Genomic DNA, 56,134 nt, shown 5'->3' on the forward strand with positions numbered 1-56,134 from the left:
TGGTATTTCGGATTTGTGGTCATGGGACAGAAAAATCCCAGATTCTGACTCCCACATGTCTGTTTTAATTGGGAAGCAACTTGTGTCCTAAGGCAATAGATAGGAAATGAGGTTTCGCCCATGAGCAACGCAGTGACATCAAGCAGCTCACTTCATTTTGCGTAAACCTCAAATTTGAGCAGACATAACTTGTGCTTATAACTAGCATGGTTTAATCAGTTACAAAGGTACTGTAGCTTTACAGAATGGCAATCTCTTCTAAACAGGAGACGAGGTCAAAAAGATCCTCTAGACAAACTCACCAGGTACTACAGTATACTAAGGAAAAAAAGTTACTGTGAAACTCTCTTGTGACTTTAAGTAGTTTCAAAATCAATTCCACTCCCTATGATTCTGTTCCCTCTTATTCTGATAATTGAGAACCATTTTCTCCAGCACTGCAGTGCTTTTAACTGACTCACATACCCCTCAATCACCAGCAAAGGCTTCCATCATAAGCAGCAAAGTAGTACTGCAAATACCTATTTTTTTAGTCTTGCTTTCACTGATTTATTAAATTAATATTCATAGTTGCATTTGGATACCACTCTGACATTTCTGAAACAGCATCAGCATGTCTGGGACTGAGGGAACAAGCAATTTATTTTTTTTTAGTAGAGGTCTCAAACTCCTTCTGCACAGCTAAGTCACTGACCAGAGGAGAGAGCCAGCCTCTGGCATCAGGAGCTGAGCCCTCCAAACTCATGCCTGAGGCGGGGATGAGAGACACCGAGGAATTCAACAGACCCCGTACTGAAAGAGTCGAACAGACAAAACCACACCATTGCACTCGCAGACCATGCCAGCTCTAAGAGGGAGGGTTTATAGAAACATACAGGGAAAGCAACATAGCCATGTTCCTCTGCAATGTTTTGTCCCGGCAAATCTATCACATTTTATTGGAAAAATCAACCCTGCAGAGTGGCCCTTCAGGCTTGTACTTCTGTGTAGGATTTGCACAGATCAGAAAATTTAAGAAGTTTAGCCCATTTTCTTCTGGGTACCGGAAGGTTTTTTTTTTTCATAAACTTGAATAGCGGAATAGGACGGAGTCACAACCCATGTATACACGCACCCAGCCTGTGAGTAGCAATAGCTGCGTGTCGTACGCTGCATACGCTACGCTCAGTCAGCTCGCCAGCCGTACTCACGACAGCCGAGCTTCATTCATCTCCCCTCGCCAGCCTCCTGGCGCTCAGCCGCCTCGGCAGGAGCGCAGCAGGCAGGGTGGGATGGTGAGAGGCAGATTCCTTCATCTACATTAAAAGTAACTGAGGGGTGGGAGGAAACATTTCATAATGAGAAGACGGGACGGAAATGAAGGCTTCGACCAACTCCGCCGCGGACCGGGTTTGTGATCCTCGGCAAAGAGCTCTCGGACGACCTCCCTTCCTCCCGCTCCAGAGCTCGGGACAGCGAGGCACGGGGAGACTCGAAGAGTGAAGGCCCCCGAGCTCCCGCAGGCTCTCTCCGATGGCCGCAGGACCTTTGCCGGGCCGGCAGCACCCGTCGCCCAGGCCGCGGTGCCTCCCCGCCAGCCCAGCCGGACGCGGTAATGGCCGGGTCTTTCGGGAGGGTGTCACCACGGCGGCCTTCGCCCCCGGGCCGGGAATCCACGGCGCGGCGGGTGACCCGCGGCCCTCAGCCGCGCACCACCGCAGGCCGCTGCCCGGGCCGGGGCGGCCGGTTCCCCCGCCAGGTCCCGTCGCGCTCCGGCAGCAGGTGCCGCCCGGCCCGGCCCGCTGCGGCCCGGCCTCCCAGCGGCGCGGCGGGGAGGGGAGGGGGGCCCGGCGGGCACGGGGCGGGCGGCGGCTCGGCGGCGGGCGAGGTGAAGGCGACCTTGCCGCCGCTCCCCTCTCCCTCCTGGGGGCGTGCGGCCGCCGGCGGGCTGCAGGTGGTTGGCGGGGGCGGCGCGGCTGCCCGCGGCGATGGCGGCGAGGGGAACGCCGGACCCGGCCGCGGCTCCCCGCGCCCGCCCCGGCGCCGCCCACCGCCGGGGCCGAGCCGGCGCGTGTGTCAACGCGGGGCCGCGGCGCCGGCCCTGCCCCCGGCGCCTCCCCGAGGTCGCCCGGCGGAGGTCGGCCGGGCGGCGGAGGCCGGGGCGCGGCGGGGATCGGTGCTTCCCGGGGAGGCAGAAGGCAGACGGGCCGTCCCCGCCCCCCCCACGCCTCGGCAGGCCCCGCCGCCGGCCCCTCGGCGGGCCCCGGCCCCGCGGGAAGTTTTCCTCGAGCTGGTCGCTGCCGAGGCCGGCGGGAGCGGCCGCGCCTCCCCGCAGCGCCGGGCTCTGGGAGCGGCGGCTGGCCCGGGGACACGCGTGCGGAAAGTTATTTCAGGTACTCGGCTTGCCCCGTCGCTCCCCTGCTTCCAACTTTGGGGATTTTGGGGTTTTTTTTAATAATTCTGTGAGAGCAACGGGGTTTATTCTCTGTGCTTGGGGTGAGAGGACCGGCTGCGTAAGTCGCCTCGCTCTGTCTCACCAGACCATGACAGACGGGAACCTCTCAAAGCATTGGCTGTACCATTCTCCATTCAGCTGTGGCTTTTAACTTGCAATGTCTCTTAAAAAAATTAATTCACCTGTGTGTTTTGGACCTGGTTCCGCGGGCATGTCTGAGTGACGCCGGGCGTGTACGGTTGTGTTTGTGGAGCGGTGACGTTATTTTTTAATGCCCCCGGGGAGGAAACTCTGCTGCGCTGTGTTTGCACAGCACCTTCCGCAGCCAGTCCTGGTCCTGCCTGGCACTCCCGTCCGTGGCTCCGGTTTGGTGGCCAAATAGCCCTCATGGGTTTCAGCAACACCTCGATGGTGTTGCTGGAAGTTGGCTTAAGTAGACCCATCCCGCCGAACAGTAGACCGCACTTCTTTAACAGCAGGTAGATTGGAATGTCTTGTTTGCTGTGCCTTGCCCTCTTGGTCTGTGTTTGCAAAGCGGAGACATAATTAATAATTGCGACTCTTAGGGTTACGCAATTAACAAGGTACTTGAGATAGCAGTGCGCAGGCTTTTGATCTGGAAAGAAAATAAACAGTTCGAGTATGTCTGGGTTCTCAGAGTGGCGGGGTAGTTCCTCTTCCACCGTCTCCTCACCACCTAGCAGTTGCCCGTACGGCAAGCCAGTGAGTTCACCGTGACACTTCTTCTACTGCCGTATTAGGTAAATCTTAATGGACTAAATTTTCTATCTGGTGATGCTCCAGGGTGAGATTACACTTCAACAGAGTGTACTGTAGTGAATGGATCAAAAGTCGAGCATGTTGTAATTTTGAAGAGAATTTGCCATGTCAGTTGAAAACACATTGCAACTATTTAGGGAAATAGGGAGACACGTTTGTGTTTTCTCTCCCTCCACGCTGTTTTTAATTAATTAGATCGATTAGTCTTGAGAATTCAAAAACTTTGTTTTTTTTTTCTTTTTCCTAGTGGAGGTAGTTGAACCATTTCAATGCATTTCATCTCTCCACAAACCTTGCTGTATTTACGATTTCAGTCCAACATGGTTATCACACCTTTATTACTACACTAGACTTCTATAGGGCAGCACTCCATGGTCACGTAATTACCATTACCGTTTCTGATCCTTTTATAAAACCAGTTGTTATTTATGAGGTCCTCTTAGACAGCTCCGCTAACAAAACACACTTTAAAAAAATGTCATCTTACAATGTAAATGCAAAGGGAAGTGGAGTTTATTAAGAGTATGCAATTTAAAAACAAACCCCATACACTCAACCTGACAGAGCATGAAGGGATTATCCAGACTTGACTCATCTGTGTAGATTGTGCGTTTCAGGCTGACTGCTGAGCTGAGCAACAGTCTGCAGGAGTAATTTCACTGCTGGCTTCTCTGGGTTGTACCAACCTTCAAAAACATTATTGGTATTCCAGAGAAAACTAAGCTTTCAGTCAAGGAGACTTGAAAAGATTGGAGATTCCGCTCAATTTTTGATGAAACCATTTACCATTCAATTTTACATAGGTAAGTCGAAAACCTTATGAGATTTTCTTCTGTGAGCTCTTATACATCGTTCAAAGTCAGCTGGAAGTGAAACGAGGAACTTGCTTGTCTCAGGTCAGTTTTTGTTGTACTCAGAAATGGCGACGGCTGAGCAGCTCCGTGGTCGGTAGAAGGGAGATGTGTGATTTAGTTTGACTTCTTTTGTTACAGAAGTTATCAAATCTTGTTTGGTATTTTCTGCATCAGATCCATAACTTCTGGCTTGAACTGGTATTTAAGCAAAAAAAAATAAATCTGCCCTTCAACACTTAAAGTCTGTGTAGTTTTTTCAGTGGTTGCACTTTATGTTTTAGTTAAAACAGATCCTGATCTGAATTTGCTAGCCTCACCTTCCAATCATGGGTCTCTTCATATTCTGTATTTTAAATAATTCTTAAAAACTGAAGTGCTTGAAAGAGTGTGACGGTAGTAAGAACGGGGAGGGAGTTATAGTAACTGAGAGGAAGATTAGAAAATGTGTGATCTGTAAGGTTATGGCATAAAACTCCTCTTTTTCCTGTTCTTTAAATGTTATCCTGCTGCTTTTGCTGTTCTCTGAAGCACTGTCCCACATGCAGCTAGGAAGTCGTGGATAGGATTTTTTTTTTTAACTTATTTTCCAAGAGACATTTCATCATTCACTCATTTCCGTAGTGTTTGTTGCTATGGCAGCTAGCCAGCAGCCCTATTAGTGATTAAGGTGGCTACACTTCATTTTAATGTCTTGTGGTGCTGGAAACTCTATCTGAGGCACCATAAGAAACAGATGTTGTGCAGAGACTGCAGTAAGTTGTTTGTATGAAGAGACTGAAATGTTTCTGTCCTTGGATTGAAATTATTATATAGTGATGCTTTATATCTCTTTATTATGTATATTTATGTTTAAAATGTCTCCGGTCTTCAAGCTTGCTAAATATTTACAATAAATGTACCACTTCTACCATAGGTTTGAAGCAAGAAACCCATTAGTTGAACAAGCCCGTATTTCTATGCTTGAAAGAATTGACACTTACTTCATTTTAGTTACTAAATTGTATGTTAAGGCTGGAATATAAGAAAAGCAGAGGTGAGACAGCATAACAAGAAGCATAGTCATTTTTTGTACCTCCTGGTCTCAAGCTGTAGTCATTTCCAGTTAGCACATAGATAGGAAATCAATTGTGATCTGCTCATAATTGCCTTCCTGGTAGAGTTATGAGGCATTTCTCTTCCCCTGTCTCTTTTTCTCTCTCTCTCTCTCTCTTTCTCTCTCACTTTCTCTTTCTCTCTTTCTTCTCTTTTTTAATTATTATATTTTCTCTCTCCATATTTTTTCCTTTTCATGTCTTGTGGAGTAGGCAGCTCTCTGGAGTTAGAGGAGAAAAATACGGATATTTTTCACTGTAAAGCTGTGCATCTTTAAATGTTTTTGTGTAACAGCTTGAGGCTCTGTCAAAAAGTGTGTTCCTTACCATGTTATTTAGTGATGAGCAGAAACGGAGGAAGGTTTTCATAACCTTGGGGCTTTCTGCTTAGATGAACTATGCATTTCTCTTTTACCTATCAGGATTGATTACTTTGGGGTGGATCACATTTCTTGTGTAATAGGCTGAGCTTGCACTACCAAAAATTGAAATTGTATTTTGCTTAGTATGAAGTGCTGGGCTTGACACTTGACACTGACTTTCCCATTCTGCAATGATATTGTATTCCCCAGTGAAGGAATTATTTCAGCTTTTTGGTAAACTGAAGGTCCATTCATTCTTGATTCATAGCTGCAGAATGAGAATGTTTTGAAAGAGGAGTTTAATTTTCAGACTTGTACTTTTGCTGTCCCGACGGGAAAGGTCCGGACAAGACCTTTTCAAAGTTTGCCCTGGGGAGTAACGAAGCTCACCCTCTGCAACTGCAAGATTCGTCATTCTGCAAGGCTCACCTCACAGCACACGCCAGAGTACCTCTCCTGACTGCCTGGCCATTTTAAGGTTGTATTTGGTTGATTTATGATACCAGTGTAACACTTTAAAACTTGACCTACGTCATCCTCCTCCCTCGGAGGGGAGATGCCTGTTTGTGTATATATATGTACATGTATATGTGTGTATATGGGTAGGTAAATACAGAATAGAATGCTAGACCATCCTAGGGTCTGCCATCCTTTACATGTAGAAAGCTCCTGTGTGCTCACAAATGTAGCTCCCAATACTGCTTGTTTAGACCAAAGTGATTTAGTTCCGAGTTCTTTCAGGATAAATATGTTCTTTGCATAAAACTTCTGCCAGATTACACAAAGTGTTTAAAATGTATTCTGTGTCAAAATTATAGTTTTCTTGAGGGTGGATAGTGAGAGAACTAAAGCTATGTTTAGGAGGAGGGATTTTACTTAGTAGGAAGTTGATATTTTGAGAAAAGAGTGAGGGGGAGAGGAGGGAAAGACAAAGCAAGTCGTTCAGTGGTTGGGAGTGCAGGAGCGTTTAATGGAGGTTAGTAATCCTCCCAATAGCAGAAATACAGTAATTTCTTTTGGTATGAAAGGAATGTCTTGGGAGGTAGTTGAAAGTTGCAGAGGAGTGCCAGGGATTGGAGAAGTCAGTGAAGCTGGAGGTGTTCAGCAGTAAATGTGATGCAGGTTACTGCAAATACCTGAAAAGCAGTATTTGCAGGTAAAGCTCAGAGGCTTTAGTATTTGTAGGTAAAGCTCAGAGGCTGCAAAGAGTCTTAAATCCTTGAGTCCTTTACTAATTGACAAAAACTGTCATGATTCGTAAATGACCGTTTGTGTGAGCCATCCTCCGCTATGAGCTGTAAAAAGTAATGTGATAAGTTGTGAAATCAATGAATCAGTCCCATCAAACTTTGAAGTTTTGCCATGAGCTGAAAATTTCTGTTGTGCTGTGACTTAGACCTTTTATCTTAGGATTAATGAAATTTGGTGGTTTGGCAGAGAGTGGCTGGAAAAGGGACAAATTGCATTTCCTGTAACAGAGGCTACTTTCCTAGTCTCCTTTTGTTCTACAAACTGTTAACTGAAGTAACTGGATCTATACATCCTCATCTCTGTGCACCATTGTAGTTGGTGCCCTGTCTCTTGGCAGGTCTCTTCAGTCCTTCGTCACCTGTAAAGCTAATGTTCGAGTCACTGAGTTGTCTCATCCTTCCAGCATCAGTGCGTGGCCTCATCCTTGATGAGAGACATTTCTCTTCTAAGAAGTACGGCATCAACTCTTTCGTGGAGATCTCCACTTTAGCTAAGTGGAGGGTCGGAGAACCTCATGGTTTGCAGGAACATCCCCTAAGGCCTTTCCACCTTAAAACATTCAGCTGTTTTGGAAACCTCAGATGATTTCTCCTTCAACAGTAATTCCAATATGTGCTGTTTGCAATGCCAGATACACCTCTGGAAAGGGTTTGTTCTGGCTAGGGAAGGGGAATGGTGTACGAGTGCCCAGGGCTGTGCACCTGAGTTCTTGAGTCTCTGTAGCAGCTGGTTCTGGGGTTGCTGCTGCTGTTCTTGCTGGGCTGCCAACTGAGCTTTTGCCACTCTTGCCAAGCTGTGAGTTGGACTCATTAGTGTTTCTGGAACTGTTGCTGTTGGGATTAGAGTCTGGGTTGCTTGAAGTTGTTGCTGAGCTACAGCCCATGCTTATTGCTGAAAGATTAAAATCAGTTTTCTGCTTCAGCTGTTGTTTCCTCAACCGCTTGTTTGCTTGTCTGTTAATAGCTTTTTATTATAGCTGTTGTGTGGAAGCAAATAACTTCTGGTCTCATGCATACATTGATGCCACTTTCATCTGGTTCCAGCGAAAGACCACATGGCGCATAAATGCATTTAGGTGGTGCCCACTAGCTGGAGTTTGACCTTGTTACCAAGACTCAAAGTTTCAACTTTCTTGTGAGCTGTGTGCTGCCTTCTCTGAATTGACTGTTGCTTGTGTTATAAGTGAAACTTGGTAAACCACCCTTGCCTGAGAAATCAGGAGAAATTAAATAACAGATCTTCGCAGAGATTTAGCATGTGCTTGCACTGCTGCCAGTCTTTTTCAAGACTCAGAATAATTGCTCTTTGGCTTTGAGAAGTTTAACTATATTGGTACCATGCATGGTCTCTCCATAAGCTTTTGTTCAGTATTTGATGGTGGTCTTCCATCTGATTTGTTTCGTAAAACTGGTAGCTCCAAAGTTTTATAAGTCTGTGGAAGCAGTCTGTAGTTCACACAGGACACCTTGCTAAATTTCAGACATTAGTGTGTTACTAATCGGTTACCTTTTGATGTATACAGCTGTTGCAAGAGAGACCGCAGTTAAGCAAACTTATTAGGTGAAAACAAGCATCATCATCTTAAGGCTGATCTTTCTTGCTCTGCATACTTCGTGAGCAGTTTGAATTCTTCATCTGCAGCTTGGATACGCTCCTCGGTATCCCTGTGGGAGCTCCGGAGAGAAAGCGTTTGTAGCAGGCAGACTGAAAATAGATGCCCCCAGTGGGCATTGTAAATAGAGTTTAGTTCTTCTGCTGACATGGAATGCTTTTGTGGAAAGTAAAGCCTTATCCCTTGATAAGTGCAAGATGATGTTGCAAAAATAGGTAATAAGGCCAAATAGGCTGTGTTAGCAAGAGCGTAGCTAGCAGATCAAGTGGAGTGATCATTTGACTCTTTTTGGCACGGCTGGGATTGCATTTGGAGCACTGTGTCCAGTTTTGGTCTTCGAAGGACAGGAGAAGACACTGACTTACTGGAGCAAGTCCAGTGGATGGCTGCCAGGGTGATTAGGGGGCTGGAGTACATCATGTACAAGGAGAGACTAGGAGACCCGAATTTATTCAGCCTTACTGAGAGAAGACTGAGTGAGATCTTATTGTGCTCTTCAGCTGTGTCATGTGAGGGTATAAAGAAGACAAGTGCTCTATTTGGAGGCATACAGCAAAAGGACAAGAGACAGCAGTCACAATTTACAGTGAAGAAATTCTGGCTGGAGGTGAAGCAAAATGTCACCATGAGGATACTTAAACAGTGGGACGGGTGCCTGGGTGGGTTGTGGAATCTCCAACCTTGGAGATGCTCAGAAGTTGGCTTGGAAAAGGCACTGAGCAACCTACTGTAGTTGACCCTGCATTGAGTGGGGTTTTGTTGGTCTAGTTGACCTCCAGAGATCCCTAAATTATTTTATTTAATTCTGAATGTTAATAGCATCACCAGTTCTGAATGAAGTCTTCCGATTTGCATCTGTCATTGTCAGAGCTAACTTCATGACGAGGTAGGACTCTGGAAAGAAAAATGTGAGCTCTGGGGGCCGAAAAAGGCTCAAAATATTAACCTTAATGAAGGAATCTGTGCAGGTACTCACAGGACTAAAATCTAGTTGGCTTTCCAAGTTAAAAAAAAGAAAGGAAGAAAAAAGATTCATGAAGTGAGGACTAAACATAAAGAAAGTTGGTCTGCAATATTAATTTCTACTTTAAAAGCTGCAAATTTCTGAGCTCAGAATGAAGTGACTCTGAGACTCTGAAGACCTACAAAAATTACGTGAAATCACTAACAGATGGTTTATCTCTTTTGGATATATTAGGTTATTAAACAAAAGTGGGCAAGCTGTTTTATTAACGTATAAAATACTAGGATTTCAAAGCCTGGTGTATGTAGGTCAGTGGGGGTGCTTCCTGGTGGTCTCTGTGGAGTTCTGGGATGCAGTAAATCTGAAGAAAAGACAGATAGTCAAATTTTCTTCTGTGTATCTATTTTCTTTCTGTTTATTTTTTAACTTGGATGTGCAGCTACAGTAACCCACTTTCTGTAAGAGCTGGCTATTGTTGCTGCTTGTCAGGTCTATTAAAAGCTTCCCCTGAAAGTCAGAAATAATGATATACTAAGTGTGTCTCGACAAACCACGTGACTATCTCTGTCTTCCCTGATTCTTAACTTGCTAAATCTGGGTTAAAAATTGGACCTTAACGTATTCTCTGGCTCTTTTATCCTGGTAGAGAGTAAACGGCAAGGCTGAAAGTCTTGCAGAAAATCCGCTGCTGGCAGCTCTCTCACAGAAGGCTCCAGTCCAAAATGACAACTGCAGCCGTGTGGTACAGGCACAGGAATTGTCTCTCAAATAAGCAGAACCCTGTGAAGCCATTTAGGGCGACACAGAGCCCAACCAACACCTTGAACTCCGTCCAGGAACCCTGAAGACTATGGAGCTCTGTTGCCAGCAGCATGGCCTGAAACACAACCTGGCCGTGTCACTAGACAGTTTGAGAGGCCTATTTTCCTCTGACAAGCCTTTCAAACTCTTAATAATAGTCTGTAGCACAGATAAAAGATGTTAGGTTGACTAGCTAAGTCTCTTAAATTTGTATTTAAATGAAGAGAATACTTTTTTTTCACATAACCGTGTTAGTTTTGTTAGAGGATTTTCTTCTGACAGAACAAATTTGAATAAAAGTACTTTGCTAAGAACGACGACGTACACTTTGTACAGTTGTAGGCATTGTCTGGCCGCCCAATATTGTCACAGGGAAAGTTAATTAGACAGTTCAAATTTTCATGCTCAGAAAGCATCCAGACAGTGTGACGCATTTTGGAAGTGGGAAGAGATCAAATCTAACGTGCATCGCTGGAAAGTTTTTTTTCTAGAGCTCTTTGAATCTCAGTATCTCGGCTTCAATTCATAAATAATAAAATTAAGAAAGGAATTAAGCAGAGTACCCTCCAGTGATAATCTTAAAATAAATACTGTTCCCCCACTTGTCGCAGAAGTTGGCAGCATGTTCCATGCTGCCCTGGCAGGGGTTTTCAACGTTCTCTGGCTTTGTAAACCCCTGAAAACTTTCCAGTAGAGCTGGGAGGCCCAGCATTGAAGTCACTGAACTGCAGGTAGGATTTTCTTGGGTTTCTTTGGCAAAGTGTATAAAAATAGGATAGACCCTTCGGTGTCTGTGGGCTGGAATTTGAAAACCAGTGACATATGATTTTTTATTTTCTTTTTTCCTTTCTTTTCAAGGATTTTTAATTTAAGTAATTTTCTTAAGGCATTTTAGGCTCTTGCATCCACAAAAACGGCAGAAACAAATACAAGATACTGTATTAAGTACAGTTTTAAAGGAAGTTAGAAAGACTATTAGGCCTACCTGTTGGTGCTAGTGGAAGCTGTTGTATTTTTGCTTATATTTGCATTTTTTAATAAAATAAAAAGATTTTTTTGTTTTGACTGGAAACATTAATTGAGGCCTCAGTCTTGAAGGCAGACTCACAGAATGGGGTGGATCTTACACGTGGCTATATGAGAGCAGGGAGTGAAAGGATCTGTCCCTACGAACACAAGCATAGTGGCAGAATTGAACCTTAACTGGCGAAACTGTGGAAATGGTCACATTACTTCTGTGCCTAATAAAGGAAAACATTTCCCTGACACATTTGATGGAGTGCTCTTGGGTGCCTATTCCCCAAAATACCCAAGAATTTCTGGCCAAGTGGCTTACATCCTTTGGAAACAAGACTTCTGTGATCATGCCATCTTGTGTGTGCACGCCCTGGTGTATTTGTGCAGATGTGGTCATAGGAACTTGTGTGTTTGTGCTGGTTTTTAACCACACTTGAGTTGGAGCATCCACTTAAAGATGGGAAGATCCTTGAGCCTGCGATGTGTCCTTGTGGCAGAGAAGGCCAGCGGGGTCCTGGGCTGCACTGGGAGAGGTGTTGCAGCAGGTCGAGGGGACAGACCCTTCTCTTTTGCTCAGTGCTGGTGGGACATGCCTAGGGTGCAGCATCCAGTTCCAGGCTCCTCAGTACGAGAGAGACTTGGATGTGCTGGAGAGAGTCCAACGAAGGGCCACAAAGATGATGGAGGGACTGGAGCATCTCTTGATGAGGAAAGGCTGAGAAAGCTGGGACTGTTCATCCTGGAGAAGCGAAGGCTTGGGGAATCTTACCAATGTGTATAAATACCTCAAGTGAGGGTGCAGACAAGTTGGAGTCAGGCTCTTTTCGGTGATTCCCAGGGACAGGACAAGAGGCAATGGCACAGACTGAAACACAGGAGGTTCCTTCTGAACATCAGGAAACACTTTTTTTTACAGGGATGGAACACTGGCACAGGTTGCCCAGGGAGGTTATGGAGATATCTCCGTCCTTGGAGATATTCAAAAGCCATCTGGACAAGGTCCTGGGCACCTGGTTCTAGGTGGCCCTGCCTGAGCAGGGGTGTTCGACCAGATAACCTCCGGAAGTCTCTTCTAACCTCAGTGATTCTGTGATACTGTGGAAGGACCATTGGATAGGGACCCATGCCTACAATGGATATCCAAAGTTAGGATGCTGAGGCAACTACTTTTTCATTATCCTCTTAGGTAAACATTGTGGCTTTTTATTTTGTCACGTGATCAAAACTATTCACTTTCAAAATGCAAGTCTTCAATTCAGAAAATGTATCTCATTTCAGGAGCTGTTTCTCAGTGTGGCACTGACGGGTGATGCCAGTGTTTTTGCAGTTGCAGAATGCAGCTTTATGCTTTCTGTGCACTTGGCTGGTATGACTCAAGCCTGTTGGGCTCCTTATGTAGGCAGACTGTGCAGTTAGGTGCAGCTGCAGGTGGACACCATGTCATCTCATGACAAACAGTGGTGGTCACAGCCTTTGTCTACCCACAGAAAAGGAAAGACTGGATCTGTTTATACCCATGATCAGCAAAAAAGTAATCGCTACTTATGATAAAACGTAGGGTTTTCCTCTTCTCTTCAAAACGTATTAGAGAATGTCATGATAAATGTTACAGCAGTTTGCTGAAGTCTTGCAAGCAGTCAATGTTGATGATCTAATGGGATTATGCCAGAAAATGTAGACCTTCTAGCCTTCTTTTAAGATGATGGCCTGCTGGAAAATGCATATCTGCTTTTTTAAATTTTAAGGATAACTACAGACAACTGAGTCTTCTTTCAAAGAGTCGAAGAACTCTTTGCTGCTTTCTTTTAGTGCATTTGAAAGTGCATATTTTTCTACAGAGAAATTACACTGCATTTTAATATATTTTATTTAAAGGCTATGTATCCTCTAGGCAAAGCATTACTTATCTCTATCATAATATCAAGTTGTTTTACTGAATTCTAGGAGCTTTTTACTGGTCATTTAATTCACTCCTCTGCATGGCTGTAGAGTGGTGGTGGTTTTTTGTTTATTTTTGTGTAGATACAGTCTAGAGCACTGCTTACCGTTCCTCAAAACTAAGTAAACTTCTTTCAAAGTGTTGTACTTAGGACAGTTTGCATCTTTTCATGTGCTAACTGGAAGAGAAGAATTTATGTTGTATTGTATTTTAAAGATAAGCATCTCCCGTGCAGTTCCCTAGTCCAGCAGTAAATGTAGGCTATTTTGCAATAGCACAGCAGTGAGTTTTGTCTGTAGCATACAACCTTCATTTCTGTTTCATAAGTGCAATGTCATGTGATTGATTTAACTTGTGCAGTGTATTCTTGCAAATGCATCATTTGTTACTGGAGACTTAGCATGAAGTTCTACAATAAAAGATAATGTAATGCTTTAATGGGACAAGTTGTCTTTCTGATTACTGCAATAACACCACTTGAGTTACAGAATCACCGTTCTGTGTGCTTGCATAAAATAATTTCTTTTTAAATAAGGCTATGTTTTCAGTCTGTTTGAAACAACAAGAGTTGGCTGCTACTAGCAGCTTTTTATTTTTAGGGTGTTTTTTTGCCTTTATACTAGTGCTTCCCTAATATCTTCAGCCTACGCTGTCTGAATTTCCCAGCTGCTCCAACTCTCCCTCCTTTGGTCTTTCTGATCCTCCCATGCGTGATTTTCATACCAAACTGGGCAGCAGGTGGGAGCGGACGCTCTGCTTCCCACCCCTTGCCCAGCTGAGCGGTTCACCCTGGTCCTTGTCTCTCTGCAGCATCCCATCACCTTGCTGTGTGCCATTTGGAAATCTCCTGCCATCGTGGAGTCTCTGAGCCCATCACAGCAGCCAGTTCAGGACTGTGTGCTGGCCTGCTGCTTAATCAAGTGGTATTAGGGGACCTGATGGGCAGTGTAGACGATGTCCCTAGGAGCTATGAAAATAGGGATTTATAGCTTACTGATCTTGCATGACCAGGAATTTGAAGTGCAGTGGTTTGCTGTATTTTGCTGGCTGGATTTAACCTGCTGACTCTTTGTATTTTGGGTATGGTAATAGGAGATCACTGCACTAGTCAGGTTGTTGGATTTGGAGGTTTTAGCACAAAAGTAGAACTTGCTTTCTCCATTTGTGCTGTGTACCTTCTGGTGATGCTGCTATAGCCTCTCACGGATGTGCTGGGAGAGCCACAGTGTTTCTTACTAAGGTTTCTTTGTTGGGCTCATCATTCCCAGAATAAAGCCACATGTACTGGTTAAACCTTAACATGAATGCTTTTCTGTCATCACAAGCATGATTTAGCAGGGCAATCTGATACCTAGTAAACCTTGGACAGCCCAAGTTCTTTTAGGGAAGAGCTGAGAAGATGCTTCCAGAAGAGGCAGCTGGTTTAAGTAACTGACATTGTGCACAAGGTAGAATTTGAAAATGTCTTCTTAATTCATGCAACTACAACTTGCTAGAATATTTTCTGGAAATTAAACAATATAATGTCTTCAGATTGTATCTGTTCTGACTTTGGTCATAGTGCTGCAGTGTGGCATTAGCATGAACATTAATATGCAACTAAAGATTAGACCTGGTTCCCTGAAGACATTCACTCGGAGTATGGAGAGTTGTTTGGCAGGGAGGGTATTCTTACTGTTACTGTAGAAGACGTTGAGGGGGCAGGTCTTCGCAAGTAAACTTCTTACAACCTTGTTTTTAAACCAGATTTTTAAGCTAGATCATCCACTTGCCCTAGTTGTGCTTGTACAGCTCGAAGTGCACCACTTCTGTGCTACAGAGTTCTCAATTTGTTACAGATGTGCATAAAGGGTATTGTACGTGTCCTCTGCCAAAACAAGCATTTCTGGTGTTGCAAAAGAAGTGCCTGGCTCTAATCAGTGAGATGCCCAAGTAATGACTAGCCAAATGATCCTGCTTGCATTTACGGGCAGTTCTTGGACGTGGGTGAACTGGGCTGGCTTCTTATTTTGCCTACAGAAGTTTTAATATGCTTAACATTATCCAATACCGGCAACTGAGGTAGTCTAAATACCACAGCAGGGACTGATTAGCTTTTTCAGATCACTGCTTTTATTTGCTGTTTGCAAAGAGGCTTAATCCAGTGCTGGAGATCAGACGTCCCACTGTGTTCGTGGGTAGCTTTCTCTCACTCTTTGTGTTCACAGTGGCAGAAATTAGTGAGGAGTCTCCTCCTGCCTCCAACTTAAAAGCTCCAAAACAGTGGTGCTAGTAGTTGTTCCTAGGGGCGTTTAATAGACAGTGCGGAGAAACTATACTGGGGTTTTCTGCTTTGCAACTTAATATCTGGGCACATGATAAATGCATCAGTGTAATAGCATGATGGCATGTGATTTCATTTACTATGTTGAATCACTTCAATATCCACATAAAGCTTGGGTTCAAAGCTGTGCAAAACGGTTCTAACAAGCTTATTCTCATGCTTTCCGTCTTTTAAATCACAGTAGATGTTTCCCAGCAGATCGCCTGTCCTCCCAAGCAGAGGAGGACAGCTGCCTCTGTGGTTCTCAGTATTGCTTTTAGTCATGTAATGATGCTGAAGTTGAGTAAATCCGCTTTTCTAGTAGTCATTCAGTTGAACATTTGCAAATGTAGAATCCCTTCCTTTTCTGTGCTGAGCTGTCATCACTGAAGTTACCAGCAGTGGCAACTTTTTATTTGAAAGTCCGTACTGCTCCACTTTTTTTGTCAAGCATCAAACCTTGCTACTGTTATATCGCTGAATATGTGTGTTGCGGGGCTTAGTGGTGTTGGAAATGTTGGGCAGTGGGGGGAGGAGTGGACTGGAGTTTGTGTTTCCATGTGGCTTACTTCAATAAAAATAAAAGTAATAAAAAGCTGGCTATGGCCTACCTCCTGATGTCTGTTCAAATATTTCATCGTTGCAAAGAGACAGGAAGATCTTGGCATCTAGAAGAGAGCTGTGAAATGAAAGGGAAAGTTCTGTTGCAAACAAGTATGAGTGACTCCAGAACAAAAGAGCAGTTCGTAGCTCCTTTCTGTCAAGTGCCCTAATGTTTCAATTCCAGTGCGTAAAAATATCCATTATGCCACATATTAATATTATGTGATTGAAGTTTAATCATTTTCGCCTTCCTTTGAAATTATCCACAAGGACTTTGTTAGAGTTGTGTGTAAATGCAGGTTTATTACATTTATTGACTGATGTGCAAAAGTGTCAGGAAATTCAGAAAGTGGTTTCTGAATACATTTCAATGTTTAGTGTGGGCTCCTTTCGTACTGCCTTGCACTTTGTACCAATATGATTAATTTAACTCACAAGAAAAGGGGAATATAAATAGCTACTGATAGATTTATTTCTCTTTAATATTTTTCCTTACAAAGAACTTTTTGTTTCCGTAATAGAAGGGATTATATTCCTGAAGAGTGATATATTTTAATAGGAACTCACAACTTTTACTACTTAAAAATAATTCCTTTCTTTGTTTCACGAATTAGAAACAATGAGGAGAAGCTGAAGTCTGCCCAAGCCAGGTGTTTCTTGTTGGCAGCCTGCTCCCTAATGACTCTGGCTCTCATACAGCAGCTGCCTGCTAGTCGCCTTTGTATGGCCTATTGTTGCTGCACACCCCTCGTTAATACACATGCTGCCCGGGGCAGGCCCTAAGAATGACATCAACTTGCTTATCTTAGAAACCTCCGAACCTGACGCAGGGCGGGGAGGTTGCCTTGCATCTGCCCGGCCAACTAATTGTGAGCGCCGCGGGTCGTGATTGGCTCGGCGGCCGCGCCGCAATAGGTTAAGCAAAGACATCGCGGGTCCATCTGTTCGTCCATTCATTGTTCTGCCTGCTTGCCCGAAGTCTGCAGCTGAAATCGTGTTAAGGAGTTGCTTCTGGAACAGCTACAAGGGACCAATGTCTGTGTGTTTTCCAGCAAACGTAAGTACGTGGGCTTCTGCGCAGAAACGGGACGTTTCGCCTTGCTGGTGTTGCAGCGTATCGGCTTACGTTCGGACATCGTAGCTGGCGTGTGTGTCAGCTGAGATTCGCACGCTTTGGGTGTTTCTTGGAAAAAGAGGGAAAGAAAAACAGTTATGTCTGAAGACTATATACTTAAAGAGCGATGATCTTGCCCAGTATGTTCTGTTAACGAACTTTCAAAAGCATCGGTAATGGTGTATTTCCAAGAATTTGAAAATGGTAGGCAGTAGCCATGAACAGAAAGAATTCTCTGCTAGCCCTTGGGGGGAAAGGGGAGGTTTCAGCTCTTAAGCTATAGATATTTACCCCCTTTTTTTTTTTTTTTTTTCTGGCAAATAAGCTATTATTTACTTTATTTTTGTGACTGGTAGAAAAGCTTCTAAGAAAAAAAAATCAAACAGCTTTTCCATTATACCATACAATGGATGAAATTTACTGCATTTGTGAAAATAGGAAGAGCTCCACTGTGGGCTATCTGAAGATACTGTAGTTTAAGACAGAGCATTAGGATGCTCTCAGGTGGGAGCATGTTCCAGTCAAAGTTTTTGTGCTTTGAAAGGTATTCATAAGTGTGTCAGATCTAGCATGGCTATTTTTATAGTTTCTAATCTGTTTTGTTTTATATTTTGAGTTTAGATGTTAGGCTGAAGAGCAAGCACTGTATACTCTGTGAGCCTGTGTTCCAAGGATCCTGTAAAGAAAAAAACAAAGACCTTCATATATCAGTTGGGAGGGAAAGAGAGCATATAAAAGGGTTAAAAAGAGGTTTGCATTTCTACCACATGCCCTATTGTGTGAACATATGCATGAGTCTATTGAAAGTTTTCAGAAGATGGGCAGGCCACCAGTTGCTGGTCTCCTGCAGTTCCAGTAGACATCTGTTGCCCCAGAGCATTAACCAATCTGTTCAATGGGACATCCTTCCTTTGTTGGATAGAATGATGCAGACAACAGCACTCACTGAAATACAATGGTAATTAAATACATAGAAACTACAGCAGTAGGTATTTATTACATATTCATTATTTTATTTGTATTGTTGCAGTATCTTGATCATTTGGATAACCGATACATTCATTTTTTTTCTTTTCTGATCAGTTCTGCACCCCTTTGTGACAAGTAATGAGTGTTTCAACAAACTGTGATTTCAATATTTTCCATTTTGTGTTTAGAAGACTTAGAAGTCTACCGGTGTGAAAACATGCTGAACTACCTCACTGTAGAATGTATCTTCAGAAACTTTTGACAGTCTTTTGAGAATACACAATTTCTGTTACACTGTGCCACATGACACACTGTTTTACTCCTTGTTATTTTCCTCTGAGAACTAAATTTGCATTAAGCTGCGCTTTTTTTATGCTCAATCGTAAACGCAAAATATTCTGAATACACGTTAAAAGATTAGATGGTCTACTTGCCCACATCCCTTTGAGAATATTTGTGTATTCTGTGAAGGTGAATCAATGAGCTGATTATTATTAATGGTTAGTGGAAAATAGTGGTGACTTCTAAGAAATGGGAGAAGACACTTCGACAGTGTAGTAGCACAGTGCTCATCCAGAGTATTACAGTTATAGTTGATAAATGTCTTTGGCTCAGCAATATAGTAATTTAGGCCTTTAACAGTGAACTTAGTGTGAGATAATGTAGTTTTAAACAGGCTATTGTTTAAAACTTATGTTGTCATAATTATGTCTAAATGGGAAGTTACCCGTTTTATTAACTTTCATAAATACAAATTCTGTTACTCAGCTGTGGTGGGCATAACCAAAAGTTGAACACTTTCTTGACAAGAATATTTTAGCTGATTTTTGTATGTTTGTTTGTCTCTCAGTTGAGTCAGAATTCATAGCAGATATTTTTCTTAGCTATATGGCATTGTATCAGTAAGCATACTTCAAAAACGTGTGTGCATAGTGAGAGTTCCTTGCAAATAAAGAGTGCGGAGAGGTCTTACCTGATGTTACTCCTTGGATAAATGTGACCTTTTCTGGTTTTCGTGAGCTTCATTGCCCTGTATATAGGTACACTAATGTTTATTTGGAATACACATTCATTCACACAGACTGGCTGGCACGTTGCTCTTCATTAACCAAATCAAGAAAAAATAATCAATTCCAGCAGCGTTCAACAGTTATATCTGATTTTCATGGCTCTAATCAACGAATCTCGTAAAGGACGTCATGTTGGAAGCTCCAGAGTCTAGCATTTCTAAGAGGTACTGCTGACCACAAATATGGTGTGCAAAGTTTGCAGATGTTGCAAAAATTTGCCTGAAAATAAATAGTTTGCATGCAGGGTTTAAGCCAAATGCCAGGAATAGGGTCCTGCTTATGCAAAACTATTTCAGAAATCTTTAGCTTTGGATTTACAGTATAAACATCATTTTAACTACCCTTTTAAAGCAATAGTATGAGGACTACGTACTATCTGTGGCAGATTTTAAAGCTGCTGCTCTTACTACCCTTTTTAAATAGTTGCTGAAAACAGTAGAGTTCTGTGCGAAAAAAGCAATTACATGTTAGAGCAAGATGGAGATTGACAGGAGACTTAAAGCAGATGGATGCAAGGCTTATTATGTATACGTTCCCAACAATGGACAAAGCTCAGTTTATGGTCATTTTTCATACGCAGTTGATGTGCAAATCATCTAAAGTATGTTTCATATAATGCCTGATCTTCAGACACATTCATATGCTAGTGACTTCTTTGAATCCCACTGGAGGGTGTTACGATTGTAGTTGCTGCAAAGTACTTAAACTTCAAGGAAGAAACGCCTGGAGAATGGCTTAAGTATTATTTTAACTAACACTAAAAAAAAAAAAAAAAAAAAAAAAAAAAACAAAAATCCTCTTTCTGATCTGTGCACTTCAAGCTTTGTTTATTCCATGCAGTTAATATGCAACCTCCTCCTCCCCCCTTCCAAAAAAAAATCCCTCCCTCTACTTCTAGTTCAATGCTAAAATGACATTTCACAGTACACGGATTTAGGCAGTGACCCATTATCTCCCTGTATTCTGCGGCAGCGGTACATGAGCCGGCTCAACTTTTCAGTCCAGCTTAGAAGTGTTGCCCATTAACTAGACTTCCTCGAGTCAGAGCAGATTGTGGGGTTGGTGGAACAATGATGTCGGGGCTTCCAGATCGGTTTGGCAGCTGCATTGTTCTCCGAGGGGAAACCAGACGCACTTAAGTCCCGCTCTCTTTCATGGGCTTTTGTTCATACCAAATTATTCTTTCACTGTGCTAGTATTCATGATGGTATGTTAAAGGAGCGCATCCTAGCAACTAAAGGCTGGTTGCTAAGCAGCCTCGCTTCCAATAGGGGTTTCTTGTTTGAGACTTTTTTTTTTTTTAATTTTTCTTTTCGGCATCAGTTCTGTGAAGGCCACAGTGTTGGTTTTTTGACTGTATCCTTTTATTGCGATATTGTTGTGATTTGTTACTAGCGCTGTGCTATCGAGTGAATTATGTTAGTTAGTAAATCACTGTGTGAAAAGCTTCATTTCCTAAATTTGCATTGTGTTTAATCTCTGGTATTGCTTGAAATCCTAAAGCTTCGAGTGAAGATAAAGTAGTATTCCTCAATGCGCTGCCTGAGCGTATTACAGCCCTACTGCCTTCTAACAAGATCAGATCTAGGAAACTTCAGAGTATTTTCTTTCCTATCAGTCTTGCCTGGATTAAGGGGCTGGGAATGAAAATGCTGATGATTGATTTATTTCTTTGTTTTAACTAGAAATGCTTAGGTAAAGTTTTTGCACCCCATAAGCAAAAAGCTCCACCACAGTGGTGAGGTCATGACATTCAACACCTATAGAGTCTGCTTTTACTGAACCAGGGACTGAATTTTTTGCTTGATTCTCTCTAGTCTTAAGCCTAGATGGATTTTTCTTGTCTGCACTCTCATATCTTTATCCCAAGAGGAAATTATACCGTATTTTAAAAACACTGGGTCATTCTTAATTGCTGAGCTGTAAGGGGGTGAGAGAGTTAACATATTTGGAGACAGAGATTTGGGCTGTTCAGGAGACATAGGTGTAATTTGTTTAACTATAGGTCGAGAGATACTGTTTGACATAATGTTTTTTCTCAGTATATCCTCCTTGATGAAATTTGTGTCCATAATGTATCTGTCAAGTTCAAGTGAAGTCTTTTGCCTCTACATCTTGCTTTTCTGTACTGCCTTGCAAGATGGAAGTGTGAAAGAACTCTTTGTTTCATAGCCTTCCCTTAATGTAAATTCCTCTTTTTCATGGTAGCCTTGCAGTACAATTGGTCCATATGGTCCATTTATATCTGTTACAAATAATCTATTTTTTACTTTATTGAAGCAGTTAGCAAAGATTCCTGTTTAAAAGAACAAAGTAAGGGCAAGAGGTAGTAATCCTTGTGGTGAAATGGGTGGCTAACTGATGTGGCCTGCTGATGTGACAATCACATGGAGTCCAGAAAACTGCAACTTTTCTTCTTCCATTCTTCCTGCATGACTTTTATCTATATATTTAGCTTTGATTCCGCACAAGGCTTACACAAGTCTAGTCAAAGAGTTGAAATCGGCTTTTAATTTTGTTGCCTTGTCAGCCTGATGAATGGTCGGTTGCAATCAGTGCAAAGACTTCCATTGGCTTTATTTGCCATTAGATCAATCCGTGTCTGTAAATGCTGTGTGTGTTAGTTATGCAGCACTCTACTGAGAGCAATTAGTCTTTCTTGACTTAATTATCACTTTATAAGGGAATTCAGAAATAGTTTGAGTGTATTCAGTTGAACTGATAGTGTCTTTTAGGGCCAAAAAGTTTTTATTTAATCATGTTTTCTGTTACTAATTCATGTTATGTGTTATGATGTCTTGTATTTGGTTAATAAGCCAGATAATCTAGTACTATGCTAATTTCTTTCTCTTCAACAGACAGTTGAAGGTGTTTAGTTTAAAAAGCTTTTCTAGTACTTGTATTTTTTAACTGCAATTTTTTGTTATTACTGTCTTAAGCTAGAAGTATCTTCGTTTCTTTAAATCATGACAAGAGTTCTTTCTCTGTGTTAGAGTAGGTGAACTTGTAGCATTCGGTTTCCTATTCTTTCATAAATCCATTTCTAGAAATGTTTAAGTAAAAGCATTTGATATACTCAGAAAATATGATGAATTGTTTATCCCCTTAGCTGTGGATGTTCCTTAGGAAAAGTTTTCTCCAAAAAAATTCTTTCCATGGTTGTTTTTTTTTCCTTTTTTAAAAATTCATATTTCTCTGATGGGAGAGAATAAATGCAGTTCTGAGGAAGCAGCAAGAAAATACAAAACAAGTAAGATGTGTAACCTGTTGCAACATTTTTGTTCTCTCTTTAGGAATACGGAACACTTTATATTCAGGGATACAAGAAAAACAGCAAAGTGGAGTCAAGTACATGCAGCAGCTTCATGGGCTTGAAGGATCATCTGGGGCATGACTTAGGCCACCTTTATGTGGGGAGCCCTGGAACACAAATAAATGCAGTTGTACCTTGGTCAATGGCGGAGAAGCCAACGATGGATAAGGTGAATTCTAGGAAAGAAGATGTAGACAAGGAGACATCTGAAGAGACTTCTGGAAGCTCCAGCTGTGACTCTGAAGAAAGCACAAATTCTGATAATGATTCAGAGAGACTGAATAATTCTGCATCAAAATCACATTTATTGCCTAAGACTCACCGACAGCTGTGCCGATCTCCTTGCTTAGAGCCTCATATACTAAAAAGAAATGAAATCTTGCAAGACTTTAGGATAGAAGAGGCTCAGATAGTACCTAAGGAAGTCAAAAAGCCCCCTGATGTGGTGAAAGAATATCAAACCAAACTGGAGTTTGCACTTAAGTTGGGTTACTCAGAAGAGCAGGTTCAACTTGTACTAAATAAACTTGGTACTGATGCTTTAATAAATGATATTTTGGGAGAACTTGTCAAACTTGGGAATAAAACTGAGACCGATCAGACTGTAACTAATGCTAACACTAGTGTAATGCGTGAAACGTCTTCCATAGAGTCTCAGAGGTCAGAGTCTCCACTGCAGGAGGATGTGACAGAGGATGGTGACAACCTGAGGCCAATAGTTATTGATGGCAGCAATGTTGCGATGAGGTATGTGACCATGAAGGTTTTGCTTTTATATTAAAATGGAAGCAATGACCGTGTCCCATTCAAGCACTGATGTTCACTATAATTGCCTGAAACTGTGTGCAGGTTCTCTCACAAGCATCTTCGTCAAGCACACAGTATGCCAATCTTGTAATCAGGCTAGAGGTCCGTAAGAGTTCGGTGGTTTGTACTTGTGGTTAGAACAACCAGAGGTTAATGCACAGCTCCCTGTCTAGGCAGCTATCAAATCTCTCCTTCTCGTTACCAGTCTAGTACTTAAGTGATTTTTAGTGTACTTAATAAACCTTTAGTAGACACCATTGCTATGGGCAATTCTGTATCCAGTTACATAGAGGAGGTTAAAGCAAATGTAAGATTCCTTAAAATTATAACAATAGTAACTTAGAAGTACGTAGCTTAAGGGATACTTCTTCTAGGCTATGCTATGATAACTGGTTATCAGATTTGAAGTTAGGTTTTATTACCTTTGATTCATAGAATCATAGAAAGTTTTAGGTTGGAAGGGACCCCTAGAGGTCATCTAGTCCAACCCCCCTGCAGCGAGCAGGGACACCGCTAACTAGATCAGGTTGCTCAGAGCCCTGTCCAACCTGGTCTTGAATGTTTCCAGGGATGGGGCCTCCACTACCTCTCTGGGCAACCTGTTCCAGTGTTTCACAACCCTCATTGTAAAGAATTTCTTCCTTATATCCAGCCTAAACCTACCCTGTTTTAGTTTAAAACCATTACCCCTCGTCCTGCCACTGTTGTCTCTATTAAAAAGATTGTCCCAATTCCTGAGATTACTGTGCTTTAGACTTTCACTTACAGGCCCACAGAGAACACATTTACCTACAGCATTCACCCATCCTGACCCCAGTCAACTGGGTGCATTGCAAGAAACTTGTCTGTGGGGAAGCGAGAGGCTCATGCTTCATCAGTGATTAGACAAAGAAGGGAATGGCAAAGTGAGATGCTGAGAGATGGGGGAGTTTATGGCTACATAAATGGTTAAATGGCAAATTGTTTAGTAGCTAATGGGGTAAATCAAAAGGATAATCTGATTACCAAAACTATGGTTTAGAAGGTCAATTTTAGTCTTCTGATGACTTGGTGTGGTTTTCATTAGCTTAGTAATATAAGTTTGTCCAAGACATTTCTGGGCTAAAGGCCTAGGTTTTTTAGCTCCTAAGCAAGTCAGGTACCTGAAGTACCTTTCTTAAAACTGAAATTTAAATAGAGCTCTTATTTACGCGAATATGTTAGGTTTTGTTTATTTAAGTAGATGTATTAGCCCATAAAGCAAGGATATTACTTCTTTGTAAACGGAGTATTCCTGTGAGTTCTTTCTAACGGATGTGCCATTCCTAATCTTGTTGTTCGACTTGAGCTGTAAAGGAAGTATGTCCAGTTGAACAAACACTGTTCTGGTACTCAGCCAAGAAGTTATCCAGAGACTTCTAAAAATGGGTTTGGACTGTATTTCACATAACTCCAAATCACTTGTGTAAGTGTTAGCTAGTTACCACAGCTCAGACTTGGTGGGTGGACTTAGGTTCACCTTCTCTCACAGACTGCACTGAACACATTCCAGAAGTAGCTCCAGATCAGTCACTTTTCCGTAACATTTATTCAGCTGTTAGCATAAATATTTAGGACCTGCCTTCTCTTGACCACCTACATAAAATGAGCCAAATATGAATGCATGATACAGGGCTTTAAAACGGATTAAATCTATTAATGTAACGGTCTTTCTGTATCCAAGAATCAACAATTCCTTTCTTGTTTTCTACCAAATTTAATCGCAGAAAAATTCAGTTTGGAAGGGACCTCTGGATATCTTCTAGTTGTCCCCTGCACAGAGCAATGTCAATTCAAGGCCATGTCAAGTTGGGTTTTGAATGTCTCCAAGGATGGAGACTCCACATGTTCTCTGGGCCAGTGTTTGAATGCCCTCACTGTAAGAAAGTTGTTTTTTTTTTTTATGTTTAAAAAACAGTTCTTGTATTCCAGTTTGTGCCCGTTGCCTCTTGTCCTGTCACTGGACAGTGAGAATTCAGTTTTTGTCCTCGTTATTCCCTCCCATCGGGTATTTATACACATAGATAAGATTTCCCCTGAGCCTTCTCTTCTCCAGTCCCAGGTCTCAACCTCTCCTTGTATGACAGGTGCTCCAGTCCCTTGATTAACTTTGTTTTCGTTCACTGGACTCTCTTCAGTATTGTCCATATCTGGTTTATACTGGGGAGCCCAGCACTGGGCCCAGCACTCCAGGTGTGTCTCACCAAGGCTGAGCATAGGGGAAGGATCACCTCCCTCGATGTGCTGGCAACACTTCCTAATGCAGGCCAGGAGGCTGTTGGCCTTCTGTGCTGCAAATGCAGACTGCTGGCTCCTGGTCAGCTTGGTGTTCACCAGAACCCCAAGGTCATTCTCTTTAGTGTTGCTCTCTGGTTGGTTGGCCCCCCAACCTGTACTGACTGGTGTTAGTCCTCCCCAGAGGCAGGACCGGCATTTCCCTCAGTTGAACTTGCTGAGGTACCTGTTGGCCCACTTCTCCACCCTGCCAGGGTCCCTCTGAATGACACTACGCCCACCTGGTGTACTCTTTCCAGTTAAGTGTCATCTGCAAACTTGCTGAGGGTGCACTCTGTCTCATTATCTAGGTCATTGACAAAGATGTTTAGCAGTGCTTGCCCCGGTAAGTGTCCCTGGGGTACACAAATACTGACCAGCCTCCAGATGGACTTTGTGCCACTAATCATAACCCTTTGAGTGCAGCAGTTCAGCCAGATTTCAGTCCACCTCTCTGTCCCCATATCTTGCCCATATTCATTAGTTTGTCAGTGAGGATGTTGTAAGAGACAGTGTCAAAAGCTTTGTTAAGGCCATAATAAACTGCATTCACTGCTCTCCTAATCCACTGAGCCAGTGATCTTGCCATGGAAGGCTACAACATTGGGCTAGTGTATTTCCCCTTCATAAATCCAGGCTGACTGTTCCCAACCACCTTCACCCATAATACGCTCTGCATAATTTGTTAGGAAAGGGCTTCCAGGAGGATTTGCTCCATCACCTTTGAAGGGATCAAGTTGAGGCTGACAAGCCTGTAGTTTCCTGAATTATGCTTGCCTTCTTTGAAGATGGACGGGATAGTTACTCTCTTCTAGTCCTTAGGAACATCCCAAATCACCACAACCTTTCAAACATTATGAAAAGTGCAACATTGCTCCCTCAACACTGTTGAGTACATCCCATCAGGGCCCATCAGCTTGGGAATGTCCCGTTTCAGTGTTCCCTAACCTCTGCTGAGGGGAAGTCTTGTCCTGTCACCTTTGCCCAACTTCCTGCACATCAGAGTGGACCAATCTTGACCCTGATGGAAGTGATTCCCGAAAATCAACCAGTTCTCCTGGGCCCCTCTTCTCTCTGGGGTCATATCCATTGAGATTCTTCTGAACAGGCCAAAGTCTGCTCTCCTGAAGTCTGGGGTTGTGATCTTGCTTTATGCCTTGCTCTTTCTTCACAGGATCCTGAATAGCACCCCTCACAGTCACTGCAGCCAAGGCTGCCCCTGACCTTCACACCTCTGAGCAGTTCTTCCTTGTTTGTAAGTATGAGGTCCAGTAGGTTCCTTCATCGTGTCCTCAGTCACCCGTGTTAAGAAGTTATCATCAGCACGCTGCAGAAGCTTCCTGGATTGCTCATGTCTTGCTGTGTTGGCCAGCCCATCGGCAGAGATGCTTTTGCTCTGCTTTTAGTCAGCTAGTGGCAAAGATGCTTTTGTTCTGCTTGGTCAAGTGGATCCCACCTTTTCCTAGATATCAATTCTTGTTTATGAAAGACAGTCTTATGTTTGTGAAAGATGTATCTCTGTTGCTGATACCAGCTGTGCAACCAGTTGTTTCCTTTCCCTTCAGGAAAATAAGTAATAGTAAATAGGCACTTCAAAAGGAAAGATTTCAGCTTTTACATGTAAAAGACCAGTGTTTAAAGCAGTTGGGGAGATACAGGAATTCACCTGCAGTTCAGACAATCTTGTTCAAATTTCTGTAAGTGCCCAGGATCCTGTTAAGAGTAACTAATCTATAACTTGGCATAGTCTGTTCTTTTCATTGCTCTTTCCTTTTCCAGGCTGTGGCCAGTGAGCTCACCTTGGAGATGCTAGCGGGAAAGGAAGACTGTAGATAGTCTTTTGAGAGATAATCTTGGGAGCTCTCTCCTATGTTCTCACAGAAATGAGTAGACTGTAATGTATATTCTTGCTCCCATGTTGTCGTAGTACACGTACTTGACGATACCATTTACTACTAGATTTATTCTACATAAGAACTGCTAATTTTCCTTCAAGGGATGTACTTGATGATGGAGGGAAGTTTTGTGGAGAAGGTTGAGAAGAGTGGTGTCTAATAATGTAAGTAGGCTGAGACAGCTGTCCTCTTCTGGAAGGATCAAACACTGTAAACAGCCCTATCTCTCCATTGCATGACTAATTAAGGACGCAGTTTCACAAAACATCTGGTGAATGACACGGAGTGACTTACTTTCAGCCTCGCCTCTATCCTTAACTGCCAAGGATGCTTTCCTGCCTGCATCTCATCTAGTGACTGTGTGGCTGCAAAATGAGTTGATTCAGCTTCCGAATTCAAAAAAGCATTATTTTTCCATTAGACCTGTAAATAAAACCTGATGTTTTTGTGGTTGGGAGAACAGCTAGGTCTAACACCAGGGAGGAAGGCTGTTGACTGGATGTTCATATTTGTGTAACTGGTTGCATCTAGTCAAGTGATAATGGGTGGATTTGCGTTCCTTGAGGGCAGCACAGATCAAGGCTTGGGCCAGAATAACTTACTCTGGCCAGCCAGAGCCAGCATGTGTGCTGGTCTAGTCTGGTGATTACTTGTGTTTCAGACAAGCTGATTTAGCAAACTGTAGTTAAAAAAAAAAAAAACAAAACAAAAAAAAAAAAAAACCAACCTCTCATTTTTTTCTGCCTTTCGGTAATGCTTGGAAAGCTTTTCTTGTACTTGAAGATGGCATTGCTTGCCATTCGTGCCTTAAACTGAAAACGGTCGATCAGATGCATCTTGTGCATTTCAAGTTTAAAGCTCCAATATTGGCTAAAGAATGTGAATTGGTTAAAGTTTTTAAAACAAAGCAAACCCCCTTTTTGCAGGCTGTGACTTGAAGAGTTGCCATTTGGTTTCTATGGCGTGCTTCATCTGGCCTTGTTCTTCCGTTATTCTAGCTTGCATGGTGTTGACTTAATCCTTTTCCAGAATAGGAAAGATGACTACGCGTTTAAGCCTAACACACAAAATCTTTTGCTAGAACGCTCTTAGAGATGGGTCTGATTTTTCTGTGCCCATGTGTCTGTGTAAACTTAAAATCAGAGCTGAGCAGCAAATTAGATGATCCCCGAGAGCAGCTGTGGAGCTCTTGCTGGATGCTGCCCACATCTAAAGGATGGGACCCAGGATTCAGTCATGCCATATCCGAGCAGTGACCTGGGTTGGCTTTCCAGAGAACTGTGTAGCTCTAACTCTTCTTCATAAGGTGGGGTTTTTATTGCATGTAGATGATGATGTTCTAATGCAAAATCTTCATTTAGAACCTTAGTCCGCGTAAGGCATTTGTCCATTGACATAACAATGCGCTCGGGGTCTTATTTAGTGTAAGCTGCACAGCATAGATACTAGACAAATGATACATTTCAGTCATTAGTAGTTCTGTATCCCTTTGTGTGATGAAATTTAAACTACTGTATATTTTCCCTTTACATAAGCGAGGTACACGAAAGAAGGTGATCTCTGCCCATCTGGCAACAGCAGATCGTCAGCTCTTTGCCCCTACATCTGCCTGTTCTCCACTGTGTTCTTGGACCTACTCTTCGTGCATCCTCAACTTTCTCAGCTGAGCCTCCGCAGTCTGAAATGAAGGGGAGAAGGTCCTGTTTCTCCATGAGGCAGCAGAGGCAGGGTTTTGAGGTTCTCTTTTGCCCCTCCATTTTATGACTTCCCTTTACCATTGAGGTTGAGAGAGAGAGTTCCTTCTGAAGAGAGATAAACACTGCAGCATGTTTACACAGTGATTTTCCTTTGCTTGCCCTTTTGAAGGATAACACTGGGATGCTGAAATTGCCTGAAATGGGTTATTGCTGTGATCCTTCTCTTTGCTGGAATCAAAGTCAGGCTTTTCCCACCAAGAAGTAAGGAATAAGGAACAGAGTTGTTAGTTAGAAACACATTTATTCATGTGCTTCTGTCCCATATTTGTTACTTTTCCCTGACTATCGCAGGTGCCTTCAGACTTGCTTTGCTAACAGAGAAAAGAACGAGTTTCAAATTTTACATAAATGTGCATAAAACTTTGTGTTGAAAGCATATAGGCAAGAAAGAAGTCTTGCTGTGCTCACAGAGAGAAACATGAAGGCAACACTGAAAAGCAAATAATTGGGTATTTTACTTGCTGTATTAGAATTTTTAGACAACCACTTTCAGAATGATACTGGCAAAAGAACTGACGTATTTTGATCACGTGCCACGTGGGTTTGCAGGTTAAGACCAGTGAGTCTTGTTTTGAGCAGTTAAGAGTCTTCTGAAACCTTCACCCTTAGGATTCCCAGGCCATGGAGGTGATGCACGTCAGTTCCACTGTTGGAAAACCTTGGCCTGTATATTTTAAACGGTGCTTGATGGTACTTCATTGGAGAAAGGAAAATGGAATGTGAGCTAACCAATGCATACTTCACTTCTATCTGTGAGAGGAGGGTGCTTATTTGGGGGGTTTGTTTTCTAGTTAAATTCCCTCCCACTTGACAGGTGTTTTACGGTTTTCTTACAGCTTTCCTGCCCAGCCATCCCTCCAGCTGTGCATGTTCTAGGTGCTTGGTAGCATCAGAAACACATGCCCAGGCCTGACAGACGTGACAGAGAGCCCAGCACCGTTCAGGAGTGGCATTTGGCTGGAGGAAGTGTGAGGTACCCAAAGGTGCCTAAGCTGGCATTAGACATCTCTGCTCTGGCAACTGAGTCTTGTCTCTCTGCGCTAATCACGAGGCAGGTCGTTTGGCTGTAGTGGAAGGTTTGTGGATACCCTGCCTACACAGAAGTTTTTCCACAACTGCAAATTACTGCCTGCAGTGTCAGCCAGAGGATGATTTGATTTGTCTCATCTATGCCAGGTGTAGTTTTAATCTGGCAATTTAATTGCGTATTTATTACAACAATGTAACTAACAGTTCAGCTGCATTAACCTCTTCTCAGAGTGTGTGTTGCTATGCTTGGTCAATGTGATGGTACCTTGGTACCTTGATTCGGACGTTAATCTTTCAGTGGCACGGCTGTCTAATGCAGCATTTTCTTTGTAGTCTGACTTGCTTCTTAGGTTATATTGAGAAGTCGCTTTAAGGAATAGATAAAAATATTTTCCCAACAAGTCATGGTCACGTGTATAGGAGCTGGTCACCGGCAGCTTTGTGTGTGACCCCTGTTTGCCTGTTCTGACCTCTGACTGCTGGGTGTGTGACTTGCTCGGTCAGACACCCGTGTGAGTGTCTAGCTGGCGGCAGCGCTTGCCGTACACCGTTGAGTGCCCTGGCGCTGGGAGCCCTGCAGATGAAAGGTGTTTTGAAAGATGTTACAGCTTCCAAGGCTTTTTTTCCTTCAAAGACCTCAAAGCATTGGAGTAATTTGTCATGGGCTAATGGAAAAAAAAATGTTTGGGAACTGTTTCATCCGCTTCATGTCAGCACCAAAATGTATATATAAGGAACAAATGCAGGACTAATAGAAGGCCCAGGTTACTAAGAAGTGCTTTGGGACAAGTTATTACTATGATTAGGAAATTAGTGCAGCTTTGGAAAAAAAAAAAAAAAAAAAAGGAAAAGGGATGAGGCTAGTGACAAAACCAGGCTGCCAGGCTAATGAGTCACTAATCTGATACAAGGTGGAAATTCTTATCTCTGTGCAATGGACTGAACAGTGTTTTCCTCCTATAACATGATGGAAGAAAATAGTTTGGTAACTCTCTAAGTTTATTGGGCTGATCTGTGTTTTAGTTTTGTTGTTCCTGCTTTTAATCAATATGCTTTTACATGGGACAGATCTTGGTGTGTCCAGATTTCAGTTGTATAAAAACCTCTATATATGTTACAACAGGTGTTACTGTAGACCTCAGGTCTACTGTCTCTTGTCATCACAGTGTATGTTTTTTGTAGCTTTCAGTATCTGAGAGATCTGTGTTGGTTTGAATAATTGGTTAGAGCATGCCAGAAGTCTTGCAACTATTGTAAGTATTCAGTGTTTTAGGAGTATACCACAACCCTTTTCAAGACCTAGTTGCTAGGAAGGTAGCGGAGAAAATGAAAATGTTCTCAATTGTATTTTATCACTTTCTACTAACTCTGCTAGCCTAGAAAGTGCTTGATTGATTTTTTTTCTCAGGAAGTGTTGTATTGCTTTTTTCTTTTCTTTTAAAAGTAAAACCACAGCTATCAACACGCCAAATATAAAAGTGATGATAAAAAGAATAGTTCTTGCATGGTATAGAAGAGAAATAGACACTTCTTAAGGAATATACTTTATCTTCCTTCACCTCAGAGTGATAGAGTAAATATAGTCAGCAAGCAGAACCAAAGCAGAATACACCAATGTCTCACCCAGGGCTACAGCTGTCATCCTGACTGCTCTGAGCTTTCACGTGCACGTAGTAATTCGGAAGTGATTTTTGGAAGAAAGTTCCTGACAAAGAAGTACAAACGTTACTCCTCTTCTTTACAAATAATCAGAAGGGAAAAACTCAGAGGAAGCAGCGTGATTTCGGTCTTTTCACCATGTGATGTATCATAAAGCTGATGAATCACAAAGATTACAAAAAAGAGAGCATCAAATCTGCATGACAGCAAAACAGAAGAAAAGAACAAATTTTAATTGCACGTCTTTTTCACAGTCTTTCTCACTAATCATTTAAATTTCTTGGAGTTTGTATCCGCTCAGATACCAGCTTAGGCATGTGTCTGAAAAGAAATGGGGAAGAAATGTGAAGATTTATACAAGCTATAAATCCACTTGCTCAGCAATGCAGAAAAGCTAGTATGCATTGCAATGCATTTCCAATTTTTGTTTCTTGGAGTGTAAGTATATGTAAAATTTGTGTTCTGGATGAAATAATTTTACTGGTCTGTACTAGGCAAGAGAAAACTAAGGAGCTGAACTGCCTGGTCCCTACCTCTGTCTTTAAAAGTATGTCTTGAATTCCAGTCTCATGGAAAGCAATAGGCATGAACGTCCATTTCATTTTGAGAGGTCAGGATTTCATTCCAGAAATTATATCTGAGACTCACGGGAAGAAACAGACCGTTGCTAAAATGTAGCCTAACAAAATGCCTGTTCGCTGTCAGGAGTGAAAAGCGGTTTTACCCATTTGAAACCATGGAGATTGTTTAGAGTAATAACAGTACAGTGATTTCACTGGAATTCAGTAGCTGGAACAAGCCCTTCCCAACTGTTTTTAAATGGATTGCAATGTGTTTATGGTTGCACGTGACCTGCTGATAGCATGAACAGTGACTGCTTGCATCAGGCTTTGCAGAGGAGGCCTTATGGCTGCTCGCAGGGTTCTGATCTGGTGTTGTCACAGGGCAATGTAATTAGATCTGCCATGTCTGGAAATAATGTTCGCCGTTTTTTCTATGCAAGTAGTACAGTTCCACACTTAAATCCAGATAACAGTGGTGGGGTCTTTTTTTCTTTTTTTTTTTTTTTTTTTGTCTTTTGTTTAGGGCCTGTGGCCTGCAACACAGCCTCTGCTGAGGGTGATGCTTTGTGAGAGGCGTTAACCGTGACTCATTCTCTCTCGACAGAGGTGAAGGTGTACGCCACCTCCTTCGCAGGCTTCTGGAATCTGAACGTTGCTTCAGGGTTTTTCTCACTTCTACTATGGTACTTCATCCCTTGCACAGTTACTCAAGCTCCCTCCAAGTACCAAGGAACATACAGCAGTGCTGTTTTAGAAAGCTGGAAATAGCAGGTTCTTAAAAATGGCCCTACTAAAAAAAAAAAAAAGTTTTAAAATAACTTTCTGGTGTTTGTATTTGCCTCAAAACATGCAAGTAGGAGGAACTTCTAGGATCCCTCTGGCTGTCCATCATCATATTGTCCTCTTCACAAATCACTCTATGGTGAAAGAATTGTGTTTTACCTTTCTGGAAAGCAGATTGTGGCATACTTGCTGTGCACAACGAGCCAGCCAAGCAAAAGGCAGCGGTTTGCTGCCATGCCCTTGTGTTCCTTCTGCTACGTAGAGCCGTGGGGTTGGGAGGGACCTCACAAAAGTTGCTCATCTCCTCCTCTGCATGGAGAACCCAGACTGGCCCCAGAGGAGCAGTCTGATTTGTTCTGTAAAGTGAATCCCAGGGCAGACTGTCCCCTTGATCCGTTAGAAAGCTTTTTCTAATGTATTGCTTAACTGTTTCTTACGCTAGTTAAGGACTTTTCTGTCCTTTCCCAGGGGGACTGTGGTACCTGCTCCCCGTGGAGCACCTCCTCCTACTCTGGCCTCAGCGTTCCCTCCCTTCCCTCCTCCATCGTGGAGCTGGCTGGAGCGGGGCCTGCCCCTCACCTCTTCTCACAGAGGCTGCCCTGCAGCCCCCTCCTACCAAAACTTTCCCATGGTTGCCCACTTGTTGGATTGCTGTCCTCTGTTTTAATTATCTCCTGTGTATTGAAGATTGGTTTGTTCCTCCACAGGCTGCTTTTTTTCTCCACATTAACTAAATGCACTTCCTTCAGCCTTTCCCCATAGGTCTTGTTTCACTTTCTTTTGGATCCTTTGCAGTTCCTCTGTGTGTTTTGTAAGATGTCGTGCCCAAAACTGGATGTAGAAGTTGGCTGAGGACTCATCTGCCTTTAGAAGACGACGTAATTGCGTCTCTCGCCTTACCTCAGACAGTTCTTGCACAACAGAAGCACATCTTTTGTTTTGCTTCTGTCTGATCTGTTTCTGCTGAACTGTCTCTCCATGGCTTTTTTAATATACCATTAAGTTCTCCTTCCAAAGTGCAGCACTAAGCAAATTCTTAGTTTTATCATGTTGGTTTTGGACAATCTCTGTAGTTTGCCTGGTCTGTCGTGCAGAGTGCCTGCCACCCCCGTGGGCTTGGAGTCCTCCTCCCTCTTTCCTCGCTCAGGTGGACCTCGCAGAGCTCCTGCTGTCTCTTCTCCTGCTGCCACACACAAGGTGTTCAGCACTCACTTGCTGGCATTTCCTAAACACCTTGCACTCTTTCATACTGGTATTTCAGGCCTCCTGCATTCGCTCATCAAGCCTCCCTGGTGCCTTTTAGACCTCGTACTTTGGTAGGGCTGTGGTGATTTTTAACACTCCCTGCTTATATTTTTTCCTTACTTGTCAAATCTGTATACAGATGCTAAAAATGTTCAGCAGATGCAGTATCCCTCTCCGACACCATTTTACAGGTGATGCCAATATTCCGGCAAGGCTCAGGCTGACTCCCAGTTGCCTTTAGAAACCACAGAGCAAGTGAAGAGCATGCCTTTGAGATCCGCGTTTCGCTGTGTTCCGTTTACGGTCATAGAAAAGCAAAGTCATATAATAAGGAATTTTAATGTGTTTCAGCCACGGGAACAAAGAAGTATTTTCATGTCGAGGAATCAAGTTGGCGGTAGACTGGTTTTTGGAAAGAGGCCACAAGGATGTTACAGTATTTGTGCCAGCATGGAGGAAAGAACAGTCGAGACCTGACGCTCTTATCACAGGTAAGCTTTGTTCCTCCCTTGCTGGTTTATTTGATGCTTTGCACAGGGTGAGTGCTACTGCTCAAATCAACAAACCTTTAGAAATGAAAAAGTGTAATAGAAAGTATCCTTGGGGTAGTAACTTCATTGTGATCTTCAGGAAGGAACAAGACGAAGCAGTGCCCTCTCCAAGTCCTCCTTTTCTGCTCGCCTGGTAAATTTTCCATTAACGTTGCTACTTATTTCTTGAAGAATGTAATTCCCATTTTTCAAATCTGTTACACCCATGTGGCATTGGCAGCTGAGAGGTTTGAAGTTTGTGATTCGCTGGGTGATCTTTCTTGTGGTGAGCAGATTCTGCGAGGCTGGTCTGTCTGCCAGTCACCTGCGCAGGGTGAGTCACTGCCCGCGCTTGGGTTAGGGGAATTATCCTGGCAGAAGGGAGCGGTTCCCCTTTTCATCGGTACTGTTAACAAGTGAGACAGCTTTTGAAAATTTTAATTTTGAACATGTTTATCTAGAAAAAAAATTTGATGTAGAGGGATTTATTTCTTGATCAGACTAATTCATTCTGTGTGAAGGCTGGAAAATCATCCTCGCTTTGCCCTGAAGTTGAAGCAGAGGAGAATTTCGGATTAAAAAAGCTCTAGAATTTAGGGGGAAGGAGAGGTTGGGGGTTTTCTTGTTTTTTTTTTTTTTTCTTTTAAATGTGACTAGCTTTCATGGAGGGGAGGCTTTTGAGAGTAGCAGCTATGGCTTCTAAAAGAATATGGAAGCATGTTTTGATTACCAATTTCAAATATCTGGAAAGATCCTCACAACTGCATTTTCTTCACTGCTGCTAGAACATACCATGTTAATGCAAGAAAATGTTTGGAAAGCTGCTGTTCTCCCCTCGTCACAGGCAGTGTGGAGCCTTTTCTCTTGAAGCCATTCTCTTTCACTCTACCAGTGTTTGAGGTATGAGAAGAGCACTGGCTAAGTAATAAAGATTTGGCTATTTAGAAATAAATTGAGACATCTACTAGAGCTGTGGATAGAGACAGAAGCCTAAAAGGAGTTTCAGGAAAGTAGCAAGACTTAGAATGGACCAGTTGCCTAGCAGTGAAAAATCAGTTTGCCGTAGGTCGTCATGGACCATGAAAATGGGAGGAAGATCAAAGAAGGCTTTTGTATCTTCTGTAAAACAGAGGTTCTTCAGTTTTCTTACCAGGATGCAGGGAGACTGTTTGCTACCAGTCTTGTGAAATACATTGTGCTGACACTCCATTCCAGAGATAAGTGCCTGAAATATGCACCCACCTGGAATTTTGAATAAGTCTTAGATGACTAACATGAGGATGGTTCTAGACTGTTAGTATTTGTGAGAAGCTTCTTGGATTAAACAACAGCTGCATCCTTCTTACTATTACCTGCTAATCATCACATAGCAGATTTTTTTATTTTTGCTTACTGGACAAAAAAAACGCCTTCCATCACACTTATTCATCATTTACCACGTGGCAGGGGAGTGGTGAATACAAAAAGGTTGGATTTAATTTAAAATCTTGTGCTTCTTCTACTAAGCAGATAAATGATTTTATCAAATATATTGCTTACATATAATATTAATGCTGTATTTCTTCCTGTTAGAGTATTTTTTTTTCCTAGATGGAACGTATTCCCTGTCAAGATTTTTGTGCTACATACCAGTTGACTTATTTGAGATCTAAACCATTATTAAGAGCCATGACTCATATTCACTGTGCAAACACCATCTTCTGCCGTTTTATATGTTGCCTAGCTTTTAATTTTTCTTTCATAGCTTGTGTGTTCTGAGGAGAGCAGACAACCAGGAGAATCAGCACGAGGGTTATGTGCTCCAGTGCTAGGTGCACTGGTGCTACGTCCAGAATCTTAGATCAGACCAACCTCCTTAGGCCATCTTTCAGAGCTTCTCAGGATCTCCAGGTCCCACACAGAGAAAATTATTTTGGACAGGTGATTGACAGACTGTGTAAAACAAGAAGGAATTAGATAAGATGTTAAACATACTTATTTAGTAGGATTGAAGAGAAATCTGTTTGGATTTTTTAAGGCTTTATATATAAAACTGTAAACCCTTCAAGGAAAGATATGCTCTGAACTGTTACCAGAGGTAAAATAAACAAAAAAACCCCACCTTTACTTCTGATTACAAGATAACATCAGGCGTCTTTTTAGGGCATGCTATTAACTTTTGTGAAGAGCGTGAATGTTTGTACAGAACATGGGTTTTCTAGTCCTTGTGGGTACTGGTAGTGATCCCTTCTTTCGATGGGAAGAGACTTCTGTGAGACACTGGGGAGAGGGGAGAGCAGTGGATGTTGTCTACCTCGACTTCAGCAACGCTTTTGTCACTGTGTCCCATAACATCCTCCTAGGGAAGCTCAGGAAGTGTGGGCTGGATGAGTGGACAGTGAGGTGGATTGAGAACTGGCTGAATGGCAGAACTCAGAGGGTTGTCATCAGTGGCGCTGAGTCTAGTTGGAGGCCTGTAACTAGTGGTGTTCCCAGGGGCAGTACTTGGCCCAGTCTTGTTCAACTTCTTCATCAACGACCTGGATGAAGAGTTAGAATGTACTCTCAGCAAGTTTGCTGATGACACCAAACTGGGAGGAGTGGTAGATGCACCAGAAGAATGTGCTGCCATTCAGCAAGACCTGGACAGGCTGGAGAGTTGGGCAGAGAGGAACCTGATGAAGTTCCACAACGGCAAATGCAGGGTCCTGCACCTGGGGAGGAACAACCCCATACACCAGTACAGGCTTGGGGCGGACCTGCTGTAGTGCAGCTCTGTGGAGAGGGACCTGGGAGTGCTGGTGGACGACAGGTTAACCATGAGCCAGCAGTGTGCCCTGATTGCCAAGAAGGCCAGTGGTCTCCTGGGATGCATTAGGAGGAGTGTGGGCAGCAGGTCGAGGGAGGTTCTTCTTCCCCTCTACACTGCCCTAGTGAGGCCCCATCTGGAGTACTGTGTCCAGTTCTGGGCTCCCCAGTTCAAGAAAGGTGAGGAGCTACTGGAGAGAGTCCAGCAGAGGACTACAAGCATGATGAGGGGACTGGAACATCTCTCCTATGAGGAAAGGCTGAGGGAGCTGGGCTTGTTTAGCCTGAAGAAGGGAAGGCTGAGAGGGGACCTTATAAATGCTTATGAATGTCTGAAGGGTGGGTGTCAGGAGGATGGGGCCAGACTCTTTTCAGTGGTGCCCAGCGACAGGACAAGGGGCAACGGGCACAAAATGAAGCATAGGAAGTTCTGTCTGAACATGAGGAAGAAATTCTTCCCTCTGAGGGTGACGGAGCACTGGTGCAGGTTGCCCAGGGAGATTGTGGAGTCTCCTTCTCTGGAGATATTCAAGACCCGCCTGGACGCGGTCCTGTGCAGCCTCCTGTAGGTGACCTTGCTTCGGACTAGATGACCCACAGAGGTCCCTTCCAGCCCCTACCATTCTGTAATTCTGTGATTCTGTGATTCCCATTAATGTGACCTACTGGAATTATTTCAAAAAATGTTTCATCCTGAGTACCACAAAGAGATGGAAGAGGTCTGTTTTTACCAAGGAGTTCAGTTACGGGAAGTCCTTGGCTGTACCTGAGTGAAGCCCACCTATTTGCTGAAACACTCGGTAATGTTTAAAACCACTCCTTCAGCCAGAGTAGTTTTTCCACGGGCATTTTGATAAGTAGTGTTTCTTTTGAACCACAGCAACATGAACAAGGTCCCCTGTGTCTGTCTTAGAGAAGTGGTGTGGAGCAGGACGTTCTGATTTGTTTGTGTGGTTTTTTTGAAAGTATTGCCAGTTGACTGCTGATTGTAACTTCAAAGATCATATATCAGACACCTTCTGCTGGACTATAACCATTGAAGACGTGCTTAGTCCCAAATGCTTGGATTTTCTTCCTCAAATTTAATGTCTTTGGAGATTAAACAAACATCTTTTTCTGTTCTTTCTTTTTCTTTTTTAACTTTTCAGTCTTATTCCTTGCAGATCAAGAAATCTTGCGTAAATTAGAAAAGGAGAAGATTCTTGTGTTTACACCATCCCGCCGAGTGCAAGGGAGAAGGGTGGTATGCTACGATGACCGATTTATAGTGAAGTTGGCCTTTGAGTCAGATGGCATCATTGTTTCTAATGATAACTACAGGGATCTCGCTAATGAGAAGCCTGAATGGAAGAAGTTCATAGATGAACGCTTGCTGATGTATTCATTTGTTAATGACAAGTAAGTCATGATGTCTTTATACGTGCCATTAAAATAAGTGAGGAAAGGACAGTTTGAAGACTTGTGTGAATTTCTTATCTTACACCCAAATCGTTAGGTACATGTAGGAAAGCAGGACGAATAGTTGTTCATAGATTTGGTCTTCTGATTAGAAGTACTTGAACTCTTTTTCTTGCTAGAGCTGTTTTATAACAGTATCTTTATATCTTTCTGTGCTATTTTTTCCCCTTTTGGTGTATGCCAATATGTATGTTATATTTGTTGCATTGTATGGTATAGTATTCCAGTTCTCTTGATATGGTGAGCTAGCATTTTTGAGTGCCTGTGGTTAGACTCCAAAATCCTAGAGTCATAGAAAAATCCATGTTGGAATGAACCTCAGGAGGTCTCTAGTTCAACTTTCTGCTTAGATCCACCTATGGTATCTTCATACCCTGGCGTACCAATCAACTGCAGTTGCTACTGGTGTAGCAACTTGTGCTTGTGGTGGGAGAGACTCAGTACTTTGCCAAGCAGATGCTTGTATTTGAGTGCATATATACTGATGCAAGAGTCCTAGACAATGAGCACGGTTTTGCAAAGTTAGTTGTGGCATTTTAAGAAATTTCTGCCTCTATGGTTGCTGTTCATTTGGTTTAGCAGACTACAAGTGCCCACACAGATTTCTATGACTTCTCTCTCAGGCAGTATCTGCAGCAGAAGGGTGAGAAACAACTCTCAGACTACCCAGGCTTAAAAATGTCAACATGGCAGGTTATGGTGTAGGACACAGTCGTGAGGTTCTTGGTCATTGCATGAGGGAGGTGAAAAGGCTTGTTTGCTTCCATAATAGGTATTTGGGGTTTTTTTCTTCTTCATAGATTTATGCCTCCTGATGATCCTCTTGGCCGCCACGGTCCAAGTCTGGACAATTTTCTTAGGAAGAAGCCTATTGTGCCAGAACATAAGAAGCAACCGTGTCCATATGGTAATTTGATTTAACTCATCAGTTTTCTGTAGGGACCAAGCTCCTGCTTTATTTTAAGACTGCCAAAAATGAAAGCTTTGAAACAGAGGTTTTTACTTTCTTGGCTTAGCCTGAGAATGGTTGAAGTGCTGAGCTGGTGGTGGAAACTGAAGTGATTTTTTTCATGTGCTAATTAGAGAACATTTCTATCTAGTAGTTGAACCAAAGGAAGAACTTCGTTAATCATTCGTAGAAGTAGATCCAAAACAGCATCTAAATTCTGCAGGCTCCAGAAAGCCCTTTTCTAATGTGATTTGGTCATAAGACATCTTAAGTTTTCTTCCAGAAAATTGATTGAGCTGTCAGAAGTTTAGCTACTGAGCATGCCTACAGGCACACCACCATCTTGACTGAGTTGAAACCTGCTGGTCTCACAACTCTGTGGGACTTTCCTGTTAAGTTTTCTGCCTGTATATCTGCTTGGCTCAATACAGCGGGTGTGTACAGACACACTGACAGCATCACGTTCAGCTCAAAATGTGGCTGGTGGTGTTGGTCTGCATTCCAAGAGCACTCGCTGCAGCACACTACTATTGCCTCTTTTTCTCCACAATACAAGAGAGGAGATCTTAGATCTCACCCTGTGTCGCACAAAACCATTTGCAGGATCTTTCAGATCATCAGTAAAACTTTAAGTGAGGGGTGTTTCCATTGTTTGATGATTAACAGTTTTTGGCTGAAGTTTTTTTTTTATCTTACTGTGTTTGTATTAATAGGGAAGAAATGTACCTATGGACACAAATGCAAATACTATCATCCAGAAAGAGGAAATCAGCCTCAGCGATCTGTAGCTGATGAACTTCGTGCCATGTCTAGAAGCACAGCTGCCAAAACTACAAGTGAAGGAGGACTAATCAAAAGCAATAGTGTTCCCTGTAGTACTAAAAATGATGGCACTTCTGAGCTGAAGCGTGCTGCTCCAAAGAGGCAATCGGATCCTAGTATAAGGACTCAAGTCTATCAAGACTTGGAGGAAAAGCTTCCCACCAAAAACAAATTGGAAACCAGGTCTGTACCTTCTTTAGTTAGTATACCAAGTTCCTCTGCTGCAAAACCCCAAAGTACTGCACCTTTAACGAACGGCCTTCCATCCGGAGTTCACTTCCCACCTCAGGATCAGAGACCACAGGGACAGTATCCTACAGTGATGATGGCAACCAAAAATCACGGAACGCCAATGCCTTATGACCAGTATCCAAAATGTGAGTCTCCTGTGGATGTAGGGTATTACTCTATGCTGAGTGCATATTCAAATCTAAGTATATCTGGTCCACGAAGTCCTGAAAGGCGCTTCTCCTTGGAGACAGATTACAGGATTAGCTCTGTAGCTTCTGATTGCAGCAGCGAAGGGAGCGTTAGCTGTGGCAGTAGTGATTCCTACGTGGGTTACAGCGATCGCTCTTACATGAGTTCGCCTGACCCACAGCTAGAGGAGAACTTGAAGTGCCAACATATGCACCCCCATGGCCGCCTTAACACTCAGCCCTTCCTACAGAGCTACCACGAGCCTCTCGCACGAGTGCCAAGCTATAGTCACGAAGAACCAAAGCATCACCACAAACCTCCAATTCCGTACATGGCTGTGCATCTACAGCATCCGACAGTCGGTGCTCGTTCTAGCTGTCCGAATGACTACTCTGCATCTCAGAGTTCAGCACATTCAAAGACCATGCATCTGGGGAGAGCTCTCGTGTCCACGAGAATAGACAGCATTTCAGACTCGCGTTTATATGATAATTCTCCATTAAGACACAGAAAGCCTTACTCTGGCCAAGATGGGCTTGGAAGTTGGGATAGGCAGAGTTACGGGATGGATGCGTATGGCTACCGCCAGACCTACTCCTTGCCGAGTAACCCCACACAGCCATGTTACGAGCAGTTTGCCTTCCAAAGCTTACCTGAACAGCAGGACCAGACCTGGCGCGTACCTTACTGTGGAGTCCCTCAAGACCCTCCAAGGCACCAGGACACCCGGGAGAAGATTTACGTAAATCTCTGCAACATCTTCCCCCCTGATCTTGTGCGGATTGTTATGAAGAAGAACCCTTACGTGACGGACGCTCAGCAGCTCGCGGCGGCCATCTTAGTGGAAAAATCTCAGCTAGGTTATTGAGAGATGATGCATCTTTGCGGTGTCTAGTAGTTTTCAGCTCAGCTCTAATGCTGAGGGAGGTTTGCTACAATAGCATTTGGGATCTCCTTCTCAGCAAGGAGGTTATATAGTAATCCGTTTATGTGAAATACTGTATTATGGAGTCTGTATGTATAGCCCCCCACATGCATCGGAAGTACCAGATATGTTTTGTGTTCAAGTTTGGAAATTTTTAAATGGCTATTTTCACAGCTGGAGAATGTTCCACTTTAAATTAATATATATATACATATATATATATGTAAAAAAAAAAAAACAGAAAACAAACCAAAACTGTGGTCTCTGGTTATAATCTTTGGTGCATCAGGGGTTTATATGCAGCACTTTCTATCCTTGTTACATGTTGCTGGGGTTTTTGTTTTCATTTTTTAACTTGCTGGATGTTTGTCCTTGGGCTGCGTGGTATTAAAACAACCTGCAGGAAGAGGATTTTGCTACTTCTGGCAGGCAATTTTCAAGCCAGGTTTTTGAGCTTTTTACAACACCATAAGTATGTATGTTTGTTTGTTTGTTTTTGTGAGCTTTTTTGTGCTATAATCATCTATTTATAGGAAACAAAGATTTACTACAGCACTGACTTAATTTTTTAAACAAATAATGAAGTCACCAGATAACGGTGAAATGGGTAACAATATATTAGTAATTTATAGTATGGCACTTTTCATTGCGTTCTTTCTTTAAATAGTTACATGTTTTGTTGTAGTAAGATCAGATGCAAGCAGAGGAGAAAAAAAAAATCTTTTTAATTTAATTTATGGATAAGGTAGAAGCCTTATTGCCTGATTTTCAAAGGTGCTGAGAATTTGCAGCCGCTTTTGAACATGGCAGAAGCTGCAAACGCTCAGAACCTCCCCAAACCAGGCCGCCCTGTTTCGATTCCCTTGTGTCGTTACCCAGCTCTGTGTATTTCTGGTCAGTAGAAGGGGGTCTGAAATTGTAGGGTCCTGTTTAGTTGTTTTATGTGGTTTTTCTTTGTATTGCTGCACAAGTGTACTGGATAAAATACGCTTTTCATAAAATATTTACCTGTTTTTAAATGAATTTAATTATCTCAATGCAAGTTTTGTATTTAAGATACTGTTGGATTTTTCTTGCTATTTATCAAGGCTGGCCTGAAAAGGTTTTGTGTGTTGAGGATATGCAACATTTATTAACTGCACTATAGTAATGATATTATAGCTCTAATTAATAACTTTTTTTTTTTTTTCTTTCTGTTTCGGCTGGGGTGGGGAGGGTTGCGAGGAGAGAAGATACCATATGTATTCCTGAAGTTAGTTCGCGGCCTGTTGCATCATGTAGGCCTGATTCTTGCCACAAATAGTGTAGTTTTAGAAAGAGACAAACCAAGTCTCTCTTAGTATTAGTAAGGGATATTTCTGGTTTTTGAGTCATGGGTTTTACTAGCACCTCATAAGCTTTTATATATATATATATATATGTATATATGTGTATATATATATATGAAAGTAGAAATAGGTTTTGCAATTGTGTCAGATGTACTTACGTGACATAGTCATTTGCCATCATTTTTAGGTTTCCATACATTGTAGTTGTGTTCAGTGTTAAAAAAAAAAATCCCTAGTTTACACTATTACTGCTGATAATTTTGGTACGCTTGCTGGAATTTAAAGTAAGGCCCTGAAGAACCAGAAAGTACCTTTTACTGTTGATACAAATTGTATCTTTTTAACTGAGAACTATTTTGATGTGTAGATGTAGTTGAAACACAAATGTATAATTATAACTAGTCTTTTGGGCAACATTTTATCCCTTATTTAAAAATTAGAAATTTCAGACATAGAATAGACTTAGGCAAGTAAAAGTAGATATTTATTTAGGTGTCTGTCTCAATTTCACATATTAAAAAGAAAAAAAGAAGCTATTGGCATCTTCTTCCTTCTAAAATCTTTGTAGTGGGAACTCACTAAAATAAAGGTAAAATGCTGCCTGAAAATGAAGTCCAAGCACCTTTGAATACGAAGACATTTTCACTACTTGTGCGACACCGTGTGTTGCAGCGAGTAGGGTTTGGGTATACAGTAAATGCTTCTACAGAGCATTGTGCTTATAGACATATCCAATAATCTGAACCGTGTTCAGCAAACCGATTCAGGACGCGGTGCTCACGCAGCTCCCGCTGCCGATGTGCTGCGGGGTCTGCCGTCGCCTGTCCCCGCGGCGATGCCAGAGGGGCTCTGCGCCGTCAGTCCTGCGTTGGCTCTTTAGGGAGAGGACCTCTCTACCCGTGGCAACAGTTTTTCCCTGGATTTGGTTGGTCGCCATCCGTAGAGCTGGTTTTAGTGTAGAGATCGATGCAGTGCTGACGCCGAGGTTTGGACTGGGAAATGGGTCTCATCTTAGTTGTACACTAAGATATTTTTAAATTGAATTACACTTAAGTACTACACCATAGTGTAGATGCAGCTGTTTGAATAATGCAATTATTATATTTGTGTTTTTAATGGGTTTCTACATTTATGTTTTATGTAGGAATTCACTTCTGCCGAAAGTTGAATTCCTTTCAGCGTGGACAGAAACGTGTGCATGTAACAGAGGCGTTCCGTGTTTTTCCTTGTCACGTGAGCATCAGAATGCTTCCTACTACCTACATGTAGCAGTCTGGCCGAGAGCGTTGGGTGCGCAGGCTTGGCCGCGCAGTTAGAGCGGTGCGGGGAGACGCACGGGGCCGTACGCTGCAGCGCCCGGACCGGGGCTGCCCGTGTCGGTCGCCCCCGCGCACGCTTAATGCAGTATTGAATCCCGGAAAGTGTGTCGATCGCTAGAGAGTTCTTGCAATAGGTTTTGTGTTTTGTACTCAAGCACTGAAAATGCTTTAAAAGTGTAAGAACGGGAGTGATTTGGTGGTGTTTAGTGTTGTGCAATGATGTGCTAGTTCCCCTTAGACTCTCTTATGTTGGGTAAAGCAGATTTACTGTGGACAAAATACTGCGCTTGATCAGTCTATAGTCTGAAGACATCAGGCTGTATATTTAACAGCCTGTGGAGAGGACACCAGTAATAAACATGGAAACAGCGATACTGGTCGAATACTACGTTTGTTAATGTAATTGTGTTGATGCAGATAACTGAACTGTAACATCCCGTGTTTCTTAAACAGGAAAAGGTGGTTCTTTGCCCCACTTGAGTGCTAGAAGTGCAGTGAAGGATGAATACCTTCAAGTTAGGCCTGCCCCACCACTGAGAAGAGGGCAGCACTTTCCTTTGTCTTCAGTACTTCAGAGTTTTTCTGGTACTTAACCAGACACTCTGCATTTTTCGATACAATCTCAGGCTATTATAGCTACGTCAGTAACAGTATATAGATACACAGTATTTTGAATGCACATTTACATTAAGCGTCTGCCCACAACTGTTTTGTATACAACAGGGTGTTGCCAATATTTAGAGTTTTTAAATATGTCCCATGGATACCTAACTTTGAGCTAAATATGCACAGGCTATCACGGTATTAATCACTTTGTTGTCTTTTTTTTTCTGAATGTGTGTGTGTGTGTGTGTACCTACGTGTAGATACGTATATATACACACTCACATGTACTTGGCAAGTGGGTTTAAGACTACTGCTAATAGTCGAATAGTCCGAGGTAAGATTGTATATTTTCAGGTGTCCTGTTTTCTTTGGTGTGTCTGAATTGTAGCTTGGTCCTCCACTGCAGAATAGCTCCGGGGAGAGCCAAAAGCCTGGTGTGTTCCTGCAACACCCCAAAAAGGCGGCTTGCCAGTCTGGGGAAGGCCTCGAATGGGACTTCTGCAGCCTTGGAGTACCTGGACTGTCATTGAGCTGTTGACCATCTTTTGCTGTGAAAGTTGTAGCTAATGGTGAACACTTTTCCAAAAATACCGAAGCTGTCAGTGTAAACCAGAGTACCTCATCTGGAACGGGAGGCTGCGGCGTTTGCTCCAGCAAGGTGAGCGCCAGAGCACTAAATGCCTCGGGTGAGAGATACCGCAGCACCTTGCCGCAGTAAGAGACTACCAAAACATTTACCAGCTTTATCAGCTGGTGGTTTGACCAAGGTATTTTCGATGTGTAAAGCTTGAAAAACGAGACACAATGCTTTCATACTCTCTGGAGCATTTAGAAAAATACCCAACTGACTTTGCATTGCTACTGAAAATTTAAAATACTGTGCAATTAAAGAGACCATTTTTTAAAATAAAAATAAATTAGAAATTATTTATTTTGATTTACAGTGTGACCTGTGCTAATTTATTCCTTGCATTATAAGACCGTGGTGGAGTGCCGTTTATATTTTTTATTTATCATAGGAACTAAAACTGCTGAGAAGAAAAAACGATAGATTTAAACTTAAAACTCTATGGCCTTGTTTTGTTTTTTTATAAAAGGGCTGATGTTTTATAAATGTCAAATCATGCATTTTATATACTTTGTAAATTTTAGAGAAGCATAGTTTAAGAATTTTGTTCCAATGAAGTATGTATGTGTGCAGTGTTTAGACTAACCATGTAACTAATCCTAAAATCATCTGTGTTAAATGATTGTTCCAGCTAACCTTTTGCTAGGTAACATGAGAGATGCTCAGACTTCATCTTTAGATGTTCTAGAATACATTTCATGTCTTAAGGCTTCATCAGAAACTGGTGATCTAGTCACCTAATCACCCGTGAAATGTCTGTTTGCACCTGAACCATCCTGCTGTACGCTGGGTTTCCTTGCAGCGCTGCAAGGGAATACACTGTTACGTGGGAAGTGTGGAGTAAGATGTTTGTAAAGGTGTCATCAAGTGCACTGTGTTGTTCCTAGTTATGAGCGTGCTTTAAGTAATTTTCCAGCTTCCATTTTCAGCTCTTAAAGGGTAGTCGTAACGCGTGCTTGAAGCGCTTATTACTCTGTTTGTGCTTCAGCCGAGATGACTGCGATAGTTCTCGTCCCCTCTCAGACTGGACAGCCGTTCGAGAGCCCGGTCTCCTGAGCGCTTGCACAGACGCCCGGCTTGAGCACAGGTACTCACCTGGGCCACTTTCAGGGGCGTTAGAGAAGACCTGAGTGAAACTGGCACTGGTGTGTGAGCGCAGGGTGCTGGGGGGCCTTGAGGAGGCTGTGAGGAGCACAGCTGGAGAACCGCCTGCTGCTGGAAGGAGGGGGCATCTCACTGGTGCTGGCAGGCTGTTCGGCCAGGAGCGCGCTTTGTGGGTGTTGGGAACACCTGCAAACCAAATCCACTTAGATGCTGAAGCACATCCACCCTCAGTGTCTCAAAGGTACAGCGATCTATTCTTCACCTCGTAAGATAAAACTAGTCCACTTTTCGTAAAACAACTTCCTTGCTTTTGGTCTCAGGTGAAGTCTAATTTACCGAGTTAGGTTGGCTGGTTGGTTACTTTTTATTTATCTGAATTATATTCCTAATGAAACTGATACTTAAAAACTGTTTTACCAGCATATTATAGAACATCCTGCAAGGAAACAGAAATGCAGACGCAGCAGCAATAATTGTGTTTTGTAGTTCTTTTTCCTCTCATCATCTCTGTATTTGTGTTCGGTAGGTGAGATTTTAATATTATCCTGAAGTCCGCTCTGGCACAAAGATTAGTTAAGAGTAATGTTTGGACTACTTGATAAAGCCGTTGTCAGACTGGCTCTTCGTTCCTTCACTGGTTGTTCTGTGTTATTTCTGTGATGTGACGATTCACATCTTTAAGCCACCTTCTAAACCATACAAAAAACATGTACATGGATTCTGCTTTTAGAGAAAAAAATAAAGATTCGTTTTCCTTATTGATGGCCTGGTTTTGTTTCATAAAAAAAAAAATCTCCAGAGCAGCCTAGAAGGTAGCAGTGAGTTACAGACAGCTCTGTGTTCCCACCTAAGCAACAAAACCGCTCACTCTGAGTAAATTTAAACAGATAGATTATTTCAAACATGTAAAATGATTATAGTTTATCAGTTCATTTTTAATGCAGTATTTCGTATTTAGTAGGTGCTTTCCCCTCATTTTGCATACTGAAAAGACTAAAAGTCTGGGGTTAAGTAGCGATGTCGGTCATTTAGTAGCAGAATTTGCATGGAGAGTTTGTGCCAGTGGACCTGGTCTCCCTTCAAGTACTGCCTACACATCGATTTGTCTTCCGCTGCGTAATTGTTAGTGGCCCAGCTCAGAATATTGCGGGATACACAGAACAGAATTTAGAATAACACAGAATTTAGAACAGTATTTAGAATAGTTATCTAATGAATGCAAAGATAAAGCAGAAGCTGCTACAAGCTGTGATAAAATGACTATTCTAAATATATGGAGCTTTTGAATTTTTTTTTTTTTTTGCTAAATTGCATTGCCGGACTAGGGCCAGCACACCAGACCTGCTGGCACCCCTTTTCCTTCCCTCTCCAGCCCTACAGACGGGCGCAGGAGCAGCCTGCCAGCCCTGCAACGAGGAGCGAAGCAGGGTGAGATGGATGCAGATGGAATGAGCCCCGTAGTGTTGCCCTTCATCAGTTGTGACCACTGGTGATTTGCTGAATGCCGATGTTTTGCCCAGCTGTGGACGGCTGCTGTTTCACTGTGCCCAGCCTGAGCAGCATCGTGTGACCGTGCCTGGTGTCAGAGTCAAGGGAGGCATGGAGGGGTGGCACGGAAAGCTCGCTCCCCGGGAGCTGGGTGGAAATACTCCAGCGACGTACCCCCAGGGATGCTCGTCTCGAAACTCACCCCCCGGTGCTCCCATCCCAGGAACCACCTGTGCCAAGACCCTGCCGGGCTTTGGGTGCTGGTTCCTTGGCGAGCTCTGGCGTGAGGCAGCCGGGTCTCTAACGCACCCTTTTGTGCTGGCATGGCGTTTTTCTGGCGTGCACCTCTGTGGCCTTGCTGTCAGAAGTCAGGCTGGGGAACGCCGGGGCATTGGTGGCCCAGGCACTCTGATCACCACCAGCTCAGCTGAGCCCTCGCACTTGCCCCGTGGAAACACATCATTATTTTTTCTGAAGCGCTGTTTGAATTGTTGTAGCTACTTTCCAGCAAATCAACACTTGGAGCTTGAGCAAAGAGCGTGTACGCAAACAGAGGGAGGCAGGGAGAAGGAATGTGGGTTTCATCCACCTATACAAAGCGCTCAGGCAGGCACAGACCCAGATTGTGCCTGATCTGCCCCCAACATTCATAGAATCATAGAATGGTTTGGGTTGGAAGGGACCTTAAAGATCATCTGGTTCCAACCCCTCTGCCATGGGCAGGGACACCTTCCACCAGTCCAGGTTGTTCAGAGCTCCATCCAGCCTGGCCTTGAGCACTTCCAGGGAGGGGGCAGCCACAGCTTCTCTGGGCAGCCTGTGCCAGGGCCTCACCACCCTCATGGTGAAGAATTTCTTCCTAATATCTAATCTAAATCTGCCCTCTTTTAGTTTAGAGCTGTTCCCCCTTGTCCTATCACTACACATTCGGGGCCTGAGGCTCTGCCCTGGTCTCCTCAGTCACCACGGCCAAGGAGAGGCCGACGCTCCAGGAACTGCAGAGAGGGGTGATGTTCTGTGTGTTTACCGATGTATTTTTATGCAAGAAGAGATGAGTTTCTTTTAGCTCCTCCTGCGACGAAGTGGTTTAATTAATGCTGAAACTCCGTGGGCACGGGACGCAGCAGAGCTGCTCGTGGTTGGCGTGGGCTACGTCTGTAGAACCATTTCAGAGAAAGGAAAATGTCAGCATGATAAAAATGGAAAGCATTAGTGTGCCACGTGCTGCCGGGAAAGGGGGCTGCTACCCTATTCTAAACCTGGATCAGACATTTAATGAAATTTATCTTGTTCACCCTTTTCTTTTGACATTTAAAACTAATTTAGTGGGATATGACCCCCGGCCGAGGGCCAGTGAGCGCTGCCAGCGGAGGCTGCTGGGGCTGGGGAGGCACGTGGGCTTTCATTCACCAACTTGCCAGCACGCATCAACTACGGAAAGCAAAGCAGCAGCAAAGCTTCAGTCACGCCATCACAGAAACTGGGGAAAAAACCTCCAAAATGTATGTAGGTTTATGACATTGCCCTCCATAGCCCAGGCAGCTGAGCGCTCAGCCCTGCGTGTCCATGCCCCAGCCGCTGCGTGCCCGCCTGGCCCTGGCCAGCTGCAGCCTGGCTGCTTTCAAATCCAGACCCTGCTGCAGTCACAAATGCAAAAACTACTTATGAAATCGGAGGAAAGACCCATGGTGAACTTCCACAAGGACCAGCAAAGCCACCAGTCAAGCATGGAAATAGCACGGGGGCGAGAGGCGAGGGGGGCAGGGAAGGAAAAGGCCACTTCAGGCAGGGGATCACGTTGCTTTCTGCCTTGCGGACCAGGCTCTCTCATGCCGGGTATTCGCAGGCATGATGGACTCCACGCTTCCCTGCAGGACATCATCTTGCAGCAGACAGCTCTGCTACAACAGCACTGCAGGCAGACCTTGACCTGTGGGTAAAAGCCAATCTGCTGTTTCAGCAACAACATCCTCACCAGGGCAAAAGCCTGACAACACCCCACCACCCTGGGGTGACTGGGAAACCGCCTGTGGTCTCCCCACGGGCAGGACTGTCACCCCGCGCGGAAGACCGTGACAATTTCCAGCCATGGAGGCTGACAGGAGGCGGCTGCTGCAGCAGAGGAGCTGCCACCCTTCCCGAGCAGCGGTGGGGTGGACCTGCCCCTTCCAGCCAACAAGCAGCTGATCTGATCCGTTACAGCTACACCAGGGCAGCGGCATTTTGAACAAAGCTACGACCAGCAGTGAGAAACAGCCCAAAGCTTTCAGTCAAAACTGCTTTCTTTCAGGTTTCTATTTTTAAATCTGGCTGCCAAGGTACGTCACCCTTCGCCTCGCGCAGTTCCCCCTCTGCAGGGCATCCACCGGAGAACTTCAGCACCGACAACAGAAGCCAAAGAGCATCACGGTCAGACATCAGCACAGGCAGCACAACAGTAAATAAAATCCTCGGGAACATTTTGCAGTTGTACTGAAGATGTGTCTGCAGGAAAGGTTTTTATTACCCTTTCATGTTAGAAACCTGAAGTAAACACTGTCTTGGAGAAGGCTGCTCGAAGTTGCAGTTATTGCAGAAACACTTTAAAATCTGGCTAGAGGTAAAGTTCACGTAGGCCACCATGGCTTTGTTCCCATGAGCACCAGGAACATCTCTCAGCCCCTGCATCCGTCACTCAGGGGGAGAGAAAGGTTGCAGAAACAATTTTAACAGAACCACCGGAGCGCCGAGCAAGCCGGTCCCAGCCTAGATGTGCAAAGCAGCCCCTGAAATCCCACAGCTCTGGGTTTCCTGTTCCCCTTGGGGTCCAGAACTCAAACCCTGTCCTCCAAGAGCTGAGCTTCGGCTGGTGGCACTCTGGGCTGAGGCAGGGGGAGGCTTCCCTCCGTGAGCCCCTGGCTCTGCAGGGGTTTCTGCAGGAGGCTGGCGGTGGCCACAGCCTGCCCTGGGGAGGGGACACGGCCCCAAACCCTGCCCGGTGGGGAGCTCCCAGCCCCCAGCTCCCACACGCGGCAGTGGCTGGCGACGGCCCGCATGGCAGCGAGCACCCAGGCAGCGTCCCGGCTCTGCAGGAGGCCGGCCGAGCACCGAGGCAGCTCCCTCCTTGGACACGTCCCGCCAGGCTTTGGCAGCCGCGGCTCCGCGTCCAAGTCCTCCAACAGATCTACCCGCACAGCTCCCAACACGGGAGGCCGCTGCGCAGGGAGGCACTGTGAGGAGCACAGATGAACACCAAGGTTTGGTGTACTCCCAGGGGATGCTAGCTGAACTTGGGAGTAATTCAGGTGTCCACCTACCCACTTACCAGCTGGCTTCATTGCCAGCTCCCACCTTATCCTTCGTGAGCCACCCATTCTCTGCAAATCCCGCCTCCCACGGCTTGCCTGATCACAGCGAAAGGGGTACACCTGGGAACTCCATTTTGGACTGGTGCCACAAAATGAATTAAACTTGTCAGAGAAATGAAGAAGAATGGTACAGTCCAGCAATAAGTAACACTGCTCATCAAATGAACAGGGATTCTCTGGATTAGCATTAAAACCCATTTATTCAGGCTGTTGTGCAGGGTGCACAGTTCAACGCAGTCACGTATACACAGTATGCACATCCTAATAGCGTACAAAAAGGCAAGTAGCAACAGGTGCTTACACTGGAAATGTATGTACAGACATATTAAATTGGGAGTTTTACGCTAGAAAATTCTGACGCTACTCATGTATCATCAAGGCTATCAGAAATCGTGTAGAAAACCAATAAAACTTGGAAAGTATCTACTCTTCTTTCACTTGACCCAGGCCGGGTATATAGCCAGGCTTCCCACACTACAGCATTTTGTGGGCAAAGCCTACAAGATCCCCCAAGCACTTTGCAGGGTCACAAAACCGACCACTCTAACATGTCCCATTACATGTTAAAGATTAACATATTAGTAGTATTTCCTGTTTTTCTGGGAAGAGCAACAGCTTAAATACTTCAAAAAGCTAATTTTCTCCTGGGAAAAGACAACAAAGGAAAGATTTAGAGAGATCATGAAGAACCAAACATTAACAAAATGTCGTAACAGCACTTCCCGGTCCTTCCAGAAAACTCTTCACAGACCAGGCAGCGCCTAATTTAAAGCACTGTAAACTGTCCAGATTTACAGAAGCGCAATAGCAGGCCTTGGCAGACCCCAGGTCTTCTGCTGATCTTTACCTGGTTCCTATCCTAAGGGCTGCAAGAGATTGTACTTTTGTAACCTGCACAAAAAGACACAAAGAGATCAAGTAGATTTAGTAAAAGGATGCTAAAGAAAAGCAATAAATAGAATTATGCAGCAACATCAGAAGAGCCATAATTCACTCCCTGCAACTATTCTGAAAAGTATCAAATTCCTGAATTTAAATTCCAACTGCGTTTTTTTCAAGATGTCAGCAGTATGAGGGAGCACCAGAAAAGAACAATTTAAAAAGCACATGGTTCTCGTGGCCAAGGCCCCCAAGGACACCCAGAACCCATCTTCACTGACTTCCAGCTTGAAGAGCACAACCAGCTCTCTTTAACCACTCTTCTCTGCCAGAGTCAAAGTCTTGCACATACCAGGCACGGTTTTGACGGCAAATTTTAGCATCATAAAGAACCTAACCTAAAATCCACCCAGGGAGTAGTTTTAAAGGAGTAATTTGCTAATGCGGATGACAAACCACAGCTGAGCGAGACGTAGGTAAGACTCTTAAAACCGCTCCCAAAGGTGGCTGAAATAAGATGCCTTGTGCGCAAATGCACCAAACATCGGACATATCTGTAGAACATTCAATCACGGCCAGTACGGTTTCAGACATCTCTTCTTTACAGCACCGCACACGTGCCATTCGCTGTGTAAGCTCTGCGGTTTGGTTTGTTCAGTTCGTTGCCTTCCATGAGTCTTTTGGAGAGCAGGTGAGGACAGCACAGAGAACCTCTCTCAAATTTATTTCTTCCCTAAAGTTCTCTGGTGGAAATCTTTACAATGAGTCAAAATTTACTTGAGTGAAGATATATTTCAAAAATGTCTTTTTTCCATGTTGATTTTTTAATGAAAATTCATTGTTGAAGTGGCTTGAAAAATGTTTCCCTTTTAGAGCATGACTTCCTTAAATATAATGTATTATGAACAGGCTAAGAATAACCAGTATTTTAAATTCAGCCTTCCTATAGTGTGAACCTCTCATTCTGATTGTTTTAGAGAAACACTTCAGCTGTAAGTGTTAGTAAGTCAGAATTTTATTCAAAAGGAAAAAGACTTAATTACCAGACTCTCTTTGTTGTTCAATAAGCATAGGCAATGAGCTGCTATTCAAAAGTCAGCAGCCCTCAGCAGCACTTTTTTTACGTTTACGAGTGCAGCTACAGCATGTAACGCGTTGGAACATCACGTTAAATTTTCTGCCACAGCCCGTTTCCCACACAAATAATTTTCTGGCACAGAAAGTCAGTGGGAACTTCCAGGGTTTGAGCACAAACAAATAAGACACGTGGTTAAGGCTCAGAAGGACTAAAACCACCCTGGTGTTTCAAAAGTCTGACCGCAATTCCTGGCTCCCCAGGGGTGGGGAGGAGAAAGCGGCTTCTGGCAGCGAGTGAAGCTGGAGACTGGGAAGGTACCGCTGAAACCAGTGGAATGTTTCCTGGTACTAAGAGGTCCCCAGAAACAACTGGCTTTTGCAGGAGGATAAAAGCGAACAGGTAAAACAGAACCCATTTTGACATCAAGGACAAAACTGAACCATACTCTCACTCTGCATGCTGCCATATTTTTACAATCATTTTTTAAACACAGTTAGCTTTAAAAATCTTGATTTCTAGAAGTATCCAAGATCAAAGTTTACATACAAATAAGTAGCACTTCAATACAGCCATTACAAGGCCTGATGCCACATACTGTACTAGAAATCTCCAGTTTAACCGTGCTATCTATATCTATCTATATTTTTTTATATATGTGCATATGTATGTATAAATTATCAAGCTCAGTTAAATGCAAAGGAAATTATAGAACCTTTCCCTCAGAAAATAGTTTCATCCCTTGAGCTCCAGATTGCAAAGCTAGCTGCAGTGTCATAAGCAAAACACAATTTTACAACTTCACTGGGTAGGAAAAAGGCATTTTTAATTCTTGAATTGACAGAATAAACCACAACAGAATTAATTAAAGGCAATATGACTGAAGAAAGAAATATACGGTATTCTCTTTGCCAGTGCTCTCTAAAGAATCCAGCAAATGTCAATAAATAAATAAAAAGCCTGCTGAATTTTATCAAAGTACTTTGCTACCATAAATTTAGATTGGGAAAAAGTCTATCTCGCCATACGCAGCTGTGGGCCTCTTGTTTCCACCCTGCAGTCCCAGCAGTCAGCTAATGCAACGTATTCCTTTGGGTCAGTCAGAGGGCTTCAACCTTTTTTCCCCACAATGTTTTTCAACTAATAATTATGCAGCATATTCCTTCCCTGCCTTAATTTGCATTCTCATACTGAAACAAGGTTATTTAATCGCTTTAAAGCTCTCAATATTCTGAACTGAAATCTTTTCTTCAGATGAAATAAATGGCATGACATGCTAGCTAGGATGAAAAAAAACCCACAACAGCAGTAAAGCAAGGTGAGAAGTGAGAACCTGTTTGAACACTGGGAGAAACGCATGAAGAGGACCACCCACAGCACGTAGAAGGTGCCGCTAGAAAGGAGGTTCTCCACAGCTGATTTTATATGGGGCCATGACAAAGGAACAGACAGGTAAGAGATCTTTCCCCCCCCCAACACCTGCCACTGCTTCTCAGCATCTGTGCACATGGACAGACAACTCCTCAAAGACATCTGTGCTTAGGCTACAGAGGACTTCCACCATGGTGACCTGCAGACAAGGTTAGAAGGCAGGCAGGAATATAACCATAACTCTTTTAAACAAGGATCCACAGGAAAAAGTGAACTATTTCATGTTTTTTTTCTTTTTAGTGTTTTAACATCCAGGCCAACTGTTGTGCAGAAAAGCAAAGCCACCGCACCACGCGATTGTGCCCGACTGCTCCGCTGTTTGAGCGGGCGTAACCATCCCACTCCCGTGCTTTCTCTTGCGTAGTCAAGCCAGGCAGAGAAGATACAAACTAAAGCGCAGAATTTCGCTCCCACATGGTCCCTTGTGTCTGTGACTAGGCCTAGTCTCAAAGTTGAACCTTGTGAGTATAAACACTGTGATTTAGATATTCCCTGGCTTTCGGCATGCATTAACATACTTGTTTTCTGACGT

General features: G+C 43.4%; 1 protein-coding gene across 1 annotated transcript; it reads left to right on the forward strand.

Annotated features, from left to right (window-relative positions):
* The first annotated feature begins 2,289 nt into the window (after positions 1-2,289).
* Positions 2,290-48,140, forward strand: ZC3H12C (zinc finger CCCH-type containing 12C). Its single transcript, XM_075418521.1, has 6 exons — positions 2,290-2,372; positions 22,457-23,223; positions 34,858-34,997; positions 38,987-39,221; positions 40,082-40,188; positions 40,944-48,140. Exons 2-6 carry the CDS (start codon positions 22,529-22,531, stop codon positions 42,338-42,340), a joined length of 2,574 nt encoding a protein of 857 aa, XP_075274636.1. The 5' UTR covers positions 2,290-2,372; positions 22,457-22,528; the 3' UTR covers positions 42,341-48,140.
* Positions 48,141-56,134: the final 7,994 nt, after the last annotated feature.

The sequence above is a fragment of the Opisthocomus hoazin genome, chromosome 1, assembly GCF_030867145.1.
Source record: "Opisthocomus hoazin isolate bOpiHoa1 chromosome 1, bOpiHoa1.hap1, whole genome shotgun sequence".
Classification (NCBI taxonomy): Eukaryota; Metazoa; Chordata; class Aves; order Opisthocomiformes; family Opisthocomidae; genus Opisthocomus; species Opisthocomus hoazin.

Bases quoted from the DNA above. Each gene is read 5' to 3' on its own strand.
- ZC3H12C (XM_075418521.1), top strand. From the start codon at position 22,529: ATGGGCTTGAAGGATCATCTGGGGCATGACTTAGGCCACCTTTATGTG. The intron at 34,998-38,986 runs GTAAGCTTTGTT...TATTCCTTGCAG, and splicing joins ACCTGACGCTCTTATCACAG to ATCAAGAAATCTTGCGTAAA. The intron at 39,222-40,081 runs GTAAGTCATGAT...TCTTCTTCATAG, and splicing joins TATTCATTTGTTAATGACAA to ATTTATGCCTCCTGATGATC.